General features: G+C 38.2%; 4 protein-coding genes and 1 pseudogene across 4 annotated transcripts in view; 1 reads left to right on the top strand and 4 right to left on the bottom strand.

Moving 5' to 3' along the window:
* The window catches only part of LOC126061595 (putative olfactory receptor 1F12P), a 973-nt gene extending 590 nt beyond the window's left edge, over positions 1-383 (bottom strand). Inside the window, exon 1 of the mRNA XM_049858277.1 lies at positions 1-383. This exon is cut by the window's left edge and continues 590 nt beyond it. Coding sequence (XP_049714234.1) covers positions 1-358 — 358 coding nt within the window. The 5' untranslated portion in view covers positions 359-383.
* Positions 384-19,675: 19,292 nt separating this feature from the next.
* LOC126077263 (putative olfactory receptor 1F12P) lies at positions 19,676-20,617 on the bottom strand. Its single transcript, XM_049886428.1, has one exon. It carries the CDS (start codon positions 20,615-20,617, stop codon positions 19,676-19,678), a length of 942 nt encoding a protein of 313 aa, XP_049742385.1.
* A 17,481-nt stretch (positions 20,618-38,098) lies between these two features.
* On the top strand, positions 38,099-39,068 carry LOC126061545 (putative olfactory receptor 2B8; annotated as a pseudogene).
* A 13,404-nt stretch (positions 39,069-52,472) lies between these two features.
* Positions 52,473-59,431, bottom strand: LOC126061473 (putative olfactory receptor 2B8). Its single transcript, XM_049858057.1, has 2 exons — positions 59,324-59,431; positions 52,473-53,423 (listed from the first exon to the last, which is right to left on the bottom strand). Exons 1-2 carry the CDS (start codon positions 59,429-59,431, stop codon positions 52,473-52,475), a joined length of 1,059 nt encoding a protein of 352 aa, XP_049714014.1.
* Positions 59,432-68,083: 8,652 nt separating this feature from the next.
* LOC126061406 (putative olfactory receptor 2B8) lies at positions 68,084-69,028 on the bottom strand. Its single transcript, XM_049857959.1, has one exon. The coding sequence runs from the start codon at positions 69,026-69,028 to the stop codon at positions 68,084-68,086; it is 945 nt and encodes a 314-aa protein (XP_049713916.1).
* Positions 69,029-72,089: the final 3,061 nt, after the last annotated feature.

Here is a 72,089-nt window from a genome sequence, read left to right as displayed (position 1 = left end):
CCGTGAGAAGAAAATTGTCCATGTGGGAAAACATAATACAGAAGTACATCTGAGCCAAGCAGGCAGGATAGGAGATGGACTGAGTCTGTGTTTGGATGTTCAGGAGCACCTTGGGAACTGTAGCTGAAGAAAGGCAAAGGTCTACCAAGAACAGATTGGCAAGGAAAAAATACATGGGTGTGTGGAGGTGATGGTCTGAGGCAATAGCCATCAAGATGAGCAAGTTCCCCAACAGCCCTGTTAGGTAGAGACACAGGAAAAGTGAAAAGAGGAGCACCTGGTGCCCTGGCCAACTGGAGAAGCCCAGGAGGAGAAATTCGGAGACACTGGTTTGGTTTCCCTTTTCCATTGCTTGCATGTATCTGCATGAAAACCCAGAGGGTGTAATATTTTTTGTCAGAATAAAATTTTCCCTTTATATTTTTTATATGCTCACATATTCTAGCTCTACTTAACAAATACTTTCTCTTTAGGTTATCCTACCTCCTCTGTGATGCTTTTTCCCAAGGCGTAGTGAACCGCAAGTGTGTCCTTTTACCACATCGGTTGTCTTTCCATATATTCTCCTTATCTGGAACCTTACCTCATCTAAGATTTCCATGGGATTTATACATATCACCCCTCAGTTTACAGACATTCCCTTTCTACTTATGAAGTTGACAGCAACTTTTGCATATTCTGTATTGTGTGTGGCTTCCTGACTGTCAGTCGTGTGTTTGATCATATCATGAGTTTGTCATACTATTGATATCTAAATGAGAAAACTTGTCCAAATATTTGTCCCACAACATATGAATCATCTTCCTTGGAATGGTCGGACACCTAACATATAGATTCCATAAAATGGGGATGTTTTTCTTGTTAGCTGCTGTCCAATCACCTCCAACTAACTCATTGCATCCCCATGGGCAACAGGATGAAATGGCGCCTGCTCCTGGGCCATCCCGGGGATTGGATATGGATTGTATCGTTGTGATCTATAGAGTTTCCATTGCCTAAGTTCAAAGTAGATAACCACGCCTTCTTCCTAGTCCATCTTATCTGGAAGCCCTGCCAAAACCTGTTTAGCAGCACAGCAACATGTAAGCTTCTACTGACAGATGGGCAGTGGCTGTGCTTAAAGTAAATTGGATGTGAATTGAACAGAGGTCTCTTGCACAGGTGGGGAGAATTCTACCAATAAACCACCACTGCCTTTCAAAATGGGGATAAACTATCATATCTTTAAGACTTAAAATAAAATTTCATGAATGTGCTTAGCAAGTGTAAAAAGTTTAGCTTCTAAAAAAATTTACATGAAGATTATGTGCAACATAGGAAAATATTTACAAATAAGTTTAATAATCAGAAGACAAAATATAATAATAATAGATTATATGATACATGTATACACACTGAGCCTGGGAATTCAGTGGTTAAGGGCTCAGCTGCCAATCAAAAGGTTGGCAGTTCAAATCCACCATCTGCTCCTTGGAAAGCCTATGTGGGCAGTTCTACTCCGTTGTAGATGGGGTCGCTCTGAGTCAAAATCGACTAAATGGCAACATGTATGGTTTTTGTTGCATTGTGTACATACGTATACATAAGACTAAAGGAGAACACAGAGGAAAAGTTGTGTTCTATGTGGGGCAGATTTAAAAGGTTCCCTTTTAGTGTTTTTGTACTATTTTAATTACAACTACTAAGGAAGTGGTTCATGTATATGAACACTTTTTGTTCTGCATTTCTATGGGTTGTAGAAAACAGAAAATAATAGAAGACACAGATCCTGCCCTGAGCAACTTGAAATTAGGTTGTGGAGGAAAACCGTTATCACAGAAAATAATCAAGAAGATATTCACATACACAGATAAGATAGTTTCAGAAGAAAAAAGGACTCTGTAAGAGGTAGAAAGGGTGCTGGAATGTGGGCTCTGAAGTAACTCAGCCTACACGGAAACCAGGTCTCACCACTTGCCAGCTGGGTATTGGCTGGCCACTTAACTTCTCTAAGTCTTTGTATGCTCATTTGTATAATAGCACCTACCTCTCTGGCTGTTGTGAGAATGAAATGAGTTACTATGTGTAAAACCCTTAGCAAATCATAATTACTCAATAAATACAAGCTATTGTTGTTGATGGAATACCTGGGTAGTGGAAATTGTTGACACGCTCAAGTGTTAACCAAAAAGTTGGAGGCGTAATTTCACCCAGAGGTTCCTTGGAAAAAAGGCTGGTAAATGAGCCATTGAAAACCCTGTGGAGTTATGTACAAGCAAACACCATTTAGGATTTGTTTTCCTGGTTTGGAGGTTTAGGATCAATATTTCACTAGACATCTCAGTTAATTGGCCTAATAATGTGTTTAGTGTTTTTGTTCTACCTCCTAGTTCATTGCTTAGTGCCTAGGCTCTTAAAAGCTTGCAAGCACCCATCCAAAGAACAATAATCTGTCCCTATTCACCTGGAGTAACAAAGGAAGAAGAAGAGTCAGAAACAGGCGGAAGAAATTGAATGTATGGCTAATTAAACAACTTCCTCCTTTGCTATGAGACCAGAAGAACTGCATGGTGCCCAGAATCCATTACTGAACATTTTAGTGAAAGATTCTATAGTAAAATCCCGATCTACAGGAGGAAAACGTAGAACAGACTTTTAAATTCTCATGGACTCCAGACTTTCTGGAGCCATGGAGGCTGAATGAACCCTCAAAACTATTGCCCTGAGATAATCTTTAAACTTAAACTAAAAATATCCCCTGAAGTCTTCTTAAAAACAAAGTTTAGCTTAACTAGGAAAAAATGTCTGCCTTGAGCATTATGCTCTTTTAAGCGCTATCTGTACGGGATCAAACTGACAACAGTAACTTGAAAGATTACATAGGAACCTTAGGGTGCAGTGAGTTTATGTTAATAAGGGAGGAACAACTCAGAAAAGGAGGGTGAAAATGGTTGCACAGCTCAAAAAATGTGAACTTACTGAATTGTACATGTAGAAAATGTTGATTTGGTGTATGCTTTTCTGTGTATACTGTCAACAAAAACAAAATAAATAAAATTAAGGAAAAAAAAAGGAATACTCTATGGAGCACAGTTCTACTCTGACACTTGTGGGATTGCCTTGAGTTGGAATGGATTCAATGGCAACCTTTCTTTTCTTTTTTTAAAATTGTTTTTGACAAAGCCAGAAAGGAAAAATTCAGCTTTCTTTCCAGGATCCCCAGAGGTTATTTTAAATCTTTTCTCAAAGGTCTCACTACAGCACATTCCTTCACATCACTTCCTGTATTCACAGAGAAAATAGAAACTACTATCAGATGCAGACACCCAACTCTCAGCCATCAATGAGGGAAGCTTATTTGCATTTCCGTTCATCCTTCCTTTCTCCTTTTCTCTTGTTTTAATAGATGAAAGATCCTTATTTCTGAAAAAGGTTAACACCCCTACACAGGATCCCACCTTCCTGTTTCTTGGAGACCTTACCTCTTTTCTGTAACTTGAATGTTCTCCTGCTCTTTTGAACCCATATTTTCAGCTTAAGTCTCTTCCATCTTAGGCATCCCTTTCTGGATACATATTTACCTTCAGCTAATTTCTTATCTGTACATCCCATTACAGTATGGACTTCCTCAAATCCCACTTATTTCTCAGTGCACGTCAACCTGTATACTGCTCCTACAACTCTAATGAATTGCTCTTTCCAAGTCTTCTTGATAAAGCCGTGGAAATCTCTCAGTCTTTATCCTTTTAGATAACCTAGAATTCTCTCCCTGAAAAAGAATTTTCCTCCTTAGATTTATTTTCAGATTTTTTCTAATAGTGTTCTTTTTCAGCTGCTTTTGCAGCGTTCATTTCCATTTCTTGCCTCTTAAATGTTGGCATTTCTCTATTTTTAGTTGTTGTTGTTGTTGCTATTATGACTTCTTTTCTTTTTATTCTACACATTATTTCTGTAACATGAGGACATAGCTGCAACAATAGACTAAAACATATCAATGATTGTGGTGATGGCGGAGCAATAGCTATGCAGTGTTGCATTTTGTTATACATGAGGTCACCATGAGTTTGTGCCAACTGGACAGCAATGGCAACAACAACAACTTTCTGAATGATTCTATTCACTACCACGGCTTTGAATACCATCTATGTGTCAATGTCTCCCCAAATTATTTCTCTAGTACAAGTCCCACCCCCCATCTTCACACTCGTATTTCCAATGTTTTCTGATCTCTCTACTTGGATGTTGTCTTAGGCTGGGTTCTGTAAAGAAGCAAAACCAGTGAAGTGTATAAATATCTATATAAAGAGATTTATACTAAGGAAATGGCTCACGTGGTTATAGAGGTTGGAACGTCCTAAGTACATGGGTCAGGATAGAGGCTTCTCCAGGTTCATGTAGCCGCAGGAACTGGCAAACCCAAGTACAGCAGGTCAGACAGCCGGGCTCTTGCTGACAGGCTGGTGAAGACCTATGAATCCCAAGTTGAGCCGGCAAGATGGCTAAGCTGCTAGTTCAAGTCTCAAGAACCAGAGATCAGAAGAACAGGAGCCAGCTGCAGGATCCAGAGCAAGCAAAAGTCCTTGAGCCTTGCCGGAGAGTCCACTCACATTCTATGCAGACCATGCCCCTAAGGAAACTCCCTTTCAACTGATTGGCTACTCACAGCAGATCCCATGATGGAGGTGATCACATGATAGCAAATCTCATCATGGAAGTGATCAAATTATCATATGACTGCCAATTACATCATAACTACCAAATCACTGATAATCACGGCCCAGAAAGTTGACACACAACCTTATGATCACAGATGTCCCACAAGCACCATACTTTTCAAACTGAGCCCATCATATTTTTCTTCCTGCACAGAGACTTCTCCTTCTTCTATGTACCCTTTATCAATAAACAACACTACAATCTATCCAATTGTTTAAGGAAAGAAAACTTGAGAGTCAGCCAGTAGTTTTCCCTCTTCTTTACCTACATGTCCAATTAATCACTAAGCCCTCTTCTGGTTACATTTTTAAAAAATAATTTATTGAAAAAAAATTTTTGTTGTTGTTGAGAGTGTACACAGAAAAACATACACCAATTTAACAGTTTCTTCCTGTAGAATTCAGTGACACTGATTACCTTCTTCTGAGCTGTTCAACCATTCTCACCCTCCTTTTCTGAGTCATTCTTCCCCCATTAACATAAACTCACTGCCCCCTAAGATTCCTATCTAATCTTTTGAGTTGCTATTGTCAATTTGATCCCATACAGATAGATCTTAAAAGAGCATAATGCTCAAGGCAGACATTCTTTACTAGTTAAGCTAAACTGTTGTTTGTTTTTAAGATGACTTCAGGGGATATTTTTGGTTTAAGGTTTAAAGATTATCTCAAGATAATAATTTTGTGAGTTCATCCAGCCTCCATGGCTCCAGAAAGTCTGGATATTGCTTTCTGATACAGGTAGTCCCCGACTATTGACGAGGTTCTCTTCCTATAATGCTGTCGTAAGTTGGCTTTGACTTAAGTCAAATATCTCATTTTTTTTTTTTTTAGTATTCATTATTATCAATTAATCACTTTTATTATCAGTATTTGATAAATTGGTCTTTCTTTGTCTTTGGGGGTTGGCATGAGAACGGTAACATCAGCAAATCGTGTGCTGCAATATCGTATGTAGTACATATTACTAAGGATAAGATGTACATAGAGAAACAAAAACAGATGCTTGTAAGTGCAGTACACTGTAACTCGTGTAAGTCATAAGTCGTGGAGTACCTGTATTAGTTTTTGAGAGGCAGAATATCATTATTAAATAAATATAGTTTTTAACATTTACATGACCAATGCACTATTTTAGGCATTCAGAAATAGTGGTGAATAAGAGAGACACAGTCTCTACACTTAAGGAGCTTTAAATGCAAACCCAGGAACCTTAGAGTTACCCTTGACTCATTCAGTTCGTGGCTAAACCCTGTTGATTGTGATTGTAGCACACTCTTCTCCTTTTCTTCATTCTTATTAATGCTGTGTTACGTATTAATAGGAGTCCTGGTGGTGCAGTGGTTAAGAGCTTGGCTGCTAACTTAAAGGTCAGCAGTTCAAATCCACCAGCTGCTCCTTGGAAAGATTTGGGGCAGTTCTACTCTGTCATATAGGGTCGCTATGAGTCAGCACTGACTCGAAGGCAATGGGTTTGATTTGGTTTTATGTATTAATAAGGCTCTCAACATATTTCATCTAGAAAACTGCAATAAACTTCTAATCTATCTTCTTTCCTATAGTCTTCCCCCTTCAATCTTTCCTTCATAAATCCAAAAGAATTATCCGTTTAAAATAAGAACTTTCCCGCTTGCCTTCTTAAAACTTTCCAGTGATTTTAATTCCCTTCAACACAAATTTCAATTTCTTTATCATGGCATGGAAAGTTCTTCATGAACCCCGTCTTACCTTTCTGGCCTTATCGCTTGCTATGACCAATTTCTCACCCCTAGAATTTTTTTGCACACCCTGAAATTTTCTATCTATATTGTTTTTCTTATTTTGGAATTCGCCGACCACTGTATCTAAAGCTTCCCTCTAGACACACTCTCTCGTATCGCCGTTATTATTTTTTCTCTTCATATCACTCACCACCATGTGGAATGTTGTTGTTTCCTAAAAAAATTTCCTACTTATTAATTTTCTATCCTGTGCAGTAAAATGTAAGCTCCACAAGGGCAAGTAATTTCTTTCTTCTTTTCTTCTCTCCTTTCCTCCTTCCCTCCCTTCCTTTTCCATTGTATGTATAGAATAATACCTGGCACATGGCACTATTATGTAAGTGCATTTGTATATATATTGTTGAATAAAATTAAGAAAGAAAGAAAAAAATAGATAAGTAAAGGAATAAAGAAAGAAGACACTTATTTAAGGTTCAGGAAGAATTTTTTTGATAACATCAGATAGAAATATGTGCCCTCAATATATAATTTATACTGACTTGTTTGGTTTTCATAACTCTTTCGTGCTTGTACTAATTTGGAGAGTACATGAGCTGAATATTATTCATCTTCGTATAAGAAGCCTAGTTTTATGAACAGTGATTTATATTTGCCTAAGAAGACAGACAGAATGATTTTTTTTTTTGAGGGAGGAACATGTATGACTCTATTATTGGTTCTCTACTCAGCCCCACTGCCTTGTGTCTAAGCCAAAGGAATGGAGAGTCTAGTGGCTGAAACTCAAGGAAATGGAGGGACTTCATTGGAACATGTTTGCAGAGATTAAACAATAAAGTGTGAAACTGAATGGAAGAGAGAGATATTCTACACACTTACAAGCAAACGGAGAAAGGCATTGGCAATTCGGACTCCTGGCATTAGCAGCTGAAGGAATCAATGCCCTGACATTGGCATCACTTTTCTCAAAGCAGTCTCTGGCAGCAAAAAAAAAAGAGAAGAGTAGCCTATATAAAAAAAAAAAAAAAAAAAAAAGGGGGAAGGAAAATGGAGGATTCTACCCATGAGAGAGTAGACAGAGTGCTCATGTGAGGCCTTGGGAATTCCCAGAAATAATTAAAGTGACTTTCCAGGAGCTGCAGGACTTGTTACAGTATGTAAAATAACAGCCTGCTGCTGCTGACCGCTCTTGGGTGGAGAGGCTTGTATGGTCTCTGGAATAACAGGGTAGAGCTGTATTACATCGCTTGGCACAGCTCCTGTCACATAGTGGGCACTCAAAAAGTTTAGAAGGATTAGAGACAGTTGAAGATGCTTTGAAGATACTTTGAATGCAAAACCATAAACACCAGTGCATCAGAGTGGTGGCAGTGGTGATGGCAGTAGGTAAAGACATTACCCTTTCCCTTCAATTTTCCAGAAAGTAAAATTTTTCATTATTGGAAACATGATAAAACAAACAGAAGTACTTGAAATCAGCTGAATAAAATGTATAGCTGCTTAAAAAAATGATAATTTTTTTCATCAAGGTAGAAAAACATGAAGACAAGATTCACTACTATCCTCAGTAGTAAAGTCACTCCTGAGGCTCATCCATCAGCCAAAGATTAGACAGGCCCATAAAACAAAATGAGACTAAATGGGCAAACCAGCCTCGGGCCAAGGACCAGAAGGCAGGAGTGGACAGAAAAGCTGGTAATGAGGAACCAAAAGTTGAGAGGGGGAGAGTGTTGACATGTTGGGGGTTGACAACCAACGTCACGAAACAATATATGTATTAAATGTTTAATGTGAGACTAATTTGCTCTGTAAACCTTCCCCTAAAGTACAATAAAAAAAAAAAAAAGATTTACCACTATCGAGTAATCTATATCACACTAAATATTTCCATATTTTGGTAATCCTTACAAGAACTCTGTCATATAGGTCACATATCCCCATTATACAGACACTGAGCTTTAGGAGAGTTATGATCTCAATTAATATTTCTTGATTTGAAAGTTAGTCTTCATTTCACTAAGCCATCAGATTATCTGTGATTTCACACCTTGTTCTCCCATTAATTAATTAATTAATTAACTCCACAAATGGTTACTAGGCACCTACTATATGTAAGGCAATGCCTGGTGACCTTGTGTGGGGCTTACACTTGTCTTGCTTGTTTAAGTAAAAACAGGCCTTCTCCTTGTTTCTCCAAGCCTATTTACTTCCCCTTGTGCTTACCGGGTTTTCATATCAGGAACCATCTGGGCAGAGAATTTGCTTCCGAGTCTTACTCAGAAATAATGGCAAAAATAAAAAAGTAAAAATTTTGTCTTCCAGAATGTACAGGAATAAGGATGAGTTGATCCCTGGGAATGGTGTATCTGGTGCAGTGACCACAGAACTCCCCACACTGAAATTTATAACTATTTTGCAGCTCCTGGGAGCTCTATGTTGACAAGCTTCCTCAATTCCAGCAATAATTACTTCATGCCCCCTTGTGGGTTTCCCCACTGCAACCCTAGGGATAATGTTCCAAGTAGAAAATTCCCCCAAAAGATTAAAAGATTTAAAAGATATGGAAGGTTTTCATAGGATTCCAAAAAGATTTGTTACATACATCTCTCTCACTCTTCCCAACTCCAAGAGGCTCCAAAACAACAAAAACAAGCACTACATTGGTAACAAATAACCTTTTCAGGAATGGGTTATTTCTTCCTTAGCAGAATTCGTGCATTCTCCAAATATGGGTTTACCTTCTCTGCCTGTAGCATTTGGAAACCCTGATAGCATAGTGGTTAAGTGCTACAGCTGCTAACCAAAAGGTCGGCAGTTCGAATCTGCCAGGCGCTCCTTGGAAACTCTACGGGGCAGTTCTACTCTGTCCTATAGGGTTGCTATGAGTTGGAATCGACTCCACAGCAGTGGGTTTGGTTTGGTTTCTGTAGCATTCTGCGTGTAATACCATCCTAGGACTTACAAATGCCTGCTTTATCAACAGTTTCTCAGATCCAAGACCCATTTTGTGGCAAAGGAGATGAAACAATGGGCACAGGACCACAGAAATCACAAGACTTACCATACACTCCATCACCTAGAAGCATCCATCCAACAACAGTGGAATGGCCTCTCAAAGGCTAATACGCTGATATGCCAGCTTAGGGCTAAGTCTCAGAGTATTTGGGATGCTGTACTCCCAGATGCTGTATATGCATAAAGCAAATGGCTAATATACAGTAACCCCAATTACTATGTAGAATGGTTTGTCCCCAACTGCTTTGATGTATGGGTCGAAGAGCCAAAGGTGTGACTTAGTTTTCCTTTTTTTATGTGTAACAAACCACCCTAAAGCTTAGTGGCTTAAGACATCAACCATTTATTATTAACAGTTATGTGAGCCAGCAATTTGTGCTAAGCCTGGTAGACTTTCAGGCTGGACACACTCATATGCCTGCAGTGAGCTGATGCATCAATTTGGGCCTGACTGGTTTAGGGTGGCAATAGTTAGGATGGCGTCTGTGTGTGTGTGTGTGTGTGTGTGTGTGTGTGTGTGTATTTGGTCCTCTAGGGTGGCCTGGACTTGTTCATCTGGTGAAGGGAGGTTTCTGAGAGAGCGAGCAGAAACATTCAAATCCTTTTGAGGCCTATGCTTAAAACTGGCATGATGTCACTTCCACTGCATTTTAGTATCCAAAGTAAGTCACAAGACCAATCCAGTCTCAAGCGGTGGGGAAAAGACTCTGTCTCCTGTATTTCTCATCCTTGTTATTCTAGGCTTTGCCAGATTTGAGGTCATGACTGTACAGAGGAGAATGTTTCTATCAGGGAACACAAAAATGGTTTCACTGAACTTGAAACTGTGACTACTACCTGGTCACTCTGGGTTTCTCATGCAAATGTACCAACTGGCAAAGAAATTTGTTACTATACTGGTAGAGTATAATTGACCTTGATTACCATAAGGATCTAGGGGTGCTGCTAAATATGAGGTAGTGGTGTTGTTAGCTGCTGTTGAATTGGCCCCGGACTCATGTTGACCCTATTTACTCACAATGGGATCAGATCATAATGACCCATTTTCATTGGCTGATTTTTGGAAGTAGAATGGCCAGGCCTTCCGTAGTTTGTCTTAGTCTGGAAGCTCTGCTGAAACCTGCTCGGTTTCACAGCAACATGCAAACCCTCACTGACAGACCAGTGGTGGATAAGCTTGTGGTGCATTGGCTGGGAATGGAACCCGGTTTCCCACATCAAAGGTGAGAATTCTACCAGTGAACCACCACTGTCAACCATATGAAGTCAGGAAGGAGTGCATCTGGAACCCAGAGCATTACTATAAGAGTAAGGCAAGTAAAGACATAGTTGCCTTGATGATAAATGTCTGGACCACCTCCCCAGGCAAGCAACACAGGCTAGACAAAGTGATGGCTGAAGAGAAATGAAATCCATCATGGGTATACAGCATCTGAATAGCTGTAGTGGTAAGATTACAGCATTTCCACTAATTCTCTTGCATTAAGATTTTATAGAGGTTGTGCTGGCAGTCACCTTGAAGTGGACTCTGTTTTTGGGTATACACAAGGGGATCTTAGTGATGCCAGGGGTACACTGTTTCAAACCCTACCAGAATACCTTTTCAGATTGTTGGGGCTTCACATTGCTAGTTTAGTCACCACTGCAGGGAATAGTTCTGTGAGCTCTAGTTACATTTAGGTGCAACCTGACAGTGCCTCAGCTTGGGCTTGTGCTGTGGACCTTTTACTTCTCTCCCAGAAATCTCTAATGCTATGGCAGTATGGTAGGGGCACAACAGGAACCTGCTTGGTGCTCATATAATTACAACGTGTAAGTGTGGAATAGTGAACACCCCACGGAGAGAAAATTTGACCAATGGGAGATGGGAGCTTTCTTTTGGGATAGATGGTCCCAAGACATACTTCAGGTGTATACATGAAATCAAGCAACCAATCACTTCATACTGGTGGCAGACTCAATGACACATCCTTGACAGGCTCACTTTCCTTCTATGTTTGTTCTTGTGCTTTTACTCCTCATCTTGAAGCACATCTCCGATAAGGCATTTGTGCTTAAGCCTTTGTCTCAAGCTCTGTATTCTGGAATACCTAGGTTAAGCCAAAGGATCTCAGCGGCCTATAAAAATAACATTGATTATAAATATAAATTATGGTGTTATTGCACATAAAAGATACATTTGTAGCCACAAGAATGGAGGTGATCACATGAGGAGAGATTTAGAGTAAGAAGAAGAGGTGTAAGGAAGACTTGAGGCTCTTCAACATTTAATGATTGTGTAGTAAAGGATTATAAGACCCTAAATAGTATCGGGAGGAAAAGCCTATTTGTAAAATTAAAGCTAAGCCACTGTAACAAAGAGAACCTGCAAATATAGTAGTTTAAAGAAGATAGTTTTTCTTTCTCTTTTTCTCTCTCTTTCAAATAACAAATTTGCTTGTAAAGAATTGTGGAGCATTTCTGCTTCATTTTGTCAACCAGGGACCCAGGTTCATTCCGTCTTATCGTGCTACCATCTCCTTGAGCGTCATCCTCATCTGCATGGTCAAGCTGGTTGTAGACAGAAAATTGTATATATTTTATGATTTTATTTTTGTGGCGGATTTATATGACATTCTGGAAAAGGCAATGCTGTAGTGATAGAAAAAAAATCAGTGGTTGTTAGGGTTTGGAAGAAATGTTGACTACATAGGAGGCGTACGGGAGAATTTTTGAAGTAATGGCAGTAAAGTGGTGGATACTAGATTATATGGGTTTATCAGAATCCATAGAACAAGTACGTCATGAAGAGTGAACTTTACTGTGTCCAAATTTGGAAAAATCAACAAGGATCTCGGTGAATCTCTGGATGGAATGCAAAAGGTGATAAATTAATTTAACTATCACAAATGTATGATATAACATCACCAAAGGGGACACATTCGTGAAACTTCCAGTTTTCCTTGTGTTATTGATTTCTAATTTCTTTCCATTTTGGACAGAGAAAATACTTTGATTTCAATCTTTTAAAATTTGTTGAGACTTTTTTGTAACTTAGCACATTGCCTACCCATGAAGTCTAGTTGGTTTAGTGTTGTTGACATCTTCTATTTCCTGTTGAGCTTCTATTTGTTCTGTTCACTATTGAAAGTAGGATGTTGAACTCTCCAACTATTGTTGTTTGATTGACTGTTTCTCCCTTCATTTCTGTCCATTTTTGCTTCATGTATTTTGGTGCTCTGTTAATAAGTGCATAAATGTTCATAACTGTTATATCTTTCTGATGTTTTGACCATTTAATCATTATAAAATATCCCTCTTTATCTTTAATAACTTTGCTTGTTTGTCTTAAAGGCTATTTTCTAAGATTAGTATTGCCACATCAGCTTTCTTTTGGTTGCTGTTTACATGGTATTTCTTTTTCCATCCTTTTACTTTCAGTCTATTTGCATCTTTAAATCTAAAGTGTGTCTTGTTGGAGAGCATAATATTGTATCATGTTTTTATTTCTAATCTGATAATCACAGCCTTTTTATTGGATTGTTTAATCCATTCACACTTAATGTTATTATTGTTATTGCATAAAACAAGAACCCACCCCTACACACCCTTCTAATGCTTCTTTAATTTAATGTAATTTTTTTTTGTTCTTCCGCTTACACTTTAGAATTAGCTTAGCAAGTTCAGTGAAAAGCTGCATTTTAACTTTTGTTGATCTTATATGGAAATCATAGATAATTTAAGAAGAATGATCACTTTTTGATATTGATTCTTTGTATCCATGTACATGATATGTTCTTTTCATTTATTTTCATCTTCTTTAGTGATCTTAGATGAAATTTTGTAATGTTTGAAATAAAAAAAATAGTATTCTGTCATATTTATTTCTTTACCTTATTTTTTGTCTCTGTTATAAAAGTTATTTTATTTTGAATTAAACAATTAACAATTTCTTTGTAATTAAATGGGTTTTTGTATAAGTAAATATATTTTCATGGTTTAAAAATAAAACAAAAAATTAGTGGGGTGGGGATGAAAAAACACTTAATAGATAAGTGGTAACTTTGGTAAAGGGTAAGACAATACACAATACTGAGGAAGCCACCACAACCTGTACAAGGCAAGGCCATGGTAGCTCCATAGACATATCCAAACTCCCTGAGCGATCAAATTGCTGGGCTGAGGGCTGTGGGGACCGTGTTCTCAGGGAACATGTAGCTCAATTGGCATAACAGAGCTCAAAAAGAACATGTTCTACATTCTACTTTGGTGAGTAGAGTCTGGGGTCTTAAAAGCCTGTGAGCGGCCATCTAGGATACTCCACTGGTCTTACCCCTTCAGGAGGAGCAAGGAAGAATGAAGAAAACTAAAGACATAAGGGAAAGATGAGTCCAAAGGACTAATGGACCACGTCTACCACAGCCTCCACCAGACTGAGTCCAGTACAACTAGATGGTGCCCGGCTACCACCACTGATTGCTCTGACAGGGATCACAATAGAGGGTCCCAGACAGGGCTGGAGAAAAATGTAGAACAAAATTCAAACTCAAAAAGAAACCCTGAGAGTATGGCCCTCAGACACCCCTTCAGCTCAGTAATGAGGCTACTCCTGAGTTTCACCCTTCAGCCAAAGATTGAACAGTCCCATGGAACGAAACAAGACTAAAGGGGCACACCAGCCCTGGGACGGGGACTGGAAGGTAGGAGGAAACAGGACAGCTGGTAATAGGGACTCCAGGGTTGAGAAGGAAGAGTGTTGACATACCGTGGAGTTGTTAACCAATGGCATGCAACAATGTGTGTACTGTTTGATGAGAAACTAGTTTGTTCCGTAAACCTTCATCTAAAGTTCAATAAAAAAATTAAAAAATAAATAGAAAAAAAACAACAACAAAACAAAAAATGAGAAGGCATATGGTCAAAATTTTTTCCTCCTACCCTGTCCCTCTTCCACTCAATTCCAGTTCTTGTCCCGGGTAACCACTGTTATTAGCTTGCTGAATATCTTTCTAGTGATATGTTGTGCAACCCCAAGCAAACATGATTATATACATTTTTTGTTTTACCCCAAAGGTAGGATGCTATATACTGTTTCCACTCTGTTTTTTTCCAAAATTATATTCTGGATTTCTTTCTATGTAAGTACAAATACAACTTCTCCATTTATTGTCACAATTGCAGCATGCTCCATTGTATGGCTGTACCATAATTTTCTAAACTTGTTTCCTGTTGTTGATGGGCATGTGGATTTTACTTTGTTTCTTCCAAACTGTCCTGCAATGAATAGGGTTGTACACATGACATTTCATACATATCCAATTATACTTGAAGAGTAAATTCTCAAAAGTCAAATTGCTGAGTCAAAGGGAACATGCAGTTATATCTAGAACTCCCCTATTTCTCCCTCTCATCTCTTGTCAGTTTGTAATGATAGTAATTGTATCAATTTACGCTCTGATAATACATGAGACGCATATTCACCAATGTCTCACTACAGAAAGTATTATGAAATCATGAATTTTTAAAAATCTTATAGGTGTTTCACAGTAATTTCAATTTGTTTTACTTTAATGACTGATACTGAGTATTTATTTGTATGTTAGGAGTCATCTTTATTCACTTTCTTAGAACTACCAGTTAATATTTTTGCCATTTTTCTGTTAGGTATTGGTCTTTTTCTTATCCTTTTCTGGGAGTTTCTTACTCTAGTGTTCTGACTTTGATGTGAGTTGAAATATGTTCTGCTGTTTTACATTTTTTCTTTTGATGTCTTTGCCATGTAGAAGTATTTTTTTGCATTTTTAGCTTTTATGTGTTGAATCTGTGATCTTTTTGGTATATGACATCTGGATTTTGAGTATAAACAAATATTCCTCTGCTTCATCTTTGTACATGTCATGTTTTATCATTTTTACATTTAAGTTTTTGCTTCATTTATTATTTTTTAGATATAAGGAATGAATAATGGACCTATTTTTCTCAAATAAAGTATCCAGTTGTCCCCACGCCATTTATTAAATAGCATATTTTCCCTTTGTGTAATTTTCTACCTTTTTCTTATACTAAAATCCTGTCCATTAGTGCATCAATTTCTAGACTTTCTATTCTGGTCTATTGTTTTGTTTTGTCAAAAGTCAGTCAGTGCTACACTACCACTGGGATTGTACAATGTTTTAATATTTGATAGTTATCATTGTTCTTTATCTTGTTGCTCCTGCTTGTTTAGGTATTTCTCATATAAAATTTTAGTACCTCTTTCTAGATTTTAAAATGTTGATAATTTTTTGGAGTACATTACATTTATAAACTAATTTAGGGAGAATTGACCATATTTATGGTGGTATGAAGGAACCTGGTGGTGCATTGTTTAAGTGCTCAGATGGTAACTGAAAAGTTGGTGGTTTGAACCTACCAACTTCTCTGTGGGAGAAACGTGTGGCCATCTGCTTGTATAAAGATTTACAGCCTTGGAATCCTTATGGGGCAGTTGTACTTGGTCAACTGTGATGATTCGAAATCAGCTTGAAGGCAAAAGGATTAAGTTTTATTTTATGGTGGATTTTGGTAGATTTTATTCAAGTGTTCTTTTGTTTCCTGCAGTATTGGCCTAACAATTTCTTCATATTTATCTGGGACATTTCTTAAGATTGCTACTATTTATTTATTTATTTTTATTATGGCAAATTTTATTCACATGTGTCTTAAATCTGAACCATCCTTGCATTCTTAGAACATACCTCACTAGTTCATGATGTATTAGCCTCTTTAAGTGCTGTAGGATCCTTTTGCTAGTAGTATATTTATATTTTTTACATTTGGACTTATGAGTGGGATTTTGTTTTTGTTTAATTATGTCTAATATTTGCCAGATTTTGATAACAATATGATTGCTTATTTGAATATACTTTGTAAGCTTTCTATGCTCTGATAACTATTTAAGGTTTGGTAGTACTCCCCTATGAAAGCTTGAGGTCTGATACTTTTTGGGTGTAAGTTATTTGAGAATTGAATTTGCTCTATAGAAATCGGTCTGTTTAGATTTTATATTTCCTCTAGGGTCAGTTTTGATAAATATACTTTTCTGGGAAATTACCCATTTTGTTTATATTTCTAAATTAATTTGCATAGATCTAAATGAAGCATTTTAGTCTCGTGTTTCTTCAAATTTTCTCTGTTTCTGTACATATTTTCTCATAAGAGTTATTTAAGAGAGAATTAAAAACATTTTGAGTAGAGGGCTGTTGGTTTTTAATTTTCTTGCATTATATTCAGAGAATGTTATCTAACCGCTGTTGCATTTTGGGTTGCAAGAAATGCATACTCTGAGATGAGATTGACATGCAGGAAGATTTTAGGGGACAATATTGGGATTGATACTGTTGAGGAAGTAAAGGTAGCAACTTTGGGCAGAACTTGGGCTGTGATATAATCACAATGAAAGTTTTATCTGGAACAAAACTTGGCTCATGGAACTAGGATGGCCCTTCAGAGTTGCCTTGATTTGGGTCAAGGGGGTTGGGTTATTCTGTCCCCTCAAGAGTCCAGTCCTTGGATTCAACTTGCCCCTTTTTGTTGTTTGCCATCGAGTCAATTCTGACATACGGTGACTTTATTTGACATGGTAGAACTGCCCCACAGAGTTTCCAAGGCTGTAATCATTATGGAAGCATATTGACACATCTTTCTCCTATGGCATGGCTGGTGGGCTTGAACCACTGACCTTTTGGTTAGCAGCTGAGTGCTTAGCCACTGTGCCACGAGGGCTCTTTAACTTGCCTTTAGGGAGGGTTTATGAGATTGGGCCAGCAAACTCTTCTCAGCTGAGGGCAATATCTCAAGGGGGCAGACAGTGAGGGCTGTTAGAGAGGGCTATAAGCTGGCAATACTCCAGCAGCTGGAGGAATAAGCACTTCAGTACGAAAAGAAGATTTGGGAAGCACAGTGTGGTGCTCAGTACAGGACAAAATTTGAGATATTCTTTTTTTTTTCCTTTCAGTTTTCCTTGTTCTATGGTAACAGCATGTGCTGCGTGTTTGCCCAGTCAGATACAGCTACCCTGCAATTTGAATCAAGAATCAGTGCTACAGTGATCTAGAGGCAGTAGAAAATCTTTTGGTGGTGGTGGCAGTGGCATACATGTCCAGTTTATGAGTCAACAGGGGAAGCAGGCTAGCGTGGGCATCCAGTGTCCAGGGCAGGTAGCATGAGTGGGGCAAGCAGTCAGTCCTAAGATGGCTTTGTTTGTTGTTTTAGCTGCAGTCTGATTGTGGGTCTCCAAGCCTGGTTCTTTAGCAGTTCAAGGGATTCTATAAACTACTCATTATTCTTTCATTATATTCAATTTCTGCCTTATTGAGAATTGGTTTTTGTTGCTTGCAACTTGTTCTAACAAAGTTCAAGGTCACTGACAAAGGACACACACAGAGGCACTGCATGGGGCAACAGTTTATTCACATAAAGAACAAACAGAGCTAGGTCAGTTTCAATTGTGGTCACCAGTCTCCCCTGGCTAGGGAGTCACTTTTGTGGCCAGTGTAGGCAGATGTTCTGTGCACACCCCTCTGTATATAGAAGTGGGGTTGGCCAGGGGCCAAATGGTACCCATGAATGAGGAGGACAGAGAAAGTTACCGTGTGCTCAGAAGAGGAAGGAAGGCTTTCCTGAAAAGGAGAAGGGACTGGGAGAGAGACAGTGACCCAACTCCTAGCCTCTTTATCAGGAATGTTCTGGTTCCAAAGCCTGTGCTTAGGCAGCTTGGACGGGAGACTTGGAAGCAGACCATATTCCCAACACAACTAAAATATTTGACACATACAGAGATCTTTCAAGAAATAGGGAATTGGATTCTGATCTGGTCCTTATACGATCTAACAAATTTTTCTTATGCCTTTCATCAGAGAAGAGTAAAAACTACAAATGCAATTTCTAGCAGGGTTCCTCATCACAAACAAACAAATAAACAAACAAACATCTAGAGTAAGACTCCTTTTTATCTCTCTTCACCTGTGTCTGTTTATCTCTCTTACAGGGCAGAGTAGAACTGCCCCATAGGGTTCAAGGAGCAGCTGGTGGATTTGAACTGCCGATCATTTTGGTTAGCAGCCTCGCTCTTAACCGCTGTGCCACCAGGGCTCCAGTTATGTATGACATGACTTGAAAATGACTTTTCCAAGTTTGGGAAATATTTTGGAGGCATGTCTTAAAATATACTACATAATGCCATATGAAAAAATGTACTTTGTAGTGCTCTGGAGAGACTGCGGACACAAAAAACAGCCATTTAAATCAGATATGAGCTCCAAATCAACAGTCACAAAGGCATGGGCTTTAAATTGCTGGTGTGGTGTTTCTAATATAGGCAACTCTATGCATGTTTCAGAGTGAATAGCAATACAGATTTTTAAATGATGATTAATAACCTCTCAGGCAATTGTTTGTAGGCTAGCATGAATATTTATATAGATACGATTTTAGAGATAGATATGTACATAGAGATAGATATAACTTGTGCTTTTTACACAAGGAAAAAACAAGACAGGTTACTAGAAATATGTACAATAAAATTATAAAACACAAATAAATATAAAAGATCAGGGAGAGCTATAACTACCCATCCTCACTCCCACCAGTTCTAATACAGATCACTCAATCCATTCAGATTAATTTTTTCAATACACACCACGCCCCTTCTTACCTACAAACCTTCCTCAGGTGTTTTGAATGCTCTCTTTATTGCTGTGTAAAACCCATCCAAGGTTCAAGAGCCAGATTGTCTTCCCTGAAGCGTTCCTTGACCTCTTCAGCCCTCACCAATCTCTGCTTCCTTTGACCTTGCCTTGCAGTTGTGGTTTGAACATTTGATTTCACAGTAACTTTATTCTCTAGGGTTTTTCATGTATGACAGTGTGGTCATCTACTCCATCCTACTCTAGGAGAAGGACAGTCCTGGGGCTGGCCTCTATTCTGCACTCCCTCTGACTTATTCCTGTGTTTACATGAGCGTCATCTGATGTCTTAACAATTCATTCAAATGTTGATTTAATGTTTTTATTGTAGTTTAAGGGACTTTACATATAAATATTTACCCACATTGATAATCTCCGAGTGCTCACACGGATAAGGGCTGTGATTATATCACCCCCAGAGTTTAGGTTATACCAAGTTCAATGAGGTACTTAATAACTGCTTTGTAATTACGTACTTATGATGAGAATGAGAACGATGATCTCATTAAGATTTGCTCTTGTTGAACTCCTCAGCCAGTACAAATCACTGGGAGAAGATTTTTCTGTGGTCTAGGACCTTCTTTAAAGCTCCCTTCAGTTCATTGTTCCTTAGACTGTAAATGAAGGGATTCAGTATAGGGGCTACCACAATAAAAATTACTGATGCCACTAAGCCTTTGTCAGTTGAATGATTGGATATGGGAGTCATATAGGTCTTTGTGACTGCTCCATAGAAAAGAATGACGAAGGTAAGGTGGGATCCACAGGTGGAGAAAGCCTTGAGTTTTCCTTGAACAGAAAGGATTTTCATCACAGCAGAGATGATGTGGGCATAGGATGCCAGGATACACCCTAAAGGTACCACAAAGAGCAGCCCCACCACAGTCAGAACCATCAACTGATTAAGGCTGGTGTCTGAACAGGATAGAGGGAGAAGAGAGTTGATATCACAGAAGAAATGATGGATGACATTGTTAGAGCAGAAGTGCAGATGGGCCATCATAAGGGTGTGCAAGAGGGGGTTCAAAGTGGCAATGACCCAGGGAATAGCCACCAGGCAGGCACAAAGGCTCTGGGTCATAATAGTGGAGTAATGCAAAGGGTAACAGATGGCCACATAACGGTCATATGCCATCACTGTGAGCAGAAAATTGTCCAAGTTGGTAAACATTATACTGAAGTACATCTGAACCAGGCAGGCAGGATAGGATATGGACTGAGTCTGTGTTTGGATATTCAGCAACATCTTGGGAACTGCAGTTGAAGAGAGACAGAGGTCTACCAAGGACAGATTGGCAAGGAAAAAATACATGGGTATGTGCAGGTGATGGTCTGAGGCAATAGCCATCAAGATGAGCAAGTTCCCCAACAGTCCTGTTAGGTAGAGACACAGGAAAAGTGCTAAGAACAACGCCTGATGCCTTGGCCAATTGGAGAAGCCCAGGAGGAGAAATTCGGAGACATTGGTTTGGTTTCCCTTTTCCATTGCTTGGATATATCTGCATAAAACTCAGAGGATGAAATATTTTTGTCACAAAAAATTTTCCCTTTATATTTTTTATATACTCACCTGCTCTTTTTTTTTTTTACTCTAGTCCCACTTGTTAGATATTCTGTCTTTAGGCTATTATACCTCCTTTTGCATGCTCTCTCAAGTCTTGCTGAACTTCAGCTATGTCTTTTCAACTCATCAGGTATCTTTGCCTATATATTCCCTTACTGATACTGCACCTCATCCAAGATTTCTTTGGGATCTGTATACATCTTCCTTCAGTAGGCAGAGATTGTCTTTCTTCTTATAAAGTTGACACCAGCGCTTACATATTCTGCATTGTGTGTGGTTGCCTGACTGTCAACTATGTGTTGGACCATGTAATGAGTCTGACACACTGAGTCCATGGCAAGCATTGATATTTAAATGAGAAAATTTGTCCAAATATTTGTCCAACTACATATGAACCATCCTGCTTAGAAAGCGATCAGACACATACCACATAGAATTCATTAGATGGAGGTATACTATCCTATCTCTGTAAGACTCAAATTAAAAATATATGAACTTACTTTGTATATATAAAAAGATAAGCCTCCAAAAATAAATTACAGGGAGATTATGAGCAACATAGGAAAATATTTACAAACAAGTTTAAAATCGGAACACAGAAAGTATAATAGATTACATAATAGGTATAAATACATGTCTGCCACCTTCTAAAACAAGAATTGCCCCATTTCCCTTCTTAAAGCCTTCCAGTGAGTTTTCATTCCCTTCAATCCAATTCCAAATTCTTTATCATGGCATGCAAGTTTCTTCACGAATCCTTTCTTACCTTTCTAGCCTTATCTCTTGCCATGATGAGTTTCTCACCCTTAGAATTTTCTGGCACACACTGCAATTTTATGTCTATATAGCTTTTCTCCTTCTGGAATTTTCTGACCACTGTATATAAAGATTCCTTCCAAAAACTCTCTAGCACATTGCCCTGTTTTTTGTCTTCATGTCACTGACCACCATGTGGAATGTACTTGTTTCCTAAAAATATTTCCCACTTATTAGTTTTCTAACTTTCACCAGTAAAATGTAAGCTCCATGGGGTAGGAAATTTGTCTTTTGTCGCTATGAGTCGGAATCAACTCGATGGCACTGGGTATCTTTCTTCTTATCATTTTATACACGATATAGGCATATTTCAGAGACATTGCAGGTTCAGTTCCAGACCACTGCAATAAAGTGAATATTGCAATAAAACAAGTCACATGAATTTTTTTGGTTTAGTCTATTAAGCATGCAATAGCATTATGTCTAAAAAAAAACAAAGTACATACCTTAATTAAAAAATACTTTATTGCTAAAAAAATGCTAACCATCATCTGAGCCTTCAGTGAGTTGTAATCTTTTTTGCTGGTGGAGGGTCTTGCCTTGATGTTGATGGCTGCTGACTGATCAGGGTGGTTTGCTGAAGGTTGGAGTGGCTGTGGCAATTTCTTAAAATAAGGCAATAATGAAGTTTGCCCCATTGATTGACTCTTCCTTTCATGAAAGATTTCTATGCAGCATGCAGTGCTGTTTGGTAGCATTTTACCCACGATGTAGCTTCTTTCAAAATGGAGCCAATTCTCTCAAACTCTGTCGCTGCTTTATGAATTATGTAAAATTCTCAATCCTTTCGTGTCACAACGTCTTCATCAGGAGCAGATTTCATCTCAAGAAACCACTTTCTTTGCTCGTCCATAAGAACAACTCTTCATGTGTTAAAGTTTTGTCATGAGATTGCCTCAATTCAGTCACACCTTCAGGCTCCACTTCCAATTGTAATTATCTTGCTATTTTCACCACATCTGCAGTTACTTCCTCCACTGAAGTCTTGAGGGTTGGAATGAACTTCTTCCAAATTCCTGTTAATGTTGATATTTTGACTTCCTCCCATAAATCATGAATGTTCTTAATGGCACCTAGAATGGTGAATCCTTCCCAGAAGGTTTTCAATTTACTTTGCCCAGATCCATCAGAAAAATCACCATCTATGGGTTTCCAAGGAGCTATATAGCCTTATGAAATGTATTTCTTAAATAATAAGATTGAAAGTTGAAATTACTCCTTGATCCATAATCTGCAGAATGGATGCTGTGTTAGCAGGCAGGAAAACAAGATTAATCTCCATCAAAGCTCTTGGGTGACTAGGTGCATTGTCAATGAGCAGTAATATTTTGAAAGGAATCTTTTTCTGGGCAGTGGATCTCAACAGTGGTCTTAAAATATTCAGTAAACCATGTTGTAAACAGATGTGCTGTCATCCAGACTTTTCTTCCACTTACAGAGCACGGACAGAGTAGATTTAGCATAATTCTTAAGGGTCCTAGAATTTTCTGAATGGTAAATGAGCATTGGCTTTCACTTAAAGTCAGCAGGTGCATTAGCTCCTAACAAAAGAGTCAGCCTGTCCTTTGAAGCTTCGAAGCCTGACATGGACTTCTCCTCTCTAGCTATGAAAGGTCTAGGTGGCATCTTCTTCCAGTATAGGGCTGTTTCATCTACACTGAAAATCTGTTGTCTAGTGTAGGCACCTTCATCAGTTATCTTAGCTAGATCTTCTGGATAACCTGCTGCAGCTTATATGTCAACACTTGCTGCTTCGCCTTGCACTTTTATGTTATGGAGACGGCTTCTTTTCTTTAACCCCATGAACCAACCCCTGCTAGCCTCAGGCTTTTCTTCTGTAGCTTCCTAACCTCTCTCACAGGGTTCAAGAAGGTTAGGGTCTTGCTCTGGATTAGGCTTTGGCTTAAGGGAATGTTGTGGCTGGTGTGATCTTCTATCTAGGTCACTAAAACTTTTTCCATATCAGCAATAGGGCTGTTTCACTTTCTTATCATTTGTGTGTTCACTGGAGTAGCACTTTTAATTTCCTTCAAGAGGTTTCCTTTTGCATTCACAACTTGGCTAACTGTGTGGTGCAAGACGTCTAGCTTTCGCCTTGTCTTGGCTTTCAACATGCCTTCCTCACTAAACTTAATCATTTCTAGCTCTTGTTTTAAAGTGAGAGACATGTGACTCTTCATTTCACTTGAACACTTAGAGGCCAGTGTAGGGTTTTAATTGGCCTAATTTCAACATCATCATGTCTCAGGGAATAGGGAGCCCTGGTTAGAGGGAGAGAGGTGAGGGACTGGCTGTTTGATGGAGCAGTTAAATCACACACATTTATTGATTAAGTTTGCCTTCTTATATGGGCCCCAAAATAATTACAAGAGTAGTATCAAAGACACTGATCACAGATCACCATAAAAGATATAATAATAATGAAAATTTTGAAATATTGTGAGGATTACCAAAATGTGACACAGAGACATAAAGAGAGCATATGCTATTGGAAATGTAGTACTGATAGACTTGCTCAAGGCAGAGATGCCAGAAACATTCAGTTTGTAAAAAATGCAATATCTGCAAAGCTCAATAAAGAGAAGTATACTAAAACAAGGTAGGCCTCTACTGACATACAGCACTATTGTGTATGTGCATGTGCATGTGTATGTGTACATGTATTGTAATAAATGATTAAAAGAAAGAGAGAGAGAGGGGGAAAAAAAAGGAAGGAGGGAAGAAAGAAAGAACTTATTATAGGCTCAGGAAGTTTTTTATATCACGAGGTAGAACAGAAATTGTGCCCTCAAAGTATAGTTTGTAGGAATTTTATCTTAGACCATATAATGTTTATCTATATATTTATATATCTACTCCTCACTTATCAACTATCTCATTATCTGACATTTCACATTTATGACCATAGTAAAAAATCTACTATCCTACTATTTTGTGGATTAATGATGTACATCCAGCAGTAACTAATGCTGAAGTTCAAGGCAAGAGTAACTCTGGCTGTGATGGTTAAGGTTTTGTGTCAACTTGGTTAGGCCACAATTTTCAGTGGTTTGGCAGTTATGTAATCATGTCATTTGGCTGTTATGTAATGATGTGGTCATCCTGTATTTTGGGATCTGACGTGGTCATCCTCCATTTTTGCATAACTCCAATTACACATAACAAACTAGTCTTTGGAACCTAACCTCGTTGATAAGTAAGGAGTGGATGTATATTTGTTTTGTTTTCATAACTCATTCTTGTTTGTAGGATTTTGGAGAGCCCATGGACTGAATCATATTCATCTTTGGGTAGGGAAACACAGCTTTATAAGCAGTGATTTATATTTGCCTAAGAATATAGAATGAAAATTTTTTGGAGGCAAAGGAAATGAGCTTCAAGTCAGAGGATTCAACACATGTATGATTCTATTATTGGTTCTCAATTTCACTGTCTTGTATCTAAGCTAAATGGATGAAGAGTCTGGTGGTAGAAACTCAAGGAAATGGTGGGACCACATTTTCAGTGACTGAATAACGAAGTGTGAAGTTCAATGGAAGAAAGAAGCATTCCATACAAGTACATGCAAAATGGAGAAAAGCATAGGTACCTTGGACTCCAGAGAACACAGAGCTGCCTGGCATTAGCAGCTGAGGGAATCAATGTCCTGACATTGGTGTTACTTTTCTCAAAGTGGTTATTGGCAGAAAAATAATGATGAGTGGCCTATGTCAAAGGGAAGGAAAATGGGAGTATTCTATCCATCAGAGAGTAGGCAGAAAGGTCATGTGAGACCCTTTTAGGAGTCTCAGAAATCATTAAAATAGAGAGGCAGAGCAAAGGTGGCAATATAGACAGATGCTTCCGATGAGCCCTCTTACAACAAAGACCTGAAAAAAACAAGTGAAATGAGTATATTTATGACAAGCTAGGAGCCCTGAACATCAAAGGCAAGGCTAGAAAATGAACCGAGAGGCAGGGGGGAAAGAGATGGTTCAGAAGCAGAGAGGACTTACTGGACCTGAATCGTGGGGAGCCTTCAGGCACTATTCCTGGAAGTGGCTGTGGCAGGCTGGTACTAGTATTCAGCCACAGTTTCCTCAGGGAGAAGTAGTGAGACACACAGCCTACTCACACCTCTGGAAGAACAGTGTTCTCAGCAAAAGCTAAGTACCTGCGTATATTTTACTGCATCCCCCACCCCTAAGCCGGCTTCAGAGGTTGTTGATTTCCCTGGGCCTGAGAAAGGCCCTGTTGAGTACCTAGAGCCAGCCTCCAGGCCCTGGAGAAGGAATAAATTCACAATTGGGGGAAAAAATAATTTGCCAGCTCCACTAACTGGGGGAGCTCAGGATAGAAGCAGCTCCTGCCCAGGCATAAATGGTCCATGGACTTTGAGTACCTTTCCCCTCTGCATGGACCTTTATGGGCCTATTTCAGGAGAATAGGCCCTTGTTGACAGACTACAACTGTTTCAGCTGTGCAGTGGAGAGGTGGGTGTCTGAAGTTTGACACTGCTTTGCCTATTAAACAGGGTATTCACCTACCCACATCAGGGGCCTAAGGACTGGTGGCTTCACTCAGGTTACCCAGCCACCCATGACAGGGGTCCAAGGATAACTGGTAACTCCCAGTCTTTACAACCAAAAACATTGGGTGCCCATGGTGTCTGCAGAATCCATTCACCTGTATGCTCTAGGGAACAGGGACATGCTTTTCTCAGATACTCTTGGGGGATGATTCTCAGCCCCCTTCCTTATTCAGAGCAACACCCTGCTGCAACCAGATTTCGGTACCTGCACCAATCACCCCCTCCCCCTAAGACTTTAGGACAGAGCCTGTACCACACACTTGATGATCAGCTACCTGGACACCTGAGCTGACTTCATACAAGAAAAGTGCATGGACTCCTATACGGATATACCTGATAACAGCTCTAGCCATGTGGAGACAGGACGTCAGAGCTCCACAGCAAAAATAATCAAGCTAGCATACTCAAGCAACCCATTTGGGCATATGAAAACAAAAGAAAAGCAAAAAGCTATGGTACAGTAAGCAAACATAAAATAAACTAATACAATAACTTATCGATGGCTTGGAGACAATAGTCAATATCAAGTCACATAAAGAAACAGAGCATGATTGCCTCAGCAAGCTCTCAAAATAAAGATTCAAGGGATCTTCTAGATGAAAGTGCCTCCCTGGAATTACTGAGAGGCAGAGTATGAAAGATTAATATCTAGAACCCTTCAAGACATGAGGAAAGAAATCAGGCAATATGCAGAACAAGCCAAGGAACACAAAGGTAAAGCAGTTGAAGAAATTAAAAAGATTACTCAGGAACATAATGAAAAATTTCATGAGCTGGGAAAATCCATAGACAGATAAAAAAAAATATAGTAATCAGAAATTCAGAAGATTAACAATAAAATTACAAAATTAGAAAACTCAATAGAAAGTCAGAGAAGCAGAACTGAGCAAGTAGAAGGGAGAATTTCTGAACTTGAAGATAAATCACTTGGCACCAATATATTTGAAGAAAAATCAGATAAAAGAATTTAAAAAAATGAAGAAACCTTAAGAATCATGTGGGACTCTATCAAGAGAAATAACCTATGAATGTTTGGAGTTCCAGAACAGGGAGAGATAACAGAAAACACAGAGAGAATTGTTGAAGATTTGTTGGCAGAATATTTCCCTGATATCATGAAAGATGGGAAGATATCTATCCAAGATGCTTATCGAACTCCACATAAGGTAGATGTTAAAAGAAAGTCACCAAGACATATTATAATCAAACTTGCCAAAACCAAAGAAAAAGAGAGAATTTTAGGAGCAGATAGGGATAAATGAAAAGTCACCTACAAAGGACAGTCAATAAGAATAAGCTTGGACTACTCGGCAGAAACCATGCAGGCAAGAAGACAATGGGATGGGTTATATAAAAAATTGAAGGAAAAAAATTACCAGCCAAGAATCATATATCTAGCAAAACTGTCTCTGAAATATGAAGGTGAAATTAGGGCATTTTGAGATAAACAGAAGTTTAAGGAATTCATAAAAAAAAAAAAGCAAAACTACAAGAAATACTAAAGGGAGTTCTTTGGTTAGAAAATCAATAATATTAGGTATCAACCCAAGACTAGAACACCGGGCAGAGCAATCAGATGTCAACCGAGACAGGGAAATCACAAAAATAAATCAAGATAAAAAAACGCTCAAAACAGGGAAACAGCGATGTTATTACATAAAAGAAGACAACATTAAAACAATAAAGAGGGACTAAGAAATGTACTCAGAGATCTTTCATATGGAGAGGAAGAGAAGGCGATACAAAGAAATAAAAGTTTGGTTTAAATTTAGAAAAATAGGGGTAAATAATAAGGTAACCAGAAAGGAGAGAAGCTATCCTACACATCGAAATAAAGTACAAGAAAAAAATAGAGACTCAGCAGAAACAAAATCAACAACGAATATGAGGAAAATATAAAGAGAATCTACTCAGCACAAAAAATTAAGTGGGAAAGAGAAACTGTCAACAGCACACAAAAAAAGACGTCAAAATGATAGCACTAAATTAATTCCTATCCATAATTATGCTGAATGTAAATGGAGTAAATGCACCAATAAAGAGACAGAGAGTGGCAGAATGGATTAAAAAATACGATTTGTTTATATGCTGCCTACAAGAGAAACGCCTTAAACTTAGAAACACAAGCAAACCAAAACTCAAAGGACAGAAAAAATGTATCAAGCAAACGGCAATCAAAAAAGAGCAGGAGTGGCAATATTAATTTCTGACAAAATAGACTTTAAGGTTAAATCCATCTGAAAGGATAAGGAAGGACACTATATAATGATTAAAAGGACAATATACCAGGAGGATATAACCATATTAAGTATTTATGCACCCAATGACAGAGCTGCAAGATAAATAAAACAAGCTCTATGAACATTGAAAAGTGAGATAGACAGCTCCACAATAATAGTAGGAGACTTCAACACACCACTTTCGGTGAAGGACAGGACATCCAGAAAGAAGCTCAATAAAGACACAGAAGATCTAAATACCACAATCAACCAACTCGACCTCATAGATATATACAAAACACTGTACCCAACAGCAGCCAAGTATACTTTCTATTCTAGTGCACATGGAACACTCTCTAGAATAGACCACATATTAGGTCCTAAAGCAAGGCTTAGCAGAATCCAAAACATTGAAATATTACAAAGCATCTTCTCTGACCATAAGACCATAAAAGTAGAAATCAATAATAGAAAAAGCAGGGAAAAGAAATCAAACACTTGGAAACTGAACAATACCCTGCTCAAAAAAGACTGGATTATAGAAGACATTAAGGATGGAATAAAGAAATTCATAGAATCCAATGAGCATGAAAACACTTCCTATCAGATCCTTTGGGACACAGCGAAAGTAGTGCTCAGAGGTCAATTTATATCAATAAGTGCACACATCCAAAAAGAAGAAAGGGCCCAAATCAAAGAATTATCCCTACAACTTGAACAAATGGAGAGCAACCAAAGAAATCCTCAGGCACCAGAAGAAAACAAATTATAAAAAATTAGAGCAGAACTAAATGAGATAGAAAACAGGAAAACAATTGAAAGAATTAACAAGACCAAACACCGGTTCTTTGAAAAAATCAACAAAATTGATAGACCATCGGCCAAACTGAAGAAAGAAAAACAGGAGAGAAAGCAACTAACCTGAATAAGGAATGAGAGGGGTGATATTACAACAGGCCCAACTGAAATTAAAAGAACCATATCAGATTACTACAAAAAATTGTACTCCAACAAATTTGAAAACCTAGAAGAAATGGATGAATTCCTAGAAACACACTACCTACCTAAACTAACCCAAACAGAGGTAGAACAACTAAACAGACATATAAGAAAAGAAGAGATTGAAAAGGTAATCAGAAAGCTCCCAATAAAAAAAAGTCCGGGCCCGGACAGCTTCACTGCAGAGTTCTACCAAACTTTCAGAGAAGAGTTAACACCACTGCTACTAAAGGTATTTCAGAGCATAGAAAAGGATGAATACTCCCAAACTCATTTTATGAAGCCAGCATATCCCTGATACCAAAACCAGGTAAAGACACCACAAAAAAAAAAAAAGAAAATTACAGACTATATCCCTATAGGGTCGCTATGAGTTGGAATCGACTCAACGGCACTGGGTTTTTTTGGGACCCCTCATGAACTCAGATGCAAAAATCCTCAGCAAAATTCTAACCAACAGAATTCAACAATATATCAAAAAAATAATTCACCATGACCAAGTGGGATTCATACCAGGTATGCAGGGAAGGTGCAACGTTAGAAAAACAACTAATGTAATTCATCGTAGAAATAAAACAAAAGACAAGAATCAGAGGATTTTATCAACTGATGCAGAAAAGGCATTTCACAGAGTTCAACACCCATTCATGATAAAAACTCTCAGCCAAATAGGAATAGAAGGAAAATTCCTCAACCTGATAAAGGGCATTTATACAAAGCCAATAGCCAACATCACCTAAATGGAGAGAGCCCGAAATCATTCCCCTTGAGATCGGGAACCAGACAAGGATACCCTTTATCACCGCTCTTATTCAACATTGTGTTGGAGGTCCTAGCCAGAACAATCAGGCTAGAAAAAGAAATAAAGGGCATCCAGATTGGAAAGGAAGAAGTCAAAATATCTCTATTTGCAGATGACATGATCTTATGCACAGAAAACCCTAAGAAATCCTCAACAAAACTACTGAAACTAATAAAAGAGTTCAGCAGAGTATCAGGATACAAGATAAACTACAAAAATCAACTGCATTCCTCTACAACAACAAAAAGAACATGGAAGAGGAAATCACCAAATCAATATCAATTACAGTAGCCCCCAAGAAGATAAAATACTTAGGAATAAATCTTACCAGAGTTGTAAAAGACTTATACAAAGAAAACTACAAAACACTTCTGCAAGAAACCAAAAGAGATCTGCATAAGTGGAAAAACATACCTTGCTCATGGATAGGAAGACTTAACGTTGTAAAAATGTGTATTCTACCAAAAGCCATCTATAGTTACAATGCAATTCCGATCCAAATTCCAACGACGTTTTTTAATGAGATGGAGAAACAAATCACCAACTTCATATGGAAGGGAAAGAGGCCCCGGATAAGTAAAGCATTGCTGAAAAAGAAGAACAAAGTGGGAGGCCTCACTCTACCTGATTTTAGAACCTATTTTACCACCACAGTAGTCAAAACAGCCTGGTACTGGTACAACAACAGATACATAGACCAATGGAACAGAATTGAGAATCCAGACATAAATCCATCCACGTATGAGCAGTTGATATTTGACAAAGGCCCCAAATCAGTTAAATGGGGAAAAGACAGTCTTTTTAACAAATGTTGCTGGCATAACTGGATATCCATCTATTTGCAAAAAAATGAAACAAGACCCATACCTTAGTCCATGCACGAAAACGAGCTCAAAATAGATCAAAGATCTAAATATAAAATCTAAAAAGATAAAGATCATGGAAGAAAAAAGTAGTGACAACTTTAGGAGCCCTAATACAGGACATAAACCGTATATAAAACATTACTAACAATGCAGAAGAAAAAGTAGATAACTGGGAGCTCCTAAAAATCAAACACCTACCCTGATCCAAAGACTTCACCAAAAGAGTAAAAAGCTTACCTACAGACTGGGAAAAAGGTTTTAGCTATGACATTTCTGATCTAAAAAGCTTACCTACAGACTGGGAAAAAGGTTTTAGCTATGACATTTCTGATCAGAGCCTGATCTCTAAAATCTACGTGATACTGCAAAAACTCAACAACAAAAAGACAAATAACCCAATTAAAAAATAGGCAAAAGATATGAACAGGCACTTCACTAAAGAAGACATTCAGGTAGCTAACAGATGCATGAGGAAATGCTCACAATCATTAGCCGTTAGAGAACTGCAGATCAAAACTACAATGAGATTCCATCTCAATGCAACCAAGCTGGCATTAATCCAAAAAACACAAAATAATGAAAGTTGGAGAGGTTGTGGAGAGACTGGAACACTTACACACTGCTGGTGGGAATGTAAAATGGTTCAACCACTTTGGAAATCGATTTGGTGCTTCCTTGGGTGGGGTTAAAAAGCTAGAAGTAGAACTACCGTATGATCTGGCAATCGCACTCCTTGGAATAGATCCTGGAGAAATAAGAGCCTTTACATGAACAGATATATGCACACCCACGTTCATTGCAGCACTGTTTACAATAGCAAAAAGATGGAAGCAACCAAAGTGCCCATGGATAAATAAATTATAGTATATTCACACAATGGAATACTATGCATTGATAAAGAACAGTGATGAATCTGTGAAACATTTCATAAGATGGGGGAATCTGGAAGGCATTATTGCTGAGTGAAATTATTTGCAAAAGGACAAGTATTGTATAAGATCACTATTACAAGAACTCGGGAAATAGTTTAAACAGAGAAGAAAATGTTCTTTGATGGTTGCGAGACGGGGGAGGGAGGAAAGGGAAGGAGAGGGCTATTCACTAATTAGATAGTAGATAAGAACTATTTTAGGTGAAGGGGAAGACAACACACAATACAGGCAAGGTCAGCACAACTGGACTAAATCAAAAGCAAAGAAGTTTCCTGAATAAACTGAATGCTTCGAAGGCCAGCGTGTGGGGGAGAGGGGTGGGGATGGGGGGTGAAATGGGACCGGAAGGGAGTTTGGGCACCATGGTTCCAGGGGACATCTAAGCCAATTGGCATAATAAAATCTGTTAAGAAAACATTCTGCATCCCACTTTGGAGAGTGGAGTCTGGGGTCTTAAATACTAGCAAGCGGCCATCTAAGATGCCTCAATTGGTCTCAACCCACCTGGAGCAAAGGAGAATGAAGACCACCAAGGACACAAGGTAATTATGAGCCCAAGAGACAGAAAGGGCCACATAAACCAGAGACTACATCAGCCTGAGACCAGAAGAACTAGATGGTGCCTGGCTACAACCAATGGCTGCCCTGACAGGGAACACAACAGAGAACCCCTGAGGGAGCAGGAGAGCAGTGGGATGCAGACCCCAAATTCTTGTAAAAAGCCCAGACTTAATGGTCTGACTGAGACTCGAAGGACCCCAATGGTCATGGCCCCCAGACCTTCTGTTAGCTCAGTACAGGAACCATTCCCAAAGCCAACTCTTCAGACAGGGATTGGCCTGGACAATGGGATAGAAAAAGATGCTGGTAAAGAATGAGCTTCTTGGATCAAGTAGACTCTTGAGAGTAAGTTGGCATCTCCTATCTGGAGGGGAGATGAGAGGGCAGAGGCGCTTAGAAACTGGAGGAATGGACACAAAAAGAGAGAGGGGAAAGAGCAGGCTGTTTCATTAGGGGAAGAGCAATTAGGAGTATATAGCAAGGTGTGTGTAAATTTTTGTATCTGAGACTGACTTGATCTGTAAACTTTCACTTAAAGCAAATAAAACCTTAAAAAAATCAATAACTTTCCACAGCAGCAGATCTTGATATAGTAGGGTAAATAACCGCCTGCTGGTAAATACCACTCTTGGGCCGACAGGCTGATATGGTCTCTGGAAACACAGGTTAGAGTTGTGTCACATCACTTGGCACAGCTGCTGCCACATAGTGGGCACTCAAGAAGTTTGGAAGCAGTACAGACAGGTGACGATACTTTGGGCACAAAACTATAAACATCAGTGTCTCAAGGTGGTGGCAATGATGACAGCAGTAGGAAAAGTCATTACTCCTCCCCTTCAATTTTTCATGAGATAAAATTATTTTCACTGCTGGGAACATTATAAAACAATCAGAAGTAGATGAAATCAGCTGAGTAAAGTCTATAAATGTATTAAAAAATCACAAATCTTTCATCAATTTAGAAAAAATATGAAGTCAAGATTTACCACTATCAAGTAATCTATGTCATGCTAAATGTTTTCATCGTTTCTTAATCCTTACAACTCTATAATGTAGGTCACATATCCCAGTTATGTAGACACTGAGTTTTAGCAGAGACATAATCTCAATTAACCTTTCTTGATCTAAAATCTAGCCCACTTTTCACTAAACCATCAGACCATCTAGGATTTCACATCTTTATCTCCCATTAACTAATTAATTAATTCCACAAAAGGTTAGTAAGCACCTAGTATATGTAAGGCAATGTCTGACGACTTTGCATGGGGCTTGCACTTGTCTTGCTTGTCTAAGTAAACAAATGCTTTCTCCTCATTTCTCCAAACCTACTCACTCCCCACGGCACTTACCAGGTATTCATACAAGGGGCCTTCTGGGCAGAGGCTTTGATTTCCAGGAGTCACTCAGAGGTGATGGGAAAAATAAAAAAGTGCAAAATCTGTCTTCCAGAGTGTGTGGGCGCGGGGATGGATTATCCAATAAGCCAGGCACACGGAGTTACTTGTGCTTACTTACTAATCTCTAGTGGCCGATTTCTCCTGTTTTTCACCACAATATCCATTTGAAATTGGCCACTGCAGATTATTAGCTGTCAAGTCGATTCTGACTCACAGCTACACTATGGTACAGGGTAGAACTGTCCCATAGAGTTTCCAAGGAGCGCCTGGTGGATTCAACTGCCAACCTTTTGGTTAGCAGCTATAGCTCTTAACCATTATGCCACGAGGGTTTCCATAAAGGAAGGTATTCTGATGGGAAATAAACACATAGAAATATGTTCAACATCATTAGCCGTTAACCCAAAAAAACCAAACCCAGTGCCATTGAGTAGATTCTGACTCATAGTGACCCAATAGGACAGAGTAGAACTGCCCCATAGAGTTTCCAAGGAGTTCCTGGCCGATTCGAACTGCTGACCCTTTGGTTAGGAGCCTTAGCACTTAACCACTACACCACCAGGGTTTCCCATTAGCCATTAAACATGCAAATTTAAACCATGATGTGATATCACTACACACTTACTTGAACAGCTACTATAAAAAAACAGTGCATACTTTGCTTACCGTAAGCCAGCGCATACCTGCTCACAGGTTAATCCACCCCCATACAGGAATGAGTCGCCGGATGATTCTTGGAATGTAGAAACAGTGAGAACCAGGGTGAGCAGAGGGCTTCCCACATTTAAATGTGTATTTCCTTTGCAGTCCCTGGGAACCCAAGCTTAACAAGCTTCCTCAGCTCTAGCAATAATTGTTTCATCCCCCTTGTGGGTTTCCCAACTGCAATGCTAGGGATAATGCACCTGGCAGACAATCCCCCAGAGAAAATCAAGAAATTAAACACCTGGAAGTTGTTCACAGGCTTCCAAGGAGGTTTATTACAGACCTCCTCACTTCCTCCCAAGAGGATCCCAAACAACAAAAATCAAACATTACAACAATAAAAAAATAACCTTTTCAGAAATGAATTATTTCTTCCTTAATAGAGTCGATCCATTCTGCAAATAGAGGTTTGCCTTCTCTGCCTGCAGCACTCTTTGAGCAACACCATCCTAGGGCTTACATATGCCTGCTATCTCAACGGTGCCTCAGATTCGAGACCCATTTTGTGGCAAAGAAGGTGAGACAAAGGGCACATGATCACAGAATTGACTGGTCTTGCCATATACTCCGTCACCCAGCCTAAGAAAACAGTGGAATAGCCTCTCAAAGGCTAAGCTAATCTACCAGGTTGGGGCTAACTCTCACAGGATTTGGGATGCTGTATTCCAAGATGCTATATATGCATAAAACAAATGGCCAATACATGGTGCTGTGTCCCTAATTACTACATATGATGCTGTGTCCCCAACTGCTATAATGTATGAGTCCAGGAACCAGAGGGTGTGTCTTAGCTTTTTCTCTGTAACCAGTCAAAAAAGAAATCAAACCCATTGCTGTCGACTAGGTTCTGACTGGTGGCAACCCTATAGGACAGGGTAGAACTGCCCCATAGGGTTTCCAAGACTTTAATCTTTATGGAAGCAGACTACCACATCTTCTGCAGAGTGGCTGGTGGGTCCAAACCGTCAACCTTTCAGTTAGCAGATGAGCCCTTAACCACTATACCACCAGGGCTTCTTTCTGTGTAACAAACCTCCCTAAAACTTAGAGGCTTAAGACATGAACCATCTATTTACTCATAATTACGTGAGTCAGTAATTTGTGGTAAGCTGAGCTGGGTGGTTCTCACGTAGACTCTTTGGATACACTCATGTGCTTGCAGTGAGCTGTTAGGTCAGTTTGGGCCTGACTGGTATAGGATAGCTGTAGTTGGAATGGTGTGTATCTGCTCAGTGTCGTTTGTTGTCCTCCAGTAGGGTGGCCTGGTCTTGTTCATTTGCTGGAGGTAGGTTTCCATGAAAAAGGGAGTAGAAACAGTTAAAACTTCTTAAGGCCTAGGCTGAAAACTGGCACAAAGTCACTTCCACTGCATTTTATTGTCCAAAGCAAGACACAAGACCAATTCAGTTCAAGAGGTGGGAAATGACTCTGTGTCTTGAAGAGAAGCACTTCAAAGTTACATTGTAAAAGGCAGGGATTCAGTGAAGGGTAAAGAATTGTGCCATTTTTGCAATCAATCAAGGAAAGAAGTAGGAATGATTTATTTTACCATTACTCCCAGTGATATGCTTTTGACATTTGTGCTTCTCATCCCTGTAACCCTAATCTCTGCCAGATTTGAAGTCTTGATTCCATGAAAGAAAATGTACCCATCAGAGAACACAGCAATTGTTCAACTAAATTTGAAGCTGGCCACTCTGGGTTCCTCATGCCAAAGAACCAACTACCATAGAAAAGGATTATTATATTGGAGGAGGATAATTAAGGTTCTATGATTATCGCTACACTTGAGGTTGTTATTGTTATTAGCGGCCATCAAGTTGGCCCCCTATTCACGGTGACCCCATGCACATTGGGATTTGACCATTGTGACCTACGTGGTTTTCACTGGCTGATTTTTTGGAAGTAATGTCCAGGTCTTTCTCAGTCTGTCTCAGTTTGGAAAAGGAGCTCCCCTAAAATCTGCTCAATATCACAGCAACATGTAAACCTCCACTGACGGACTAGTGCTTGCTGTGCTTGAGGTGGATTGGCCAGGAATTGAACTTGGGTATCCTGCATGGAAGGTGAGAATTCTACCACTGAATCATCGCTGCCCTCCATGTGAAGTTAGGAAGGAGTATATCCAGAACCCAGAGAGTAAGTGTGGAATTATAGCAACCATGGCCCTACAAGAGTAAGGTGAATAATGGCATAGTTCCCTTGAGGGTAAATATCTGGACCACTTCCCCAAGCAAGCAACACAGGCTAACCAAATGATGGCTGAAGAGAAATGAAATCCGTTATGGGTATACAGCATCTGAACAGCTGCAGTCCTTGAAGAGGACTCTGTGATTGGTTATACACGAGGGAATCTTAGTGATAACAAGGGTAGACTGTTTCAGAGCTTGGGGTTTCCATGGGATGGCTGGTGGATTAGAACTGCCGATCTTTTGGTTAGCAGTGGAGCTCTTAACCACTGCACCACTTGGGTTCCATATTGCCCATAGAATCCTTCAATATTGCAACCCCAGGTTTGAAGTTTTTCTTCAGTCTTTCAGCTTGAGATGTGCCGAGTGCGTTCTTGCCTTTTGGTTTTCTGACTTCAGGTCTTTTCACAATTCATTGTAATACTTTGTCTTTTCGAGCAACCCTTTCAAATGTACTGTTCAGCTCTTTTACTTCATTATTTCTTCCTTTTGCTTTAGCTACTCTACATTCAAGAGTAAGTTTCAGAGTCTCTTCTGACAACCATTTTGGTCTTTTCTTTCTTTCCTGTCTTTTTAATGACCTTTTGCTTTCTTCATGTATGGCATCCTTGATGTCATCCTGCAACTGGCCTGGTCTTCTGTCATTAGTGTTCAATGCATCAAATTAATTCTTGAGATGGTCTCTAAATTCAGGTGGGATATACTCAAGGTTGTACTTTGGCTCTCATGGCCTTGTTTTAATTTTCTTCAGCTTCAACTTGAGCTTTCATATGAGCAATTGATGGTCTTTTCTGCTGCAGGTCCCTGGTCTTGTTCTGACTGATGTTATTGAGCTCCTTCATCATCTCTTTCCCCAGATGTAGTCGATTTGATTCCTGTGTATTCCATCCAGCGAGGGCCATGTGTATAGTCACTATTTATGTTGTTGAAAAAATGTGTTTCCAATGAATATGTCATAAGTCTTGCAAAATTCTATCCTGTGACCTCTGGCGTTGTTTCTATCACCAAGGCTTTATTTCCCAACTACTGATCCTTTGTCTTTGTTTCCAACTTTCACTTTCCAATCACCAGTAATTATCAATGCATCTTGAATGCAAATTTGATCAATTTCAGACTGCAGATGTTGGTAAGAAGCTTCAATTTCTTTGTCTTTGGCACTTGTGTTTGGTGCATAATTTGAATAATAGTCATATTAACTGGTCTTCCTTGTAGGTGTATGTTTATCATCCTATCCCTGACAGCATTGTACTTCAGGATCGATCTTGAAATGTTCTGGGTTCATTCACCCCACTCTTTTTTTTATTCCTTTTTAAATTTGCTAAGGTGCTTTGTCATGACAGGAAACAAATGCTAACAAAGGAGGAACAGAAAAATGGAAGTTCTTTCACTGGATTTGTCTTATTGCGTTTCTCTGACAGACCTCACCTGGAGCTAGTTCTCTTTATCTTTTTTATCTTTATTTTGCTCGGAAACACACCATTTTATTGCCCGAACTGGGCCTAAGTTTTTACACCTCTATGTGCTTTTTTTCTCACCAACATAAGCTTTCTTGACCTGTGTTACACTTCCAGCATTGTCCCACAGCTACTGCAGGAACAGACAAATCTATCTTCTATCGTGGTTGTGTAGTTCAACTGTATATCTCTCTTGGTTTGGGATCTACAGAACACATTCTATTAGGGGTTATAGTATTTGACCATTATACAGCTGTTTGCAGGTCCCTCCACTACATAGTCATCCTGTACCCCTGTCTCTGTGCCCTGGTGGCTTCTGCTTCCTGGCTCATTTGTTTTGCCAACTATTTATTGTAGACAGTGCTCGTCCTCTTTTTACCATCTTGTGGGAGAAATATATTAGAACACTACTTGTGTGAGGTTTGTCCTTTGCTCAAACATGGCTGTGTTGACATCACTATGAATGAATCTGAACTCTTCTTTGTCGGTGTCATCATTCTTCTTATACCTATTGTCCTATTGTATTAATCATGTTCTCCTATGGTCAGATTGTCAGAGCCAACTTACTCATAAAGTCAGCGGCAGGGCAGAGAGAGGCATTTGGGACCTGTGGATCCCGCCTTACAACGGTTTCCCTGTTCTATGGCAGAGCCATCTAGGCTTATCTCTAGCCCAGCAACAGCTACTTTCAGGGTTAGAGCAACTTCATATCTCTCTTCTACACCACCATCACGCCCATGATCAATCCTCTCATATATACACTGTGGAACATGAATGTGAATGGTGCATTTAAGAAGATTCTTTGGAAGGCCTATAACTCCAGGTTGCTGGGGGAGAAAGATGCTTCAGTGGAAGGACTTTGAATGCCAGAGCCCCTAAGATGTGATATCCTCCCCATGTCATCAAAATTTCCCCTGACAACTCTCAAGGGCATTTCCTTAGCTAATTCTCTTAGGAAAATGAATGTTCAAAATCTAAGTTTACGGATTCAGTACAAGCTCCAGAGATGCTGATTCAGTATTCCTAGAGCATCTGTATTATTATTATTTTAAAAAAGCTTTACAAGTTTTTCTTATTTGCATCCTCATTTGAGGACTTTTTTCCATTTCTACTTACAGAAAGACATTTAACTACATGTCATAAAGTCACAGGCACAACAGGATTATGAAACCATTGAAGCTAGTAAGAATACTAACATTTTAGCATTTTTGAGGGATGTTAAATAGTATTCTAAAAGATTATATTTTTTTGACTGCATAGAATTCTGTTGTATACAGGAATTGTAATTTTCACCAGTACCCTGTCATTGAACATATAGACTTTAAAAAAAAAACATTTTATAATTAATTGGGTTATGAAAATTATCATGCATAGATTTTTTTGCAGGTATTGCTCATCATATCATTATAAGAAATTAAAGGAAGTGTAATTTTTTTCCAAAAAATATTTGATAAATATTGGTAAATTGTACTACAGACAGTTTATGTGATTTGGCCACAAATTTGCTGAATTTATAGCATTATTGCCTACAAGAAATATTTGATGGGCCAAAAATTATGTCATTTTTGTTATCTCAATTTTATTCTTAGATAGATTGAGGTATTTTTTTCTCTACTTCTAGGACATATGTAGGTGGGGCAAGTGCTTGTTCTTTTAAGAACTACCTGTTTTTCTTTGTGTATCTTTCTATTCAATTATTCATATTCTTACTAAGACTTTTTTATATTGAAGATTACAAACCACTGTCCATCAAATACGTACCAACTATTTTTCCCCAGTATGTTTCTTTTCTTTTTATTCATTATGAATTTTGGATTTAATATTTATGTGGTCACATTTATTGGTCTGTTTCTTAATGATTTGCTTCTTTAATGGTTAGAAAACTTTCAAAAGAGAATTAAGAAAAGTATACATACCTACTTCATTTGGTTCTTTTTTGAAAATAAGTATCTCTTTAGTCAATCTGGTTTGGTGTACATTGTGAGGAGCGAATTACCTTTTTGTGTGGTTAGTATTGGAATAGCATTTATTCAAATATCATTTATTTTCCATATATATCTGTTTTTGAATTTTAGATTATCTCCTTTTTCTTACTTGCCAGACTCTCATTGATAAGATTTGTAGCTTTAGTATAAATTCTAGAATTTGTAAGATTTTTTTGTTGTTGTCGGTTGCCCTAACAGAATGTTGCATAACAATGAAACATTGCTTGGTCCTGTGCCACCTTCATGATTGTTAGTATGTTTGAGTCCATTGTTGTGGTTATCGTGTCAATCCATCTCATGGAGTTTCTCTAGTTTTTGTTGGCCCTCTACTTTACCATATATGATGTCCTTTTCTATTGATTGGTCTTTCCTGATGACACATGCAAAGTAAGAAAGTCAATGAAGTCTTGCTGTCCTTACTACTAAGTAACATTCTGGTTGTATTTCTTCTAAGACTGATTTGTTCATTCCTTTGGCAATTGAGGCATATTCAGTATTCTTCACAACACCACAGTTTGAATGCATCAATTCTTCTACCTTCCTTTTTCATTATCCAATTTTGCATTCATATGAGGCAATTGAAAAGAGCGTGATTTGGGTCATGCACATCTTAATCATCAAAGTGACATCTTTACTTTGCAAAACTTTAAAGAGGTCTTTTGCAGCAAATTTGTCTGATGCAATACATTGTTTGATTTCTTGACTGCAGCTAATAAGATAAATTATTATGATGAAGTGTGCAAAGGCTTAGAGTTAAAAAATCAAAAGAGAAGAACTCAATGGGCATTGCTCAAACTGAAATAACTGAAGGAAAAAGCCTCAAGTTGTAATACTCAAGTTTTCTCTGGGTAGAAGTTGACTTTGGAAAAAAAAAAAAATTGGCAGATTAAAACCCATTGCTGTCAAGTCAATTCCCACTCATATTAACCCTATAAGACAGAGTAGAACTGCCCCACAGGATTTCCAAGTGTGTAGTCTTTATGATGGCACTGGGTTAGTCTTTACAGAAGCAGACTGTCACATCTTTCTCCCACATAGCTCCTGGTGGTTCCAGCCTCACACCTTTCAGTTAGCTGCTGAGCTCTTAGCCACTGTACCACCAGGGTTCTTTAATTGGCAGATCACACACACACGTACACACGCACATACACACACCCCTGTAGCCATCGAGTGGATCCTACTCATAGCGACCTGACACAACATTAAAAAAAAAAAAAAAATTTTTTTTAGGTCTCCCTTATTTCTATATTTTGGAGTTGTGAGTGTACCTTAAAAATAATTTTGACAGTTTCTAAAAAAAAACAAACCTTAGAGTTAAATTGGAATTGCATAAATCTATGACACAATTCCTGGAGAACTGGCAGCTTTGCAGTATTGTATCCATTTTGGATGTGATTCATCATTTATTTCCTTTGTTATGTGTTTATTAGAAAAGTTTTACATATCCTTATTAAGATAAACTAGTGTCTTGATATATTTTTAATTCCTTTTATTGTAACTGGAACATTTTTAAAACTTTTTAGTTCAGTATACTAATGAAAAAGTGTGTTTGTTTGTATTAGGCACACTCTTTAAACATTGTTTACAATATCCCAAATTTTCATTTTATTTTCTTGAATTTTCTAAATAGATAATCATGAAATGCACAAAATAAATGTTTGCTGATATTTTTGAGGCATTAAGTTTTGGTGGGTTTTTATGCAACAATAGGTAACCTGAAACCCAAGGTATATTTCCACATCCATGTCACCATTTCAAGGGATACCATATTTTTAATCAGGAAGATTCAGTTCTTGCCTTTATGAGATTTTTGAATGTTAATATCTTTAGCAGGAATTTTGCTAAGAATGCATTCAACTTTATATTTTATTCTACATATTATATGGGGCATAGTTGTTCACAGGTAGGATTCTCAACTCTCAATTTCTATGTGAGAGGCCCAGGTTCGATTCCCACCTAACACACCTCATGGGCAGTCACCATATATCTATTGTAATGTTGAATTGCTTCCAAAAATCATCCAATGAAAACCCTATGAATCACAATGCTTCTATCTGCAACTGATTATAGGATTGACCCAGGACTGGGCACAGTTTCTTCCAGTTGTGTATGGGGTTGCCATGAATTGGGGCTCACTCCACAGCAGCTAAAAAAACACATATTATGTATTATATAATATAATTATATATATATATATATATACATATTTGGAAACCCTGGTGACGTAGCGGTTAAGAGCTACAGCTGCTAAGCAAAATATTGGCGGCTCAAATCCAACAGGTAGTGCTTGAAAAATCTATGGGGCAGTTTTACTCTATCCTGGAGGGTTGCTATCAGTGGGAATCAACTTAATGGCAATGGGGTTATATATATATATATTTAATATATATAACCCCATATATATGTAATTTATGGTTTCTACATTCTTCTGGGCCTTGAGACAGAGTGGTCTTGCAACAGATACAGCATTTAGCAAGCTGGAAATGACAGCTAAGGCAAAGTATACATGTGATCAAGATTCTGTCTACACCCCTAACACATTACAGTATCCACATTAGTCACACATGAAATCAACACTCAAGAATCTCTATACATACTGATACAACAGAAATGCTTATTGTGTACCAGTAAGAAAACAGTTTTGAAGTACTATTTACCCCCCCAAATTGCCATTCTCCATTACTATTCAGCAACACTCTGATACTTATATCTAAAACATCATTTAAAAAATCCTTCAAATGAGTTTTTTTTTTTTTTTGGTGCAGAAAATATCAAGGTCTCATAAAGTCATAGGCTACTGTTCTGACTCAGCAACCATTCTTCTGCTTGCCAGAACACCCCAAAGTGCTGCAATGAAACAGATTTATTTCATTTAAGCACAAGTTTCAATGGCATTTGAATGTTTATACTTGGATATAAACTAAAGATTGTAAAGATCTCTGGGCCCCACCCTACAATTAAAAAAAAAAAATCACTTAAGAGACCAAACCCAAAAAGTTCAGTACTGTTCTGTACTGTTTTTCACATGGAATCTAGGAACTCTGACTCATCAAGTTACCCACGCTTTGTCTATTACAGACATAGTGTCGTGTGAATTGCCACCAAAATCACTAGGACTTGTTTCCTTTTGAATTTTCACCAACAACTGTGGAATGGCTGCAGTGGGTGTACCAAGACTCACTAAATTATTTTGTCCCATCTGTATTTATCATCTGGAGTCAAGCACTATAATTATATCCTAAGCTACTAGTGGCTTCCTTCAACCCTTTAGCCTTCTGAGGAATGCAGAGTGCACACCTCAGCTCTGGTAATGAGTGATTGCAGAAATCCAAAATGTCAGCCAAACTCACATGACACACAAGTCTAAAGCAGCACAAGCTTCACTAATGATTAGCAAAGTATACAAGAGAGGAGCAACAGCACACTGATATCTACAAGGCCTGACCAAGTCAGATGCAGCTTCTGGACCCCTTTGTACGATGGAATTTTTTTTTTCTAATACACAGGGCACTAACTGCTTATAGTACAAATCAGCACAGAGACCACATTTAGCTTGGGGGTTTCTCAGTTTCTACATGTCTCTACTCTTTTTTTTTTTAATTAATTTTTGTTGTGATTTAAGTAAAGTTTACAAATCAAGTCAAATTTACAAATCTCTCAGTCTCTCATACAAGAATTTATACACACCTTTCTATACACTTCTAATTGCTCTCCCCCTAATGAGACAGGACACTACTTCTCACCACTCTCTCTCCTTGTGTCCATTCTGGCAGCTTCTGGCCCCCTCTGCCCTCTCATTTCCCCTCCAGATGGGAGATGCCAACACAGTCTCATTGTGTCTACTTGATCCAAGAAGCCCGTTCTTCACCAGTAACATTTTCCATCCCATATTCCAGTCCAATCCCTGTTAGAAGAGTTGGCCCTGGAAAAGTTTCCTGTCTTGGGCTAACAGAAGGTCTCGGGACCATTACCTCCGGGGTCCTTCTAGTCCCAGTCTGACCATTAAGTCTGGTCTTTTTATGAGAACTTGGGGCCCGCATCCCACTGCTTTCCTGCTCCCTCAGGTGTTCTCTGTTGTGTGCCCTGTCAGGGCAGTCATTGGTTGTGGCTGGGCACCATCTAGTTCTTCTGGTCTCAGGCTGATGTAGTCTCTGGTTTATGTGGTCTTTTCTGTCTCTTAGGCTCATAGTTACCTTGTGACTTTGGTGTTCTTCATTCTTCATTGCTTCAGGTGGATTGAGACCAATGGATGCATCTTAGACGACTGCTTGCTAGCGTTTAAGACCCCAGATGCCACTTTCCAAAGTGGGATGCTGGATATTTTCTTAATAGATTTTATTACGCCAGTTGACTTAGATGTCCCCTGAAACCATCATCCCCAAACCCCACCCCTGCTTCGCTCGCCTTCAAAGCATTCAGTTTATTCAGGAAACTTCTTTGCTTTTGGTTTAGACCAGAAGTGTTGACCTCTCCTGTATTGTGAGTTGTCTTTCCCTTTATCTAAAATAAAACTTATCTACTAATTAGTGAAAGCCCTTCCCTCTCTTTCTTCCCTCTTGTAACCATCAAAGAACATTTTCTTCTCTATTTAAACTATTTCTCCAGTTCTTATAATAGTGGTCTTATACAATATTTCTCCTTTTGCAACTGACTAATTTCACATAGCATAATGTCTCTCAGATTTCTCCATGTTATGAAATGTTGCACAAATTCATCATTGTTCTGTACTGATGCATAGTACCCCATTGTATGAATATACCAAAGTTTATTTATCCATTTATCCATTGATAGGCGCTTTGGTTGCTTCTAACTTTTTGCTATCGTAAACAGTGCTGCAGTGAACATGGGTGTGCATATATCTGTTTGTGTAAAGGCTCTTATTTCTCTAGAATATATTCCAAGGAGTGGGATTGCTAGATTGTACGGTAGTTCTGTTTCTAGTCTTTTAAGGGAGCGCCAAATCAATTTCCAAAGTGGTTGTACCATTTTACATTCCCACCAGCAGTGTGTAAGTGTTCCAGTCTCTCCACAACCTCTCCAACATTTATTATTTTGTGTTTTTTGGATTAATGCCACCCTTGTTGGAGTGAGATGGAATCTCATTGTAGTTTTGATTTGCATTTCTTTAATGGCTAATGATTGTGAGCTTTTCCTCATGTATTTGTTAGCAGCCTGAATATCTTCTTTAGTGAAGTGCCTGTTTATATCCTTTGCCCATTTTTAAATTTGACTTTTTGTAGTTGAGTTTTTGCAGTATCATGTAGATTTTAGAGATCAGGTGCTGATCAGAAATGTCATAGCTAAAACCTTTTTCCCAGTCTGTAGGTAATCTTTTTACTCTTTTGGTGAAGTCTTTGGATGAGTATAGGTGTTTGATTTTTAGGAGCTCCCAGTTACCTGGTTTTCTTCTGCATTTTTAGTAATGTTTTGTGTACTATTTGTGCCATGTATTATGGCTCCTAGTGTTGTCCCTATTTTTTCTTTCATGATCTTTATTGTTTTAGATTTTATATTTAGGTCTTTGATCCATTTTGAGTTCATTTTTGTGCATGGTGTGAGGTATGGGTCTTGTTTCATTTTTTTGCAGATGGATATCCAGTTATGCCAGCACCATTTGTTAAAGCAACTGTCTTTTCCCCAATTAACTAACTTTGGGCCTTTGTCAAATATCAGCTTCTCATATGTGGATGGATTTATGTCTGGATTCTCAATTCTGTTCCATTGGTCTATGTATCTGTTGTTGTACCAGTACCAGGCTGTTTTGACTACTGTGGTGGTGTAATACTTTCTAAAATCAGGTAGAGTAAGGCCTCCCACTTTGTTCTTCTTTCTCGGTGATGCTTTATTTATCAAGGGCCTCTTTCCCTTCCATATGAAGTTGGTGATTTGTTTCTCCATCTCATTAAAAAATGTCGTTGAAATTTGGATCAGAATTGCATTGTATGTATAGATGGCTTTTGGTAGAATAGACTATATGTCTCTACTCTTTTAAACCAGTTCTGACTACAAGACTAACATTCTTTAGCACAGTTGAAGTCTGCCAATCACAGGTGTATTTATAATAAACACTCTGGACAGACCACATAAATCCTGCTAAAATCATTACTAGATCAGTAATTGGTATATGGAATCCCTGCATGGTGCGACTCATTAACATGCTTGGCTGCTAACCAACAGGTTGGAGGTTTAAGACCACCCAGAGGTGCCTGGGAAGAAAGGCCTGGCTATCTACTTCCAAAAATTCAGCTATTGAAAACCCATGAAACACAGTTCTACTCTGATGCACATGGGTCGCTATGAGTCAGAGCCAATTCAACAGCAACTAGTTTAATCAGTGTAAAATAACACCTACAAACCTTCATTTATCTCTTAGCTGGTAAATTCCAGAAATTACTGTTTGCCAGAGGTTCTGCTGAGTGACAGACTCTCTGAGGAGGGAGGAACAGGTAACAGACCCCTGTTAACCACTTCTTTTGCAGGTGACTTCTAATCTGATGCTTGGCTACCGTATAGCTGAGAGCTTTCATCCACCTCTAGTATCATAGCATGTTTCAAAGTCTAACTAGGCAGATGCTAGAAACCATTGTTTGGAAATGTCTTGGGGATGTGGTTTGCTGGAAAGGTGGGATATATGTTTTAAATGTAGAAATAAATGACCCCTGAATCAGCAAGTTCTGGGGATGGGGTTCTTGAGACAGCCTTAGAGTCTGGAGCACTCTTCCTTCATTTACGTGGTGTGGTGGATTTATTCTAACCATTCTGAACTGAATAGAATCTACTATTTCTACAAGTTCTTCTGATTACACAACCGTTCATGGGGATAATTTTAACCTCTTTCGATAGTGAAGCTGTTCAGTCGTACCTATGGCTTTAGTCTTAATGAGGCATTTTGGACATTTCTAACAGTTGGGTTATTTGGCATACTTACTATCAGTGGGATGTTGCTATCAATTGTCAAATCTTAGGTGCTCACTTCTGATTCTGTGTTAGCAAGTCACCTATAATAATTATTATTTTCTTTTTTTTTTTTTACTTCAGATGTTTACAGAGCAAAGTAGTTTCTCATTAAACAATTAACACGCATATTGTTTTGTGACATTGGTTGTAATCCCATGACATGCCAACATTCCCTTTCTTGACCTTGGGTTCCCCATTTACAAGGTTTCCTGTCCCTTCCTACCTTCTTGTCTTTGCCCCTGAGCTGGTGTGCCCATTTAGTCTCATCTTGTTTTATGGGCCTGTCTAATCTTTGGCTGTAGGGTAAACCTCAGGAGTGGCTTAAGTACTGAGTTGAAAGGGTGTCCAGGGGCCATACTCTCAGGGTTTCCCCAGTCTCTGTCAGGCTAGTAAATCTGGTCTTTTTTGTGAGTTAGAATTTGTTCTACATTTTTCTCCAGCTCTGTCTGGGACACTCTATGATTTCCAAGTATTTTCAAGCATTTGGAAACTGTTAAGTAGTTTTGCAAGGTTCTCTTTGGAAAGTTGATTTATTAAACTATCTGTAGGAAAAGGAATTCTGTTTGCTTTAATGCATTTAAAGGGAGCATCTTGGCTGACCATGTGTCATTTTTAATAGGAAATAAACCTCTCTCTGGATTCACTTCCCATCCTGGAAGAAGCATTTTTATATAGCTCAAAGAATATTTCCTTGTATTGCTCTTCAGTATGCAATATTTTGGCTTAGCTATGACCTGAAATTAAGTATTTATTAATATGTTATCATGAGCACACACACATGCACCCACAAAGCATGCGCATCACCTGGGACCACTTGTAGGCCCATCTCTTAACTCTTTACTGAAGTTGAATGACAAAAAAAATAATTTACCTTTAACTTTATGCTACTTAGAAGTTATGGGCTTATCAATAATATAATTTCAATGTTTTCTCAAATAAATAAAAAGTATAAAAGAAGTGACTATTGTACCGTAATTTATTCTTGCAAACCACATTGAAACGGGGGTGAGGGGGTACAGTTTACCTGGAGGTGGTGGGAGTATCTGTTATTGATAGAATCTTACCCCACTAAAGAGGTCCATGGAACAAATTATACCCTTTGTGCTATCATGAATACCCTGGTGTTGTAGTGGCTAAGATCTATGGCTGCTAACCAAAAAGTCAGCAGTTCAAATCCACCAGGCCCTCCTTGGAAACTCTGTGGGGCAGTTCTACTCTGTCCTGTAGGGCTGCTATGAGTTGGTATTGACTCAACTGCAACTTCTTTTTTGTGTGTGTGCTATCATGATAGATACACAAGGTTAAAACAAAAAGAATTACAAATACTATTCTTTTAGGTCCTGGGTTGAAATCCTTCTTGGGACTTTGATAGAAAGTCTGGCGAGTCTTGTTCTTTAGCTCTGAAAAAGAGGGTTGTGTTTGTAGGTGGGATATTGCTTTCAGTAACTTTGTAGAGATTTTGTATTAAACAGTAAAATCAGGGCCTAGGAAGGGAAGACGAAGCCCTGGTGGAGTAGTGGTTAAGCACTCCACTGCTAACTGAAAGGTGCACATTTGAACGAATCAGCCGCTCTGAGGTAGAAAGATGTGGCAGTCCACTTCTGTAAAGATAAGAGCCTTGGAAACCCTATGGGGCAGTTCTACTGTGTCCTGTAGGGTTGCTATGAGTTTGGAATCCACTCAACAGCAACAGGTAGGAAAGGGAGAGTAAATGGGATGGAAGCAATGAATGGGGTCTCTTGTTCTTTATTTTGCTTGTTGATATTTCTTGTTTTTTATTGACCAGTAAGCCATGGCAATGAGAGAAAAACTGACAACACAGTCACACAGCCATATGCTAGGGCTGTGGTTCAAATCCAACAGCATCCAGGATCAGGTTCCTGTATTTTAACCAAGGGGCTGTAAAGATCAGGTGTCAACCTTCATTAATGGATGAGGTCCTGGGTCTTCGGTGCCAGTTTTTCCATGAAAGCTTTCTATGTTCAGTTTCAGTTTGCATTAAAAAATCCGGTACTTTTGATTTCCAGCAGAACTTTTTATTCTCGCTTAAGCTCCACTCTTTTTTAATGGAGCAGGTCATGGGAAAGTAATTTTCTGTTTCTCCCCATCAAATCACAAATTTGCTGTCTTCCAAAGTTGGGGGAAATTTTTAAGTGCAGTTCACCTTCACCATGAATAAAATGCATGAAACCTCACCAGTTGTAAGTGGTTAGTTCCCTTACCTGATGAGAATGCTCTCAAGACTTGTGTGTCTTATCATGATAAGCATGTTCCCAAGCCTTTACCCATTGTGTGACCACATTAATGGAGTTTCTGATAATGAAATTGTGTTTTTCATTTCTAGAATGTTTGTGTTTTTTTTAATGTAGATTGCAAATTTTTTGTGAAATTCTTCATCTTTCATCAATTTTTCTAGGCTTTTCTCTATTCTCCTTGACAGGATTTAATCATAGCTTCTTTAAAGTCCTTGAGTGCTAATTCCATCATTTAGATCATCTATCATTCTGCTTCTGTTGTTATATTTTCCCTCGATTATCGCTCATATGATCATCTGTCTTTATGTCTTATAATTTTTAATTATATGACAGACATGGTGTATAAAAGAATGATAGAGGCTCTAGATGATGTTATCTTCCACCAAGAGAGCTCTCCCTTCCTTGGTTAGGACTGAGCTGGGTCAGGGAGGGTAACAGATTTAGAGAGATTCAGTCTTTCTCTTGTTCCTTCCTATTCCTGGGGCGTGGTCCTCTTGAGATTGTGACAGAAAGTCTGGGAAGTCTTATTCTTCAGCCCTTGAAGGCTCTGGGAGATTGAATTCTGTCCATTAAAGATGTTCATTTAGTACCCTCTTGCTCCAAGCAGCTTCAAAATCTGACAAATATCTTAATAGGGAGAGCTGTGTGATAGAGGCAGGCTCTTACTCTTAGTGGGTTTTTTGTTTCCTCAGCACAATGAAATTGCAGGAGGTTTTATAATATCTCAATTTTTTATATATATAAATATACATAATTTTTAAATTATAAATATTTATTTATCTGTATTCTATCTCTTGAAGCTTTTGGCCTAGTTCTCCAGCTTCCCATGCAGCCTCAGCATCCAGCAAGTGTCTGGTAACAGATGGCCATTTATTTGAAATTTCTTAAGATTTCCTTTTGTCACTCCAGCCAAACATGACTGCTATACTGACTTCTTTCTCTCAAGGCAGAGACCTTTTGTCTGCATCTCGCCTGATCCTCAGCTCACACTCAGGCTTGTCAAATTCTCTGGGTGGCAGGGTGGGGGAAGCTAGCCCTCATCAGCTCAGTTGAGAATGTCTATCTCCTCTCTGTAATTTTAGTCCAAATCATCCTCATCACAACCACAGCTTTCTAATGTCTTTAAAAATATGATCGCTAAAAACGTATCTGACTTTTCAATGTACCTGCAAGGCCTGCCATAACCTCGTACATCTTATCTGGAAGCAGAAGTTAAAAGGCTACCTTGAGTGGGCTAATGAAATGAGGTAGTGAAAGGAAAATAGTTATTTATCTTCTAAAACAAACAAAAGATATAGAACATGAGACTTGTGTGTCATGCAAGTGATATGGTTATCAATGAAGCTAGTCATCATGGTTTTAAAAAAATATGCAATGAATTGTCATTAAAATAATCATATTTTCTGTATTCCACTCAGAACATAATTAGAAGTCACTCTAAACTTTTCAATACAACAGAGACAAGATCATTTAGGGAACTCAACAATTCAGTAATCAACTTTCATTTATGTAAAGAAATATTTGCTATTCTATCACTTAATCAGCAGAATACACATGAAAAAAACTTCAAACTTGCCATTGTTAAAATAAGATACATTTAAGAAGAAAATATTTAAATAAACTACCTGTTAAGCTAACCAGATAATTATTTGATTCTGTGTTTTACTTTTTTTTGATAAATCCCCTTCGATACCTGCTATTTTGCCTGTTGTTGTTGTGTGTCAAGTGAATTCTGATTCATAGCGACCCTATTAAAAATACCAAACCGAACCCATTGCCATCAATTCGATTCCAACTCATAGTGACACTATAGGACAGAGTGGAACTGCCCTACAGCGTTCCCAAGGAGGGCCTGTTGGATTTGAACTGCTGACCTTCGGTGACTCTATAGCGAAGAGTAAAACTTCCCCATAGAATTTCCTAGGCTGTAATATTTACAGGAGCAGATTGCCAGGTCTTTACTCCTATAGAGCCGCTGGTGGATTCAAACCACAAAATGTTTGAATATTTTGAAATCTTTGGTTAACAAAAACTATTTTTAGGTTTTTACCTAAATTGTGGGTTTTTTGTAGACAACACAGACATTAAATACCCTTTTCTGTCAGAATATAGTTAAGTCAGGGCAATCAAAGAATTCAGTAGTAAACTTTTCAGGTGGAAATTATCACTCTAATTTTTGCTTCAATAATTTGTCACTTGAAATCTACATGGAATGAAGAGACTAGAGACTCATGCAATAAATGATCTTTGAGTCCTTCAAATGAGACTTAGTCAATGTTCATTGCAGTCTAGTTGAATATTTTGAACACCAAAAACACTTTAGCATCTAGTATTTCAGTTCAATCAAAAGAAGTAACCGGGGTCATTTAGAATATAAAACAAAACTTTGTGTAAAAGGAAAAAAAAAAATACTTAACATGATTATTTAGTATCATACTATCCGTTAATTCTGAGTTATTTTTAAAATTTTAAATGCAAATGTTTATGAAGTACAATATAGAAAGTACAGATATCAAAGTGCACAGTTCAATGAACTTTCAAAAATTCTGTACCTTATACAACAAGCATCCAGAACAAGAAGCAAAACATGACCAAAACTCCTGAAGGCCCCTCCCCACTTCCCCTTTCAATCACCACTCCACCAGGCAACTACTATCTAACTTTCAATGCCACAGATTTATTTTGCCTGCTTTAAATTTTTGTGTAAATGCATTCATACAACATGAACTGTTTCATATCTGAGTTCTTTCACTCAACATTGTGTTTGTGAGAATCATCCATGTCATTGCATGTACTTACGGTTTGTTTATTCTCATGATTGTATAGTATTCCAATACATCATAGATCACAATTTATTTTTAGCTTATCTTATCTATCTTCTCCCCCCTAGAAAATTTAGCTCCATGAGGACAGGTGTTTCTCTTTTTCGGTCAGTGACATACCCCAAGTACTTACAACAGTGCCTGGTACATAGTAGGTGCTGCATAAGGATTTGCTGAATTAAGTTAAAAAAGTTTTACCTGCTGAGAAGTTTCCCAGAGCACAAGTGATTGGGCCTGCAAGCCCTGTATTAACTCTGTCTTGAGGCTATGGTTCTCCCCACTAATCTCCTTAGTACCTCTTTGACTTCCTTGTTCCTCAGAGTGTAAATCAGGGGATTCAGCAGAGGAGTCACCAGAGAATAGAAGAATGTGATACTTTTGTTCAAATCCTGTGAATAACTGGAGGGAGGCTGGAGGTACATGGAGATGAGTGTGCCAAAGAAAATGATCACCACCAGGACATGAGAACTGCAGGTTCCAAAAGCCTTCTGTCTCCCCTGTGCTGACTTTATCATCAGGACTGCACGGGTAATGTGACCGTAAGACACTAAGATGAGTGAGAGAGGCACCACCAAGAAGAAGACACTGACAGTAAATAGTTCAGCCTCGTTGATGAAGGTGTCGGTGCAGGCCAGGTTCAGCATCACTGGGACTTCACAGAAGAAATGATCCACTTGGTTTTTACCACAGAGAGGGAGAGTCATGGTCAATGCCGTCTGCATCACAGAATTACCAAAGCCTGTAAGCCAAGCAGTTGCAACCAACTGCAAGCAAAGCTGGGGATGCATGATCACCATGTAGTGGAGTGGGCGGCAGACAGCTGCATAACGGTCATAAGCCATGACAGACAGGAGGATACATTCCACTCCCCCCAGTCCCAAGGCAATAAAGAGCTGTGTCACACAGCCACCATAGGTGATGGTCTTGTCCTTCCCCTTGAAGTTGACCAGTGTCTGAGGGACGGTACAAGTAGTCAAGCAAAGATCCATAAAAGACAAGTTGGAGAGGAAGAAATACATAGAGGTATGGAGACGGGGTTCCAAAACTGACAAAAGTATAATGGTGCTATTGCTTAGAAAGCTCAACAAGTAGATGATTAGAATAACCACAAAGAGAACTGTCTCCAGATGGGGTCTGCCAGAGAAGCCAAGGAGAATGAATCCAGAGAAGGCACTGTCTTTAGCTCTTTCCGTTGAACCCTAACTGTTGGAAAGAAGAGGCCTCTATACTTTTATTATATGTATTTATTCGTTTGATTGGGGGCTTGAGGTGTTCTCACAGTCCTCTCTGCTTTTGCAAGAACCCATACCGATTGCCTTTGAGTCGATTTTGACTCATAGCAACCCTATAGGACAGAGTAAAACTGCCCCATCGAGTTTCCAAGGAGCTCCTGGTGGATTCGAACTGCCAACCTTTTGGTTAGCAGCCGTAGCCCTCAACCACTATGCCACCAGGGTTTCCTGCAAGAAAGAGGGTGATAAATAGATGTTATATATGAGCATTTTCCATTTTATCACAACAGCCATAGAGAATGACACTTCTGTTGTAGAGGTGAGAAAACTGAGGGTTAAGATAATTCAGGACCTTTCCCAGGGTAACTCACCTAATGAATGGCACAGACAGGATTCAAACAACTAGGAATACTACCTTTTTATGATTGCATGAATTTTAAAGATAACTCAAGTTTCTCCCTAAATTTCTCTGAATGAGGTGCAAATCTGTACTCCCCTAATCTCTCAACATTTGTGCTCCATTAAGAACTGAAATATTTCAAACTGGCTCTCCCAGTTCTGTATTTCCTGAAGATACATAGAAGATAAAACCTATCATTTACCAATTTTACTCAAGGGAGCAATACATTTTAATGTACAAACTAATGATAGCTTTTGGTATTTGGAGTCTGTAGTTGTATTCCTAGACAGCATCTATTGGGAAAAAAATTATGAATTTTTGGTATCCAAACCCCACACCTCAGTGGGACCAATCGTAAATAATCATCATCAGTACTATTTTCAGCAAAACCCCAGGAAACAACTAATCCGATATTTAGTTTTTGCCCTTCCCTCACTTTATAATTCTTTTTTTACTTTCTTTAGTGTAATAATTTTTTTTCCAATTTCTCAGTGTCCTTTCTAACATAGCATTCTCTTTTGTATTAAAATCAGTGGGCCTGCTGTTAGAAATAAACCGTTTTCTCTTTCTGCCTCTGTCTCTCATGTACACAGCATAATGCAATCTTAACAGTAATTATTACCTGAAAAATAATAAGTCAACATGAAGCTCAACAAGGTCAGAGACCGCAAGTGTCTTGATCTCCATAATGTCCCCATAGTCTAGAAAAGAGCCTGGAATACAGTAGACTCACACACACACACAAAACTGTTGAATAAATGAAAATATGGAGTAGGCTTAAAAAATGTAATCCGCTGTAGAAATTGTTTAAGGGGTTATAGAAACTTATAAATGTTCAAGAAAAAAAAATACAAAACAAAATAATCTTGAACAGTCTTTATTAAAATGTTATCTCCCAAATATAGAAAAGTGAAGCTGCCTGAAAAATGTGGTTGTTTGGGAAAATGAAATTTAATTTCAATTTCCTTTTGCAGTTTTCTCCATACACTTACAGTGGTAAGCCTATTCTACACTAAAGATACACGGTAATAAGAAATCATGAATATTCCCATTTTAGGTTGTTTTTTAATGCTATGCTGCATGGAACCTTGCAGGACTATGTTAATTGTTTGTAAACATCACTTTTCCCTGAGCAAAATCCATGACCAAGAAAGAAGATGTATTTTACCACTTCTCCATCCTGTGTTTTCTGTTGGATTCTAGATGCCCGTAAATCTTTTGTTCCTCAAGCATTTCAGTGCTTCGGTGGCAGTTGTGACTGTGGTGCCAAGGGGTAAAATTAATGTGGAATAATACGTTCTAAAATGCAATAAAATGGGGATCAGGATATTGGGTTCTAAGTATAAATCTGCCATTCATAAGCTTTGAAATTCTAAACTCTGCACCCATACCCCTCCATCTGGGCTAGTTTACCCTTCCAAATAAAAGACATAATGTCATTAGCCTTTAGCTCTTTACTAAAACTGGTCGGTTTACCTTACAACAGAATTATTATCATATTTTGAATAACAGAATTAGCACATTCTAGCACATTCTTCATGACAGCATGGTTCTTAATTTCTGTGCCTTCCACATTTTCAGGCCTTCTTTCAAAATACCCAGAAGCATAAAATTGGCATTTGTCTATCAAAAGTTGCTGGTGCATACCTTTGTTTTTGCCCTCTATTTGTGTGTTTTAAGAGTCACAGAGAAAGAATTTCTCTAGTTTGCCATGGGGCCCACTTGAGTATACTATTATTTCCCAGAGATCACTGCAATGTCTCACAACTTAGTCAAGAACATGCTTTTGAGTGATTTTGTTCTTCTTAGTGATGCATAGAGATGATCTGAACCAAGAAAGCATATGGAAACATATAAAATTCATTATGACTACAAAAGTAGTTTTGAGCCCTGATGGCACAGTGGTTAAGCATTCAGTTGCATGGAAAGTGAAAAATGGTACTCACTCAGGTTCTGACAAAGGTAACATCAATTCTTTCTAAAGTTACTGTTAGCATAAATGTGTCATCTCCAGGTTTTCCCAGGAAGAATGTCCACTCATTTTATAGAGCCTTTGAGTGCATCAGAAGGAGTAGAAATTAGGGTAGACAACTGAGCCTGTAACTAAAGAGAAGGTTGAAGTCTATGAATTCTATGGAATCTTCCATGAATAAAAGAGCTAATGTTATATCTGAGGGATATTTTTATAAGGCACCAAACTCAAGGTATATGCCTTAGGGACTGAGATGTTTGAAGATGTTTTTATTTTCTAGTGGCCCCAAGAGTGTCCTGCCCCATGTAACTCATTAACCTCAGTTCAAGTATCCAGAGTTTGACTGCTCCCCAGAGGGAGGCCCTGGAGAGGTGACTACAGGCATTCAATCTTTTCCTGCCAAATTGACTAGGAGTGAGCCTATCATCTGTGTTTAACATCTATTTCTCCTGTTAGTAGTGCTGATAGCAATTTTGTTTGTCAATCTTTAAATTTTCACCCTTATTTTAACAACTATCATTTCTTCCTGCCTAAAAGAAAGAGAGTGAGAAAAACAAAAGATATTCACGAATACCTTTTTTCACCAAAATAAATGGCAACTACACACATGGACCTCACCAGATGGAATACACAGGAATCAAATTGACTACATCTGTGGAAAGAGACGATGGAAAAGCTGAATATCATTAGTCAGAACAAGGCCAGGGGCCAACTGCCAATCAGATCATCGATTACTCATATGCATGTTCAAGCTGAAACTGAAGAAAGTTAGAACAAGTCTACGAGAGCCAAAGTAAGGCCTTGAGTATATCCCACCTGAATTTGGAGACTATCTCAAGAATAGATTTGATGCATCAAACACTAATGACCGAAGACTAGATGAGTCATGGAATGACATCAAGGACATCATAGATGAAGAAGGCAAGAAGTCATTAAAAAGACAGGAGAGAAAGAAAAGACCTAAATGGATATCAGAAGAGACTCTGAAACTTGCTCTTGAACATTGAGTAGCTAAAGCAAAAGGAAAAAATGATGAAGTTAAAGAGCTGAACAGAAGATGTCACAAGGCAGCTAGAGAAAACAAAGTATTATGATGACATGTGCAAAGACCTGTACATAGAAAACTAAAAGGGAAGAACGCACTCCGCATTTCTCAAGCTGAATGAACTGAGGAAAAAATTCAAGCCTCGAGTTGCCATACTGAAGGATTCTACGGGGAAAATATTAAAAGACACGGGAAGCATCAAAAGAAGGTGGAAGGAGTACAAAGAGTCTCTATACCAAAAATTAATGGCCGACGTTCAACCATTTCAGGAGGTAACATACGGTCAGGAACCAATGGAACTGAAGGAAGAAGTCCAAGCTGCACTGAAGGCAATGGCGAAAAACAAGGATCCTGGAATTGACGGAATACCAATTGACATTTTTCAACAAACGGATGCAGCACTAGAAGTGCTCACTTACTTATGCCAAAAAGTTGGAAGACATCTACCTGGCCAACCACCGGAAAAGATAAATATTTATGCCTATTCCCAAGAAAAGTGATCCAACCAAATGCTGAAATTGTGGAACAATATCATTAATATCACATGCAAAAGAAATTTTTCTGAAGGTCATTGAAAAGTGGCTGCAGCAGTACATGGACAGGGAACTGTCAGAAGTTCCAGCTAGATTCAGAAGAGGAGGTAGAGCCAGGGATATCATTGCTGATGTCAGATGGTTCCTCGCTGAAAGCAGAGAGTACCAGAAAGATGTTTACCCGTTTTTTATTGACTATGTTAAGGTATTCGACTCTGTGGATCATAAGAGATTATGGATAATATTGTGGAGAATGGGAATTTCAGAACACTTAATTGTGCTCATGAGGAATCTGTACATAGATCAAAAGGTGGTGGTTGGAACAGAATGAGGGGATACTGCATGGTTTAAAGTCAGGAAAGGTGTGCCTCTGGTTTGTATCCTTTCACCATACCTATTCAGTCTGTATCCTGAGCAATTAATCCAAGAAGCTGGACTCTATGAAGAAGAACGGGGTGTCAGGAGTGGAGGAAGACTCATTAACAACCTGCATTATGCAGATGATACAACCTTTCTCCTGAAAGTGAAGAGGACCTGAAGCACTTACTGTTGAAGACCAAAGCCCACAGCCTTCCTTATGGATTACACCTCAATATAAGGAAAGCAAAAATCCTCACAACTGGACCAATAAGCAACATCATGATAAACAGAGAAAAGATTGAAGTTGTCAAGGATTCCATTTTACTTGGATCCACAATCCGCACCCATGGAAGCAGCAGTCAAGAAATCAAAAGACACATTGCATTTGGCAAATAGGCTGCAAGAGATATCTTTTAAGTGTTATAAAGCAGAGACGTCACCTTGAGAACTAAGGTGCACCTGCCCCAAGTCATGGTGTTTTCAATCACCTCCTATGCATGTGAAAGCTGGACAGTGAATAAGGAAGACTGAAAAAGAATTAATGCCTTTCAATTGTGGTGTTGGGGAGGAATATTGAATATACCATGGACTGCCAAAAGACAGAACAAATCTGTCTTGGAAGAAGAACAACCAGAATGCTCCTTGGAAACGAGGATGGGGAAATTGCTTCTCACATACTGTGGACATGTTGTATTGCATTGGGCAAATCTGCAGCAAAAGACCTCTTCAAAACTTAAAAAGCAATGATGACACTTTGATGACTAAGGTGTGCCTGACCCAAGCCATGGAATTTTCAATCACCCCATATGCATGTGAAAGCTTGAAAAAGGAAGACCAAAGAAGAATTGATGCATTTGAATTGTGGTGATGGTGAATAATATTGCATATACCATGGACTGCCAGAAGAAGGGACAAAGAAGTCTTGGAGAAAGTACAACCAGAATGCTCTTTAGAAGAGGATGGTGCTTACTTTGGACATGTCATCAGGAGGGACCAGTCTCTGGTAAAGTAGAGGATCAGCGAAAAAGAGGAAGACCCTCAAAAAGATGAATTGACACAGTGGCTGCAACAAGGGCTCAAGCATAGTGATTGTAAGGATGATGCAGGAATGGGCAGTGTTTCGTTCTGTTGTGCATAGGATTGCTGAGAGTCAGAACTGACTCAACAGGACCTAACAACAACAATAAGAGAAAAAAAGAGATCATTAGCCATAAATGTTTGTGCCTTTTACTTTTCATATTATATGTTCATGTTATTATTGACTCACTTTAAAAAATTGTTTTTTTTTTCCATAGTGCTATTAACTCTATTTCCCTTTTAACTTTTTTGAGATTGTTTCACTCAGTTATGTTTAATCTTTACATATCTTCAGCTTCTAATAAATTACTTTATTAACTCTTTATCCATAGCCTAGAAACATGCTCAATCCTATCCAATCATAAAAACAAATATAGAATTAAACCTTCCTTTCCTCAAACTCTCCTAGCTTTCCCTTCCATTTGTTTACCATCTTTGGATAGGACGCAAAATATCCATGATTTCTCCTTCCATCCGTACCTCCAAATGATGGTATTTGCCTTCTTCTAAGTTAATGCTGTTATTCCTGCTTGCAATAAAATCTCCAATACTCTTCCCATCACACAAAATAGATGCACTAATTGACATCTTACTCAAGTAAGGAATGCAATGAGGCATTGATCTTCCCCTCCTTTAAGAAATGCTACTGTCCATTGGCTTCATCACTCACTTTTTGTTTCTCTATTATGCTTTAGACTCCTAATTCTTAGTCTTCTTTCCCACCAGGCACCAATTTCAATGTTTAGATTTCTCAAAGTCCTGTCTTTGGCTCTCTTCTCTCCACACTGTCCATGGGACACATTTCCATGGCTCTAACAACTATCTATATGATAAATCCTCAAACCATACCCTCTTCTTGAAAAGAAAAAAAAAAAAAAAACTTGGAGTACCATACTAAATCAGTTTGCATCTTGGCTATCTACACATGAATTATTTGTGAACTCTAAAATGTCAATAGTTTTACAACTAAACTTATCAAAATCTGAAACCAGGTCCTGTCTTTGCATGTCAAATTTCCAGAATCTCAGTAACAAGCCCTCAGTTACCTGGGCAAGACATCCCCAAGTTATCCTTTATTTTTCTTTTTGTTTTGGTTTCAACATTCAACCTAATCTTTGTTGATTGCCTCTTTTTTCTAGAATACATTCACTATCCAGCCTACATTTTTCATCTGTTGCCAATACTTTAATCAAGGTATTTTTACCCTTTGCTTGAACTATTTAACTCATCTCCTAAGAAGTCTTCCAGCTAGACAGACTCTCAACTTCTGCAGTGTGATCTGAATGATTTTTCCTAAAACTGACACGTCACATCACGTTCTTGCGTAAAAATAGTTTTACCTCCCATTGTCTACATAGAGGATCAGCCAAGAAGAGGAAGACCCTCAAAGAGATGGGTCGACACCGTGGCTGCAACAGTGGGCTGAAGCATAACAGTGATTGCGAGGATGGTGCAGGAACAGGCAATGTTTCATTCTATTGTACATAGGGTCACTATGAGTTGGAATGGACTTGAGGGCATCTAACAACAACAACAACAACAATTGTCTACATGATTAAATAAAAAACACTCCTTTAATCTATAGTTCTGTGTTTATTCTATAGACCCTACATTTCTGAGAACAAACTCACAACTTGCTAACCAATGAATACACCATTATTTTTTGAGGCCTTCATTCTATCATACATTCTGTTATTCTACTATGCTGTTTAATCTGAAGGATAATTCATACCTTTGTTATCTAATGATAATATTGATAGGTAATGATACTATTCTCTTATCATAAGACCTAACATATGATCTTTTGATTCTTTTTATTTCTCTAGGGTCCATTGTCATGTCCCCACTTTCATTTCTGATTTTAGATATTTGCATCTTCTCGCTCTTATTCTTTGTCAACCTAGATAAAGGTTTGTCAATTTTATTGATCTTTCAAAAAAAACCAACTTCTGATTTCATCGAGTCTCTTCATTTTCTCTTCTCTATTTCATTTATTTCTGCTCTGATCTTTGTTATTTCCTTCCTTCTGGTAACTTTAGGCTTAGTTGCTCTTCTTTTTCTCATTCCTTGAGTTGTAGCCTGAGTGGTATTGATTTGGGATTTTTTTTCTTTTTTAATGAAGGTGTTTATTGCTATAAATTTCCCTCTGAGCACTGTCTTCACTGCCTCCCATAAGTTTTGGTACGTGGTGATTTCCTTTTTATTCAACACCTAGTATTTTTTGATTTCTCTTTCGATTTCTTCCTTTACCCATTGGTTCTTTACTAGTGTGCCATTAATTTCTACATATTTGCATATTTCCCAGTGTTCCTTCTGTTATTAATTTCTAGTCTTATTCTGCTGTGGTCTGAGAAGGCACTTTCAATCTTCTTAAATTTATTGAGATTTGTTGCGACCTAACATATAATTTATCCTGGAGAATGATCATGTGCGCTGGAGAAGAATACATATTGTGCTGTTGTTGTGTGGAGTGTTCTATATATGCTGATGGGTCTAGGTGGCTCATAGTGTTGTTCAAGTCTTCTATTTATTGATTTTCTTTCTAGATGTTCTGTTCATTATTGAAAGTGGGGTATTTAAGGCTCCAACTATTATTATAGAACTTCTATTTCTCCCTTCAATTCTATCAGTGTTTGCTTCCTATATTCTGGGGTTCTGATGTTAGGGACATATGTATTTATAATTGTTATGTCTTCTTGATGGATTGATCCTTCTATCATTGCATAATGTCCTTCTTTGTGTCTTATAACACATTTTGACTTAAAGTCTAGTTTGTTTAGATTTTTAGAATGTGCCTCTAAATTTCTAAGCAGCAAATTGTTTCATTTATATTTCAGTATTAATTTCTAATTTCTATTTTTGTCAGAAGTCATGAACTGGATGCTAACTATACTTTAAAACATATTTGAGGCTTTCTTGGTGTAATGTCCCATCTGTGCCTGAGAAAGATGCATGCTTTTTTCTTTTTTTAATTGTGCTTTAAGTGAAAATTTATAAATCAAGTTACTCTGTCATACAAAAATTTATATACACCTTGCTATGTACTCCTAGCTGCTCTCCCCCTAATGAGACAGCACGCTCCTTCTCTCCACCCTGTATTTTCTGCGACCCCTCAACCAGCTCCTGTCCCCCTCTGCCTTCTCATCTCACCTCCAGACAGGAGCTGCCCACATAGAATCATGTGTCTGTTTGCTCCAAGAAGCTCAGTCTTCATCAGTATTGTTTTCTTATAGCCCATTCCAATCCCTGCCTGAAGAGTTGGCTTTGGGAATGTTTCCAGTTTGGAGCTAACAGAGAATCTTTTCTATTTTTGAATACAGAATTCTATAGTATCCCTTAAATCCATCTCATTAATTTTGTTTTTACGATCTTTTATATCCTTCCTTATTTATTTATTTTTTTATCTTTTACCAATAAATAATCTAAAGTAGTGTGTTAAATCTTATACTTTGATGGTGGGTTTAACTCTTTATTCCTTTGTTTCTATCAATTTTTCCTTTGTATATCTTGAGACAATTTTATTAGTTGCATTTGTGTTTTAAATTCATGGTGAATTGAAACTTCGAGATTTTACAATCAGTTGGTGTGCCTCTCCATACCTAATAATGCTTTTTGTCTTAAAGTCTCTTTTATTAAATGTTTGTGTAGGAATATTAGCTTGAGACCTTTTCTCCATTTTTTTTTTTTTTTTGTCCTTAATGTTTTGGTGTGCTTCTCTTAAACGGCATATAGTCAAGTTCTCCCCTCCCCTCATCCAACTGGCCAATCTTTATTTTTCTAAGGTGGGGTCCAGGAAGGTTTAGTTCATTTAAGGATATTATAATTTTTGAAATACCTGAATCAATCATCTTATTATTTTTCTCCCACTTTTTCTTATTTTATTTTTTTATTCTCTCTGGAGTTTTAAAAATTGATGTCAATACCTTCTCTACCCCTAGTCAGTAAAGAATTTAACTCACTTTCACATCCCTTAGACTCCCCACTATCAACCACAAAAGTATGATATTATACTGGGTTTTTGTTGTTGTTGTTCTGCATTAGATTCAAAAAATTTTTGGTATATCTTTGGTCTTAACTATTTTTTAATTACAACAAACTTTATCAAAGTATGTGGTCACTTTTAGTTTACCTATTTCTTCCAGCATCTCCTATATATTGTTCTTCTCTTAAGTATGTATCCAAAATTTTTTCTACGTAGGTATTTTTTGGCTAACTTCTGAGGCTTTATATACCAAAGAATTTTTATCATGCTCTTGTGTTTAAATGACCATTTGGCTAGATAAAAATTCTAAGTTCTAAGTTTTTTCTTTCAATCTTTTGAAAATGAAACTCCATTGTCCTTTTGCATTCAACGTTGCTTTGAAAGAATTTGGTAGTGCATCCAAGTGACTTAAGACAAAAAAATGCAAATGCTATCTGAAGAAACACAACCTTAAGCCAAGCTTCAAATACTCCCTCAGGTACAGTTCAAGAGAATGAGAAGTTCACCAACCAAAATCACAAAAAGACATAAGGAAACAAGTTACCATGAGTAAGAACAAGAGGGAAGCAAAAGAGAGAAGAATCAGATGGAAAAAGATTTTGGAATATTTAAATACAGAATATAAAATAAATAAGATCACTATGATTCAGTAGCCCCCTCCCCACCCCCGCCCCCCAAAAAAGCCTCAAAGTTCAGAACATATGGATGAGAAACAAATGACTGAGGGAACAAAAAAGCAGAGTCTGGTCCTGAACATCATGCTGAACTATGACCAGAGCTGACTTCCTCCCTCAAGATAGTTCTCAGAAAAATTCAAGAAGATAGGGAAAACTCAATAGATGGAAAAGAAATATACCATGAAATTAGTGATCAGAATAAATTTTGTGCATTTATATTATTATCATAAAAAGTAGATAATAAAAAGAATTGCTAGGGTCAGTAATGATGTCCAATGACAACAAAAAGAAGACTTCATCAAGAAAATATGAAATTCACTGATATGTACTTAGTTTCATAGATACAAATATATATTTAAAAAAATTGATGATATTAACTGAAGGACTTGTCAAAATCACAAGCATGACCACAGATTTAACCCTCCATCTCCATGATAGATCAAGAAGACAAAAGAAAAAAAAATCAGAAAAGATTTTTGAACAACACAATAAATACGCTTTTACTGGTAGGCATATGCATGATTCTGAATCCTAAAAATAGAGAATACACATTTTTTTGAACAAATTTATTAGGTCTTAAAAGAATTTCCCACAAACACTAAAAAAACCAGTATAATTTACATCACTTTCTCTGACCACAATGATATTAAGTTACAAATCAATACCAAAGATTCAAAATGTAAAATTTTGAAAATTTAAAACCCTCATTTTAAATGCCATTTTAAATAACGTCTAAAATAAAGGAGGTATCATTACAAGAAATGTACTACATACATAAGATTCTGGGATGCTGTTAAAGCTGTATTTAAAGAAGAGAGTTATAGCCTGAAATGGTTATATCAGAAGATAATAAAATGCTAAAACTATAAACATCGAATTCAACAAGTCAGAAAATAAGAAGAATAACCAAACCCAGTGCCGTCCAGTTGATTCCAGCTCATAGCAACTCTATAGTACGTGGTACAACTGCCCCATAGAGCTTCCAAGGAATACCTGGCAGATTCGAACTGCCGACATTTTGGTTAGCAGCCGTAGCACTTAACCACTACGCCACCGGGGTTTCCAATAAGAATATAAACCCCCAAAAGTAGAAAGAAGGAAATAATAAAGATAAGAGCAGAAAATCACATAAAAAGGAAACAAAGATAACCATGTTTTTGTTGTTAGGCACCATCTAGTCGGTTCCTACTTAAACCAACTGTAATTATGACAGAAGGAAACATTCTGTGATCCTGTGGCATCCTCACAGTTATTGTTGTTTGAGCCCATTGTTGCAGCCACTGTATCAATCCATCTCATTGAGAGTCTTTCTCTTTTTTGCAGACCCTCAACTGTACCAAACATGATGCCCTTCCAGAGATTGATCCCTCCTGATGATACTTCCAAAGTAAGCACCTTCCTTGCTTCTAAACAGCATTCTGGTTTTACTGTCTCCAAGACTTCTTTGTTCATTCTTCTGGCAGTCCATGGTATGTCTAATATTCTTCACCATCACCACAATTCAAATGCATGAATTCTTCTTTGTTCTTCTCTTTTCATTGTCAAGCTTCCCCTTGCATATGGGGTGATTGAAAATACCATGGCTTGTGTCAGGCACATCTTAGTCATCAAAGCGACATTGCTTTTCAAGGTTTTGAAGAGGTCTTTTGCCACAGATTTGCCCAATGCAATGCATAGTTGATTTTTTGACTGCTGCTTCCAGGGGCATTGATTATCGATCCAAGAAGAAAGAAATCCTTGACTTCTTCAATTTCTTCAGTCTATCATGATGTTTTTATGTGTCCACTTGTGAGGGTTTTGAATTTCTTCACATTCAGGTGTAAACCATACTGAATGTTGTAGGCTTTTATCTTTATCATTAGTGCTTCATTCTGTGCAAGCAAGGTTGTATAATCTGCATATTGCAACTTGTTAATGAGTATTCCTCCAATTCTGATGCCATGTTCTTCTTCACAGAGTCCATCTTCTCTGATTATTTGCTCAGTATACAGTTTGAATAGGTATGGTGAAAGGATACTACTCTGACTCACACCTTTCTTGACTTTAAACCACGCAGTGTCCCCTTGTTCTGTTCGAATGACTGCCTTTTGATCTATGTACAGGCTCTTCATGGGCAAAATTAAGCTTTCTGGAATTCCCATTCTTTGTAATGTTATCCATAATTTGCTACGATCCACACAGTCAAATGCCTTTGTGTAGACAGTAAAACGCAGGTAAACATCTTTCTGGCATTCTCTGCTGTCAGCCCATGATCCATTCGACATCAGTAATGATAGCCCTTGTTCCATGACATCTTCTGAATCCAGCTTGAATTTCTGGCAGTTCCCTGTCGATGTTTGGCTAGAACTGTTCTTGATTTTCTTCTGCAAAATTTTGCGAGCATGTATTATTAACGATTTTGTTCAATAATTTTCATATTCCATTTGATTACCTTTCTCTGGAATGGGCCCGAATATGAATCTCTTCCAGTTGGTTAGCCAAGTAGCTGTCTTCCAAATTTTTTGACGTAGATGAGTATGCACTTCTGTCATTGCATCTGTTTGTTGAAGTATCTCAATTGGTATTCCATCAATTCCTAGAGAATTGCTTTCCACCAGCGCTTTCACTGAGGTTTGAAATTCTTCCTTCACTACCAGCTGTTCTTGGTCATATGCTACCTCCTGAAATGGTTGAATGTCACCCAGTTCTTTTTGGTACAATGACTCTGTACAGTATTCCTTCTGTATTCTTTTGATGCTTCATGCATCATTCAATTTTTTTGCCCGTAGAATCCTTCAATATTGCAACTATAATAGCTGTAATAGAGAATATGAAAAAAAGAACACAAATCTTACCTGAAAATACTTCTAAATGAATTAAATCTCCGGCAAGACTAACGAAGTGAAAAGAGAGAAAGATAGGGGAAGAGAGAAAGAGCAAGACAAAGAGCAAGAGAAGGTGAAGAGATCAAATAAACAGCATGAGAAATGAAAGAGGAATCATACCTACAAATATAGTAGACAATAGGTGAATCCAGTTTTCACACAGGCATGAGTGCCAGGTTTAATAATTGTTTGGGTAAATATGAAGAAATTTTCATGTGGAAAATTTTGAGTAGAAGATTGACATAATTATCCATGTTTTAAGAAAATAAAACTGGCAGCATTATATTTGGATGAAATAGATAAGAAACAAAATTTAGATGAAATAGTTAATGTGAGAGTCAATTAGAGACTGAATGGTTTTGGTTGCAGAGGATTTCAAATGAAAGTAGAGATATGAGCCCAACATACTTCTAATGTTTTGGATCTATGTCAATATTCCTTCTGCTGGAAGAAAAGATGAAACAAGAGAAATATTCTGCTTTACATACGATGAGTTTAATTCACGTAAGTTAAATTCAACTTTGTGTAAAAGGAAAACAATAACACTTAATGTGATTATTTAGTATTATACTATCTGTTAGTCCTGGCTTATATTTAAAATTTTAAATGTAAATGTTAATGAAGTAAAATATACTTAGAGAAAATGCAGATATCAAAGACCACATTTCTATGAACTTTCACAAATTCCACACCTTATGTAACCAGGATCCAGAACAAGAAGCAAAACATGACCAGAACTCCTGAAGCACCCTCCCCATTTCCCCTTTTAATCACCACTCCACAGGGCAACCACTATATGACTTTTAATACCACAGATTTAGTTTGCCTGGCTTTAAGCTTTTGTATAAATGGATTCATACAACATGAACTGCTTTTTTTTTTTAATAATTTTTATTGAGCTTTAAGTGAACGTTTACAAATCAAGTCAATCTGTCACATATAAGCTTATATACACCTTACTCCAGACTCCCACTTACTCTCCCCCTAATGAGTCAGCCCTTCCAGTCTCTCCTTTCATGACAATTTTGCCAGTTTCTAACCCTCTCTACCCTCCTATCTCCCCTCCAGACAGGAGATGCCAACACAGTCTCAAGTGTCCATCTGATACAAGTAGCTCACTCTTCGTCAGCCTCTCTCTCCAACCCATTGTCCAGTCCCTTCCATGTCTGATGAGTTGTCTTCGGGAATGGTTCCTGTCCTGAGCCAACAGAAGGTTTGGGGACCATGACCGCTGGGATTCCTCTAGTCTCAGTCAGACCATTAAGTCTGGTCTTTTTATGAGAATTTGGGTTCTGCATCCCACTGATCTCCTGCTCCCTCAGGGGTTCTCTGTTGTGCTCCCTGTCAGGGCAGTCATCGGTTGTGGCTGGGCACCATCTTTTTATCTGAGTTCTTTCACTCAACACTGTGTTTGTGAGAATCACTCATGTCATTCTATGTACTTACAGTTTGTTTATTCTCATTAGTGCATAGTATTCCAATACACCATAGACCACCATTTCTTTTTAGCTTACCTTATTTAACTTATCTTCTCTTCTCTAGGAAGTTTAGCTCCATGAGGACAGGTGTTTCTCTTTTTCAGTCACTGACCAAGTATTTAAAACAGTGCCCGGTACATAGTACATACTGCATAAGGATATCTGGAATTAAGTTAAAAGTAATTTTAGCTGCTGAGAAGTTTTCCAGAGCAAAAGCATTTGGACCTGCAAGCCCTGTATTAACCCTCTTTTGAGGCTATGGTTCTCCCCACTAATCTCCTTAGTGCCACGTTGACTTCCTTGTTTCTCAGAGTGTAAATCAGGGGATTCAGCAGAGGAGTCACCAGAGTATAGAAGAGCGCGATGCTTTTGTTCACATCCTGTGAATAACTGGAGGGAGGCTGGAGGTACATGGAGATGAGTGTGCCAAAGAAAATGATCACCACCAGGACATGAGAACTGCAGGTTCCAAAAGCTTTCTGTCTCCCCTGTGCTGACTTAATCATCAGGACTGCACGGGTAATGTGACCGTAAGACACTAAGATGAGTGAGAGTGGCACCACCAGGAAGAAGACACTGACAGAAAATAGTTCAGCCTCGTTGATGGAGGTGTCGGTGCAGGCCAGTTTCAGCATCACTGGGACTTCACAGAAGAAATGGTCCACTTGGTTTTTACCACAGAGAGGGAGAGTCATGGTCAATGCCGTCTGCATCACAGAATTACCAAAGCCTGTAAGCCAAGCAGTTGCAACCAACTGCAAGCAAAGCTGGGGATGCATGATCACCATGTAGTGGAGTGGGCGGCAGACAGCTGCATAACGGTCATAAGCCATGACAGACAGGAGGATACATTCCACTCCCCCCAGTCCCAAGGCAATAAAGAGCTGTGTCACACAGCCACCATAGGTGATGGTCTTGTCCTTCCTCTTGAAGTTGACCAGTGTCTGAGGGACGGTACAAGTAGTCAAGCAAAGATCCATAAAAGACAAGTTGGAAAGGAAGAAATACATAGGGGTATGGAGATGGGGTTCCAAAGTTGACAAAAGTATAATGGTGCTGTTGCCTAGAAAGCTCAACAAGTAGGTGATTAGGATTACCACAAAGAGAACTGTCTCCAGGTGGGGTCTGCCAGAGAAGCCTAAGAGAATGAATCCGGAGAAGGCACTGACATTAGCTCTTTCCATTGTGCTCTACCTGTTGGAAACAAGACCAGCACCCAGTGCCGTCGTTGGAAACAAGAGGCCTCTATATTTTACAATTTGTGTTTAACCATTTGATTAGGTGTTTTCAGTCACCTCTTTGTTTGCAAGAAAGAGGGTGATAAACGAATATTATGTAAAAGTACCTGCCATTTTACCACCACAACAACCATATGAAAATGACACTTGAGACATATGAGACACATGAGAGAACTGAGTGTTCAGAAGATTCAGGAACTTCCCCAGGGTAACTCATCTAATAAATGGCAGGGAGGATTTAAAAAACTAAGGTCGATACCTTTTTACGATTGCATGAACTTTAAAGATATCTTGTGTTTCTCCCTAAAGTTTTCGGGATGAATTTCAAATACATGCTCCCCTAATCTCTCAATCTTGGTTCTCCATCGAGAAGTGAAATATTTCCAACTGGCTCTCCCACTTCTGTATTTTCTGAGGATACATAGAAGATAAAATCTACCCCTTACCAATTTTACTCTAAGGGAAACAATACATTTTAATCCTTAAACTAATGGAAGCTTTTATCAATGGAGTCTGTAATCATGTTTCTAGACAGCTTCTACTGGAAAAGATATATGAATTTATGGCATTCAAACCACACACATCAAGAACACCAATTGTAAATAATCATCATCAATACTACTTTCAGCAAAAACCCAGGGAATAACTAATCCAATATCTAGATTATTCCCTTCTCTCACTTTATAATTCCCTTTTTATTTTCTTCATCATACTAGAGTTATTTTCCCCCCAATTTCTCACTCTGTACTTCCTCAGATATCAACCTCACATAAATCATTGTTCTTTTCATTAAAATCAGTGGCCTTGCTGTTAGAAATAAGCTATCTGTTCTTTCTGTCTCTTCCTCTGTCTCATACACACAGCATGATGTAATCTTAACAGTAAATATTACATGAATAAGAGTAAGTCAACATGAAGCTCATCAAGGTCAGAGACCTCAACTGTCTTGATCTCCATAATGTCCCCATAGTCTAGAAAAGAGCCTGGCCTATAATAGACTTACTAAAAAAAAAAATTGAATAAATGAAAATACGAAGTAGACTAAAAAAATACAATTGCCTGGAGAAAGTAAGTATAATACGTTATAGAAATTTACAACTGTTCAAGAGCAAAACAAAATAAAAAAATCTTGAAGAATCTTTATTAAAAAGTTATGTCATCTCCCAAATAAGGAACACTTAACCTGCAGGAAAAAATGTGGGTATTTGGGAAAATGAAATTTAATTTTAATTTCCTTTTGCACTTTTCTCCATACACTTACAGTGGTAAGCCTATGCTACACTAGAGACACACAGTAATAAGCAGTCATGAATATTCCCATTTTAGGTTGTTATTTAATGCTATGGTGCATGGAACCTTGCACGGCTCTTAATCATTTGTAAACATCACTTTTCTGTGAGCAAAATACATGATCAAGGAAGAAGTTGTATTTTGCTGTTTGTCCATCCTGTCTTTTCTGTTGGATTCTAGATGCCTGTAATTCTTTTGTTCCTCAAGCATTTCAGTGATTGCTTTGGTGGCAAAGGATGAAATTAATTTGGAATAATATGTTCTAAAATGCAATAAAATGGGGATCAGGATCTTGGATTCTAAGTATAAATCTGCCATTCATAAGCTTTCAGATTCTAAATTCCACACCCCTACCCCTCCTTCTGGTCTAGTTTACCCTTCCAAATAAAAGACATAAAGTCATTAGCCTTTAGCTCTTTACTAAAACTGGTTGGTTCACCTTACAACAGAACTATTATCATATTTTGAATAACAGAAATAGCAAATTCTTTATGACAGTATGGTTCTTAATTTCTATGCCTTCCACATATTCAGGCCTTGTTTCAAAATACCCAGAATCATAAAATTGGCATTTGTCTATCAAAAGTTGCTGGTGCATACCTTTGCTTTTTCTATTCGTGTGCTTTAAGAGTCACCGAGAAAGAGTTTCTGCAGTTCGCCATGGTGCCCACTTGAATACACTATTGTTTCCTAGAGATCACTGAAGTGTATCACAACTTAGTTGAGAACATGCTTTTGAGTGATTTTGTTCTTCTTAGTGATGTATAGAGGTGATCTGAACCAAGAAAGCATATAGAAACATATAAAATTCATTACGACCACAAAAGTAGCTTTGAGCCCTGGTGGCACAGTATTTAAGCATTCGGTTGCTAACCAAAAGGTTAGCAGTTCACATGGAAACGCGGGTGTAGTTCTACTCTTTCCTATGGGTTGATATGATTTGGAAATGACTCGGTGGCAATGAGTTTTGGGGTTTCTTTTAACATAAATTTCAAAGTGATATAGTTTAATCAGACCTGCCAAGTTGTAGCAATTTTTATTGTATGGTAAGTCTCTTATATTCTAAGCTCACAAATGAGTTGCAATGTGATCATTACTTTTTAAAAAGATCATTATTGGTAAGGTTGCTATTTCTATAGGTGAGTGGCTTGCAAAAATCTACAGTAATGGGAAAAACTGATTCCTGTTCATTGGCAGGAGTATCCGATGAAGGTTTTTCACATATACACATCTTTGTTTCATTCTGCAGATCTAAAACGAATTCAGGCTGCATGCTTATAAAACCTAGCATCTAGCATTTGGTTTAAAAGGGAGAGAAATGGCCACACACTATTGCTTCTCTAAACCCGAAACCCATTGCCATCGAGTTGATTCCAACTCATAGCTACTCTAGAGGACAGAGTAGAACTGCTCCACAAAGTTTCCAAAGCTGTAATCTTATGGAAGCAGATTGCCACATCTTTCTCCCGTGGAGCCCGCCTGGCGGGTTTGAACCGCTGATTTTTCAGTTAGCAGTCAAGTCCTTAACCATTGTACCAACAGAGCAGGGATACTTAGGTGGCCTAGAGTTCAGGTTCATCTTTCAGTCTAGAACTCAAACAAGGTAGATAGCAAATGCGTGTACAGACATCAGATGTGCAGACAGCACCACGTCTTTATTGGGTCTAAGGAATAAGAAGAATAAAGAACAATCTCAAGGCTTTTGGAAAATGTGAAT

This window comes from Elephas maximus, chromosome 1, assembly GCF_024166365.1.
Source record: "Elephas maximus indicus isolate mEleMax1 chromosome 1, mEleMax1 primary haplotype, whole genome shotgun sequence".
NCBI lineage: Eukaryota > Metazoa > Chordata > Mammalia > Proboscidea > Elephantidae > Elephas > Elephas maximus.
This window is presented reverse-complemented; position numbering and strand designations above follow the sequence as displayed.

Bases quoted from the DNA above. Each gene is read 5' to 3' on its own strand.
- LOC126077263 (XM_049886428.1), bottom strand. From the start codon at position 20,617: ATGGAAAAGGGAAACCAAACCAATGTCTCCGAATTTCTCCTCCTGGGC.
- LOC126061473 (XM_049858057.1), bottom strand. From the start codon at position 59,431: ATGTCAATTAGTGCATCTATTTTGTGTGATGGGAAGAGTATTGGAGAT. The intron at 53,424-59,323 runs GTACGGATGGAA...TCCAACAGTTAG, and splicing joins GCAAATACCATCATTTGGAG to GGTTCAACGGAAAGAGCTAA.
- LOC126061406 (XM_049857959.1), bottom strand. From the start codon at position 69,028: ATGGAAAGAGCTAATGTCAGTGCCTTCTCCGGATTCATTCTCTTAGGC.